The 72,089-nt window shown below is 38.2% G+C and overlaps 2 protein-coding genes across 2 annotated transcripts; one reads left to right on the top strand and one right to left on the bottom strand.

Annotated features, from left to right (window-relative positions):
- Positions 1 to 29,951: 29,951 nt before the first annotated feature.
- On the bottom strand, positions 29,952 to 37,709 carry LOC127542335 (zinc finger protein 518A-like). The gene is made up of 3 exons (XM_051967822.1): positions 37,312 to 37,709; positions 35,678 to 35,755; positions 29,952 to 35,590 (listed from the first exon to the last, which is right to left on the bottom strand). Exon 3 carries the CDS (start codon positions 35,298 to 35,300, stop codon positions 32,625 to 32,627), a length of 2,676 nt encoding a protein of 891 aa, XP_051823782.1. The 5' UTR covers positions 35,301 to 35,590; positions 35,678 to 35,755; positions 37,312 to 37,709; the 3' UTR covers positions 29,952 to 32,624.
- A 30,825-nt stretch (positions 37,710 to 68,534) lies between these two features.
- Positions 68,535 to 71,143, top strand: LOC127542552 (40-kDa huntingtin-associated protein-like). The gene has a single exon (XM_051968227.1). It carries the CDS (start codon positions 69,050 to 69,052, stop codon positions 70,238 to 70,240), a length of 1,191 nt encoding a protein of 396 aa, XP_051824187.1. The 5' UTR covers positions 68,535 to 69,049; the 3' UTR covers positions 70,241 to 71,143.
- Positions 71,144 to 72,089: the final 946 nt, after the last annotated feature.

Raw genomic sequence — 72,089 nt, 5'->3', positions numbered from 1 at the left:
CAGGGAGCAAAAAGGTAAATTTATAGGGATTTGGGAAGTACAGAACAAAGAACAGAGCAGGGTAAATGACATCACGGGATTGGAGTCCACATGATTGGTGGGAAGTTTGGTCATGGGGGCTAACAAAGACCTCCCTTTTCTCATGAAATCAAGAAGTGCTCATTGTCTGAGTCTCGGTGCCAGATAGTAGCCCAAACTTTTAGATGACAAACCAGACTTCCTTGAAAGATAGCTTGATGGAATACTTGGATTATATATTTTCCAGTTACCTAGACAATTTCACTCTTTGGCATCATAACCCTAAATTGTTGGAAAGACCTGTCCCTCTTTCTAACTCTGGAATAATACTTAGTTCAGCCCGAATGAAGTAGGGTTTTAAAGCGTAGCAAGGACTATCTATCCCTCATGTGGAATTAGGTAGGCTTGAAATGAGGAAGAATAGACATCTCTAGCCTCTTCTCCCCTGACCTTTCTCTAACTCTCCTTCTACTTTAGCATTGGCTTGTAGCCTTTTCAAGTGAAATGATTTGCCATCAATGTGGTAGCTGATGTTGATACTGTGTTCATCCTCATTGAAGGAATCTGACAACACTGCTGAGCACATCCTGCTAAAAAGCGTGGGGGCAAGCACACGGCCCTGCTTCACTCCATTGGTGACTGGGAAAGCGGGAGAGCATTGTCCAGAAGCAGTGCAATCATGCCGTCACCAAACTGGTATACGACACTTATAAATTTCTCTGGCAACCAAATTTTGCCATGATCTTGCACAAGTCCTCACAAATGGACTCAAAGGTCTTGGTTAAATCGACAGGCATCATGCTCTCTTCTACACCTGGCACTTTTCCTGGAGTTGTCACTTATCAATTGTTTCTCAGCTTTTTCTGAAGCCAGATTTTAGACAACTTTTTTAAGAGCAGTGAACACCCTTCCCCACCCCCACCTTGAAAATCTCTCCAGATCTTCATAAAATTTTTCTTTGACCTCAACTAGGGTTTGTTATGATCAGAACACAGGCACAAAAACCAAAATTTGTCATGATCTTTCACAGGCCATCATGACTGACAGTATCAAAGGCCTTGGTCAGATTGACGAATGGTGTGTGGAGACTTCTGCTCCTGGCATTTCTCCTGGAGTTGTCGGGCAGCAAAAATCATACCAACCATTCTTTGGCCCTTTCTGAAGCTACACTGGCTCACAGGCAGATGACCATCTTCCAGGTGAAGGATCAGCCAATGAAGAAGGACTCTGGCAAGAATCTTAACAGTAATGACTAAAAGAGAGACCATCTCCCCACTCCTCCACCTCTGTGCTTGTTAGATAACAATAAATTTCCTTTACCTTTACAGAGTTGGACAATGGAGGTATCCTTGAACTCCTAGGGAATTACCATTTCTTATCATATAACCCATATGATTTCAGACAGCTTTTGTATGAGCAATGAACTGCTCCCCACACACATCTTGTAAATCTCAGCTAGTATAGAATCGACACCAGGTGTTTTGCCATAACAGAGGAGCCTAATGGTTTTCAAAACCTTTTCTTCAGTTGGAAGTTTGAGTAGAGAAGGATTGACTTCAACCTGAGGTATATGGTCAGTGACTTCAGTAACAACTGATGATGGTCTGTTGGGAAAATTATGGAAGCATTCAGCCCATCTCTCCAGGATCATGTTCTTATCACTAATCAAGGTGGTTCCATCAGCACTATTCAGTTGAGACACACCATTGATAGGTTTTTGGTCCATAAGTAACATTCAGATTATCATAAAAACTTTTGATTGTAATATCAGTGTAAAACTGAATTTCCTCTGCCTTCTTACTGAGCCACAAATCCTGAACCTCTCTGATCTTTATTTGAACTTTACTTTCAATGGAATTAAATGCTGATGGTGACATGGAATTTTCCTGAAAGGGGGAATCACGTTGCCACGAGCCTGTCATTTCCTCCTTTTGCAAGGCATACAGGTTTATTGATTAGAGTAGTTTTGGTTGCTAAACCTCTGCCAGCTTCATAGTGTCCCCTTCACTATGGTCACTCCAGAAAAAGTCTATGCAGTTTTGACTTCAGTTAGCTGGCCTTCGATTGCCAGTCTTGTTTCACTCAAACTGCTGTTATTTGGATGTGATACTTACTCTCTTGCAACAAGAGCTGTTTGTCTTTCAGATTTTGTGTTGTCTATAAGTGTGCATACATTTCATGTACCAATGGTGAGTCAAATCACCTTTGTAGGAGTTTTCTAAGTGTGTGTGTGTGCGCGTGTGCGTGTGTGTGTTTTGATCCAAGGGTAGGATCCCCACCTACCATGATAAACAGTTCAGGCCTGGGTAAGCAGACAATTTTTAGGTCACCTTTCCTAGATCCTTCCTCACACCAGGAGATGAGCAGTGTGGTCCTTAAAATGCTGCTCAGACCCCTGAGGGGCTCCCAAATCCCATCGATGCTTCTAGTGAGAAGCTGACCCTATGGCCTGGGCCACCTGTCTGTAGGTTGTGACAACAGCTCCAACTATATTTGCACTTGCTGCTTTGTCACAGCTCCATTGCCACAAGACATTCAGATAGGCAGAAATGGTAAAATGGTATAGGTGAGGTCTTTTTATTCATGCATAAATTGGATGTAAGTGAGGCAGAATTGCACAAAGTCATCAGCCTCACTCTCTCTTCCTGAGTCATCACAATCCAGTGGCAGGACAGAGTGAAGATGACTGGTGATGGCTCGAGATACAGTGGATAACCTTGATATCTTCAATATTTAACCAAATTCTGAGTGCTCCACACTGCTTGCTTCAGTTGCCTTCATGGTTACTGGAGCAAATTGTTCTTATTCTTCCATTCCACTGGGGAAGAATTTACACGCTTGAGGGAGACAACCCTCTGACTCACCAAAGGGTTTGAGACCCTTCAAGTATCCTCCCCCTGGTTTCCCATATCTTCCAAAATAGTTTATTGCAGTGTGGCCATTGCAATCCTACAAGTTGTTGGAGTCACAGGTGAGATTTGGGTGGATCAGGTAGACACCAAAGGTAAACAGAAGACCTCCAAAGGGCTCTACACCCTAGAATGGATATTTTCAATGATCTGATTGCATGAGGAATACAAAGAATAGACAGAGACTAGATAATTACACATGTCATGAAACAGGGAGTTTAAGACTCTAGAACAGGCAGAAAGAGAGAATGGATAATGAAGAGGAGAAAATTACTTACTAGCTGAAAGGGAGAAGAGAGAGGGAGAATTTACTTCACTGACTGAAAGGGGAAAAGGGTAGAATACTTATATAACCAGATAAAAAGAGGAAAATAAAAAAGGGAAAACTCCAAAGGGAAAAAGTATTCCCAAATGACAGGAAGGTATCTGGAATGAGGGAAAAAGAGACAGTAGGAATAGGGCCACCTAAAAAAGCTTAAGCTAAAGTAACTAAAGAGACATAAAACTATGTTTACAGCAAAAGAGGGGGGAAAGAAACCATAGAAAACAAACCAATACCTATAATAAATGATATGGTCCAAATGCTTTTGTATTCAAATTCGTAAAGAAAACATTAACTCAGCTACAAGAAGACATAGACAATAACATAATAGTGACAGTAGACTTCAATAACCTCTATCTGTTTTGGATAAGACTGAGAGAAAGATAAGTGGGATGATGTGGAACTGAATAAACTTCTAGAGAAAATAGAGTTAAAAGATTTGTGGTGTCATTTAAATAAAATTGTTAAAAAAATACATTTTTCTGAGCACCATATGTAACCTTTGCAAAAATTGACCATGAACTAGGGCACAGAAATATTGAAAAGAAATATTAAAAGGTAGAAAGAATGACTTCTTTTACACACCATAATTCAAATTCAAAAAAAAAAAGACAACAACGTAATATTAAATAAGCAGTGGATCAAAGAGCAATTAATAAGAACAATTAATAACTGTGTAAAAGAAAATGCTAATGATGAAACAACATATGAAAATTTCTTTTTTGCAGCTAAAGCAGTACTCAGGGAAAAATCATATCCCTACAAACATGTATTAATGAGGGAGAAAGACAGGGACAGAGACACAGAGACAGAGACAGACAAAGAAGATTAATGAATTCAATATGCTAACAACATACCTAAAATAAGCACACAAAGGACATATATACGTATAACTGGAAAAAATAAAAAATATAAAAAAGAAAAACAAATAAAATGTATTAAAATGCGAGGGAAATAGGTAAAAACAACAGAAACTGTAAATAAAAATATAAGTTGATCCTTTGAGGAGGCTAATAAAATTGATAGTCTTAGCTAATTTGATTGAAAGAATAGAACAGAAAATAAAATCAATAAAATAACAAATGAACAAGGTAAAATCATCACAAAACCTGAATAAATCAAATAATCAGAACATAGTATACGCTGTTATATGCTGACAATATCTTAAATATCATCTTAAATTGATCTTAAATAACAATCTCAGAAAAGGAAATAGATCTAGCTGTAAAGTAATTATTCAAAGAAGGAAAAAACTCCTGGTTCTGGTAGATTCACAGGAATAATCTAGCAGACTTTTAAGGAAGTTAGTAAACATACTTCACACAATATTTTCCAAAAATTGAGAAAGGCATCCTACCACAATCTTTTTAGTCCTAATACTTAAACCGGGAAGAGAGAGAAAACACAAAAAGGAAACTAGGCCAACATCATTGATGAAAATTGACTCAAAAATTTTAAACAAAACCCTATAAAACAGATTATTTATCCAAGAAATCATTGATTGTGACCAAATAAAATTTATCCCAGGGATGCAAGGATGATTCACTATAGAGGGCCAGGAGGTAAGACTCCATTCCAGGTTTTGAGTCTTACAATAACTTGGCTCACCAAAACTCCCTTATTGAAATAGCAGAGACTGCTTGTAATATAATAAATTAATAATCTAGCAACTGAAGCAAAATGCAAATACTACTCTTTGGATTAAAAGCTAAACCTTTGAACTTAGGACAGAAAAGAATGTTCACAAGGAGACTAAAGGTATTTGGGAGAAAGATACCTGAGATAATGGTATAATAAACTTTACTCTGATGCATATCTCAACTATTCACATCTCTGTCTAAATAACCCAGATCTGGGGCTTAAGGGGTTTAATCATTTACATCACAGCAGAATTTTGTTAGGCTATAGGAATTTTAAAAGAGTGTGTACTTTGTATCAAACCTATGAGCATTTGAGGTATATATATATATATATATATATATATATATATATATATATATATATATTTGTCTCTCTGATCAATTGTAATATTCTCTTCTCTAAAATATAATCATTGTCTGGGAGCAGGTTTCTTAGGGGGCTTCTGGAGGCAGCCTTAGTTTCAATTCAGTGTAATAATCACCCCAAATGCAGCCAGCTGTTAAAGTCCAGATCCTTTATTTTCTCTTTCCTTCACTTGGAGCTCAGCTAGCTTTCCAGAGGCCTTCTGGATCTTGGTTTCGGTGTTCTCCACAGGACAGCCTGCCACCTCTTCTCTGTCTCCATTCTGCCCAACTGAATCCTGGCTTCTCAATCTCCCAGAGTGCTCTTTGGCCCTGAGAGCTTCTTGCTTATATGCTGCATACTGAGTATATTCCAATCACTATATCACTAGGAAACCATTATTTTTTGTAGGATGAAATCAATGCTAAATTAGATTTAACCATTGTTTCCTCAATTCCACTGACTTACCACCTTGTAAGAATTCTAACAATCAATAAACTTTAAAGAGTCCATAATCAGGACTTCTCCACCTGGCCCTGGTATGTTGTCACATCCTTCATCTCATTACAGGAGCTGGACTCCAACAGTGGCACCGAACATGGACAGAGCTTCCGTGGAAGGATGCCCACTTAGACAACTGTGTACAATTCAGGTGAGTGGGGAATTAAATAACAAAAAGTGAGGATACAGTGGGGGGAAAAGGTGATCACTAACAGGAACTTTGTCACTAGAAATAATTTAGCATTAGAAATAGTTTATCACCAAGCTGACACAGGGGAAAGATATCAAATATCAAATAAATATAGAATATAAGATATCAGATATCCTATAAAAATATATATAAGATAAAATTTATAAGATTGGTTATTGTCCAGCTGATATCAATACAATATACAAATGGAATTTGGAATAAGGCAAAATCAAGCAGATAGCAGGGACTGAGAATAGTTTCTGAAAGTATTAATTTCAAGGAAAAGAACTGGGAGATCTTCCAATTTCTGTATTCTCTATTTTGGCGTATTTCTCCAACCCTCAGAGAAAGTTCTCTCAAATCCTTAGAGTAAATTATTTTATCAATACCTTGGAGAAAGACAGGAGGTCAGAGACTGCAAAATCTGAATGCTGGAAGAGGGGAGGAATTAGCACCTTCTTCCCTCCCCTAGGCTTCCTTTTTGGTTCTCTCTCATAGAACAGACCCAAAAAAAGTCAAATTCTTATACCTAGGGAACTAATTCAGGAAACACTTTAAAAGAGCTAAAAGAAAGGGCTATTCCTTTCAAAATGCAAATAGTCTTTCTAGCTCCTGATCTAAACAATCCAATTTAAATTAAAAGACACTAGACAGTTTTTTTTTTAATCAGAAAAGGGAGGCAATTTAAAACTCTGTTGAAATAACCTGCTTCTAAACATGCTAATGCTAACTTAAGGGGGCATTAGCTGGGAGGAAATCAAAATATCTTACTTCCACCATTCAAGGGAATGCTTAAAAATCAGAAAAACTTACTATTAAATTTTTTTTCAAATTCTCATACTTTAATTATAAACATGGAATATATTTTCTTCCCAGTAGAGAATCATTCAAGTTCACTTTCTTCTGATATGTTAGGTCTTATTTTAGGATGCAGTTTACAAGCATTGCCAAGGTTTAAGGTTATTTTGAATTTTTAAGAAAATATGTGTTCTTTGTTATACCACTTCTCACCATGGTAATTTTTCTTAAATACATAGGGGGAGAAAAATAACATAGTATTTATTAATAATGTCTTACAAAAAAGGAAAAGCACAAAAATAAAAATTTTAAAATGTTTATAAAAATAAAAATTTGGGGTGGCGAAGGTTTTGGGGAGCACAGGAAAGAAGGTATTCTGAATGCAATCTATCACTGATTTTAGGCCAATTCTAAAATGGAAATTGGAAGGAATAATTTGGTTACTCTAAATGATTATCAGGAATTAGTGAGGGCTATCAATTGAATAAAACTTTATTTGAAATTGGGAACACATGAATTGACAAAATTATTTCAAATTTTACAAAGATCTTCTAATCCAAATTCTAAAAGAAATCTTACCAAGTAAGCTGGGACAGTCACAAGCAGTAGGAAGAGCAATCAATTCTTGTTACTTGGACAGCATGAACGTATTTGGCTGACCAGTCTCAGAAGGGCTTTTCTGTTTGCCCTCAGATGGTGGTGATATTGATTCAAGGAGCTTTAATGATTGGCAATTGAATAGGTAGTAAGGTCCAATTGATAATATTTTTTAGCTATGAATTTTACAATTCATGACTAAACATCAATGGATATTTCCATAACTAACAAAAGTTAGCCTCTTTGTATGTGTCTATCTATAGGGAATGTAGAATGTGCCTTAAATCCCCTGGAAAAATGGGTTTGAGAGGCAAGGCTTGAAAAAAAGCTCTAAACTTCAGATGACCCAGCAACACCAAAACTTTTTTGTTTATCTAAAAAGACCCTTGTCTCTTTTTCTGTAAAAACCCTCCTTAACATAAAAATAGCAATGGAAACTTCATTCAAGATCTCTCCCTACCCTTGTCTTTGAACACTATTACTAAATATGTTTTTTAATACTTTGCTTGAAAATACACAGTAGAAGTTATATGCAATTATTACTACACTGTACACCACTCAAGATCTTCTTAATATTTTTCAGATAGCAAATTTTTTGTTTTTTGAAACAGCTGAAGTCCTGAATATTCCTCTGGTTAAAAGAAGATTTCTTTTTTTGTAATTTTTTAAAGTCTTTCTTTTTTAAATTATTATTAAAGCTTTTTATTGAAAAAGCATATACATGGGTAATTTTTCCAACATTGACCCTTGCATAACCTTTTGTTCCGTATTTTCCCCTCCTCCCCTCTACCCTCTCCCCTAGCTGGCAGGTAGTCCAATACATGTTAAATAAGTTGAAATACATGTTAGATCCAATATATGTATACATATTTAGACAGTTATCTTGTTGCACAAGAAAAATCAGATCAAGAAGGAAGAAAAAGAAAAACTGAGAAAGAAAACAAAATGCAAGCAAATAACAGAGAGAGTGAGAATGCTATGTTGTGTTCCACACTCTGTTCCCATGGTTCTCTCTCTGGGTGTAGATGGCTCTCTTTGTCACTGCACAATTGGAACTGGTTTGAATCATCTCAATGTTGAAGAGAGCCACGTCCATCAGAATTGATCGTCATATAGTCTTGTTGTTGCCATGTACAGTGACCTCCTGGTTCTGCTCACTTCACTCAGCATCAGTTGATGTAAGTCTCTCCAGGCCTCTCTGAAATCATCCTTCTGGTCATTTCTTACAGAACAATAATATTTCATAACATTCATATACCAAAATTTATTCAGCCATTCTCTAATTGATGGGCATCTACTCAATTGTCAGTTTCTTGCCACTACAAAAAGATCTGGGGCAAACAGTTTTACACATGTAGATCACTTTCACTCCTTTAAGATCTCTTTGGGATATAAGCCCAGTAGAAACACTGCTGGGTCAAAGGGGATGCACAGTTTGATAACTTTTTGAGCATAATTCCAAATTGCTCTCCAGAATGGTTAGATCTGTTCACAATTCCACCAACAATGCATCAGTGTCTCAGTTTTCCCACATACCCTCCAACATCCGTCATTATCTTTTCCTGTCATCATAGCCAATCTGAGAGGTGTGTAGTGGTATCTCAGAGTTATCTTAATTTGCATTTCTCTGATCAATAGTGATTTGGAGCACCTAAAAGAAGATTTCTTAACAGTAATTTTTTTGCGTGTGAGTGTGTAAAAGTTGATGCTTGTGCAAGTGATAATAATTGGATAAGATTTTTTTTTAATTTTTCAAGTTTAAGGTGTTATACAAAGTTGGGATAATTCTCTTCCATTTCATTTTTATTTGTGTCTATGTTTGTTTCTGGGCAGAATATCCATGTCATATATGTATATAAGCTAGATTTTGTTACCTGGAAAGAGTCATGGGCAACTAGCCAGAAAAAAATCTCTGTGCTGTAGTTTGTATGCCAAAAAATTTCCTGAAAAAGGGCCTAATCTTTCTTCTGTGGATTTAAAACCTTTGGCCAAAGATTGAAAAAATGCACAGAAAAAGTCATTAGGAAACAAAATTAAAATAATATCTTACAGATTCTCAAAAGTTTTGTGAGCAAAATGCCTTAGTAAAAGTCTCAAAATTTTGAGAAATTGATTATGGCATTTGGAAATTGATCAAAAACAACAATTAGGAAAATAGCAGTTTTTACTAACTTTTCTTTGAATCTTATCTTGTCTGGAGTAATCTCCCACTCCAGGTGGGAGTGAGATTCTGGAGGGATTGCTGACGGGATTGTTATCATCCTTATCACTATTTCCTAACTTCTCTCATATTTAGAGTATTGTAGAAAAAGCCTTAATAGTCGTAAACTCAAAATCTTGCAAAAAATCCCTGCCCAACCAAGCTTGGAGGAATGCAGATGGGGTGGGGGTCAAACTCTAACTCCACCATTCTCAGAATCCTGTCTCTAGTCACCCCAGCTTCATCAGCTTCTGTCCAGCAATTGCTTGAGAAGAATCTGGGTGCTCCTGAAGTGTGTAAGACACTCAACATCTTTTCTTTTTTTGTAAATTCACCATTCTTTATTTCAGTTACAGAAATGGACAAGCTATGTAATCTCCGACAAATTAATTTATATCTGACCAATTTTCTGATTTGTAAAGACAACTAATGTTGGTAACAAAAACAAATGATATACGAATGTTAAATTGCTTCATATTTTGATAACTCTGTGTTTTTAGATGTGACCAATATGCAATGCTAATGTTGAGAGATATAATTTTTGCGTGTGTAAATTACATTAAGCAAATTCAACTAGGACCTCACTAGGCCTAGGAAGACAGTGTATGAAATCTCTTTCTCTTTCCTTTTTCCTTCCCTGACCTGAAGAAGGGATAACAGAGAGAGAAAGAAAATATGCATAATGCAATATGATTTGTCATTTGAGATATGATGATAAAGTGGTTTAAAGGAATTTTTATCAAAGCCCGTTATAAGAATATATAAATTGTAATCTATTTGAACAAAATTTAGGAAAACAGAAAAGCAGTTCACAGCTAACTTAAAAACTGTCAAAAAATCAGCCTACTTTTGAATTATCTAGAATAAGACTTTTCCAGGGCCCAGACACACACACACACACACACACACACACACACACACACATTACATCTTAACTCTTTCCTGGCTCACCAAGGAAAAATGATTTGTGTAAAATTGGAAAATATTCAAAATAGATATTCAGTTTGTCCAGAACATTTGATTGATATTTAGGAAATTTCATGAATTAAAGTCATATAAATCTCAAAAATCGGTTTTAGCTCAACAACAACAAAAAAAAATATGTGTGTATGTGTGTACAGGTGTGTATCTACATAGATATATGTATATGTATATACACATAAATTGCCTTGCCTTCTCTCTAACCAAAAAAGTAAAATTATTTAAGGCAATGAAAATCATCTCTGAGAGCTTCTCAGCTCAGCAGTTTGGAGACAGAATAGATGTGGCAACTATTAAGAAGGTAAAAAGTCTATTTAGCCTTGTTCATCCTATCTCAAATTATTTAGTAAATGTAAATTAAGGAATTCAATATGTTTCAGTGCTGCTTAAAAATTAATAGAAAAATTACAACAAAAACTATTTGGTTATTCTCAGGAAAAAAATTTAAAAATTGTTAACTAAGTTATTTGGAGCTATTGTCATAATTTTAAATCTAAATCTGATAATTACTATATACAACATAGCCCATCAAAACACAATGAAGGGGCTGGGCAACAAATAGCTCAGCCCCTTCCCTGGGACCACTGTCCAACCTTTTAATTGTAAGCTTGTCAGTTTTCTTAAGCTTTCAGGATAGATAAGGGCATCAGCCCTGAGAAAAGAGCCTGTTTAAGAGATGTAGTAACATATATAATAAGGAAATTATATGTAAAAATTCTGTAAGTTCATTTAATGATCAATCCTTTACACCAGGATGAGTTTAACATATAAAACAAGTTAAACAATATTTTATGTGTTTAAGTTTGGTAAACTTTTGGTGAACTTTGGTAAAAGAGATAATTTATCTAGCCTTAAGTTGAAGTTAAGAGAATTTGATACGGGAGATGAAACCTCTTAGGAAAGTAACTGATATATTATTTCTGAGTTTTGAATTAGATTGCCTGATCATTAAGACAGTAACCTACCACCTGAGAGAAATTTCATAAGCTACTCAGAGAAAATTGACCCTAAACAAATAGGAGTTTCATAGGATAAGAGTTGGGAGCTTTTGCTCAAAATAAGATCTTTCTGATTCAGGTTCCCAATTCTGTTTCTTTGCTTCATATTTGATCATTCCTGAGTCTGATAAAGTAAAACTATTAGAACTGGATATTAATCTATGTTAAGGGACAGGTCAATTCTTCAAGAACCTTCACAGCTGTGTATCATAACATCTGAAGGAGTTGCAAGGAAGTCTTTGCTGACACAGGTGTTGCAGACTGGGAATGAGATAAATTGGAGGCAGAGGGAAGAGGAGAGAGGTCAGACAATGCAATGGTCTCTCAGTGAGAGAGGTCAGAGAACAGTAACTGACTCTCAGTCTCCTTGTATCATCCTCTCACAAGAGGAGATCCATTCTGGGTTGGATCTCCAGCAGCCAGTGTCAGGTGGCTCCCATGTATTCCAACAAATCTAAACTAAGGAAGTTTTGTTTTGTCATGTGTGTGCTCTCAGATTGAGGCCTGAAAAATCAGTTTTGATAGTATTATCGTAGCTCCATATTTTCCTTTTATGACAAATTCCTATGACAAGAGCAAATGGTCAACACAAATTCAAATATATAATATCTTGTTTTCAATATGAAACTGTGTAGTCAATATATCCTAAATAATTTGACAAATAAGTAATTGGTCTAGTTATCCATTTGTTATAGATACATATAAATATTTGGTGAAATAAATTCTTTATAGGTTTCCAAAATAGTGTAAGAACAATTAACATGATTGTCCATAAGAATGAACTGTTTATTTTTTATTGTTTATTTTTATTATTTAATTATTATTATTGTTTATTGTTCATTTGAAACTAAAACTGAAACATCTTTAAGATTGGTATATCCCATATGTCCTATGATACAAATATATTTCATTACCTGAATATTGCTGCTCAATATACATTGGTCCTTGTACATCTTATAGAAATCCTTGTGGACTTGTCTTTTAATCTCAGATCATCCTAACCTGTATTTGTTAAAAATTGTTTTATATTCTAGATTTTGGTCAGTTACAGCTGCATTGGCCAGTTTCAAGGAATTAAATTAACCTTTGGACACTTCAGAAAGCTCCAACTTGCCACCCTCTCCATAAAACGATGGGACCCTGCAAGTGACTCAAATCTATGCCCATTCTCAGCAGGAAGCAGTTTCAGAAGATGAGATCATCCTTCTGGCACCCAGAGGACTTTGAGGCCTATTTGTTTAAAAGGGGGGAATTGGAACTGATTGGTGAATGGATCCCAAATTATCCAGTGTTAGGGTCCATTAGAGATGCCAGGCAAGTGCAGTTAAGATATAACACAGGTCTATGGCCTGCAGGTCCCCAGATGTGATGAGTTATGAGTACGTAGGGATTTCCTTCATGGATGGGATCTCCAGCCACAGCAGGAATCCTAAACACTCTGAAAACACGTCAGGAATGGGAAGTATCTCTATCTCTGATTGGCTATGCCGGTGACCTCATGGACCCGATTTAAGCTCAGTGGAGGAGGAGCCTAATCCTTTTTTACCTGGAGTGCAGCCTTGGGGAGAGAGACTAAGAGAGTGCAGGAGGTCATAGGGTGAGGTGTAAACCACGTGAATAAAGTCTAAGCTAGCCTGATAAAACTCTTGGGTGCTCTGTTGTGCTTAAACTGCCTCCATATGAGATAGCAGCCAGAGGATTTCTGAAGGCCTCAGGAAGAGGTAAGACTGATATTAATATTTACCAGAGATTTCTCTGACACCCTGGGAATTAGGAGAGACTGCCAATAGCAAATACAATGATAGCATGTTGCAATCCAGTCTCTGCTCTGGATGGGTCTCCTATTACAATGTATTTGGGACTGAGAATGGCACAAATTTTCAGATGTAGGATTCTATGATGTTTTTCAAACCCCTCAGAGATATACTGTATTGCATATTTAAAAATAACCACAGATATTTCTAACTGCAGATACTGTTTTAAGGAATGGCACTAGAATTCAAATCATGAATGTTACAATTGTATTTTATTCCCATGTCTTACTTCTATTGAAATGTTTGTCAAATTCCATACCTATGGTTGTTATTATGAAACATCCATCCTATGTGATGTCTAATAAGATTAATCACAATTGGTACAGGTCAGCAGGTGAACAGATTTGAGACAATATAAAGGAAAATTAGAAAATAGTAGTAGTAGAAGAGATTTGTCGATTTCCTCACTGATGGAATTCTAGCAGATCTATCAACTATTACAATCCTTGCTGTTTCAGCTACAGCTCTTACAAAAACTGTTCAGACTGCTCAATTTGCAGAAATCAGCAAAAAAGTATTTCATAAGCTTTTTAGAGCAAATTAATATAGATTATGAGTTAAAACAAGAATTAAACTTAGTGGAACAATTAATATGGTTAGGGAATCATGTAAACAATTTGGCATCTCACTTTTTAGCTTTTTAAGCTAACTTTTTAGCTTTTTGCTATGTTTTTTACATAGCAAGAAGCAGTGTCCATGGAATTGATCTTGATAGTGTAGCTAACCAAATATTTGAGTGGTTAAAAAAGATAAATCCTGTAAATCATCTGACCTCTATGCTTTTGCATTTTGTTCCTCTTGCATGTTTAATTTTACTACTGATTGGCTTTAGCCTCTTGTGCTGTCAAGTATGTTCTGCAATCATTCTCAACTATGAGAACTGAAGTCCATAGACTTCATTTTTAATTTAAAAAGGGAAGAATTGTAGAGGGCCAGGAGGCAAGACTCCATTCCAGGTTTTGAGTCTTATAGTAACTTGGCTCACCAAAATTCCCTTATTGAAATAGCAGAGACTGCTTGTCAATGTAATGAACTAATAATCTAGCCACTGAAACAAAATGCAAACCCTCCTCTTTGGATTAAAAGCTAAACCTTTGAACTTAGGACAGGGAAGAATGTCTACAATGAAACTAAAGGTATTTGGGAGAAAGATACCTGAGATAATGGCATAATAAACTTTACTCTGTTGTGTATTTCAACTGTCTAAGTAACCAAGATCCAGGGCTTAAGGGGTTTAATCATTTACATCATAGCATAATTTTGTTAGGCTATAGGAATTTTAAAAGAGTGTACTTTGTATTAAACCTGGGAGCATGTGAGGTATATATATTTGTCTCTCTGATCAATAAACTTTGAAGAGTCCATAATCAGGACGTCTCCACTTGGCCGAGGTATGTTGTCACATCCTTCATCTCATGACAGGAGCTGGACTCCAACAGTTCACCAAATAGGAAAATAACTAACATAATTGATCATATTAAAAACCCAAACACTAAAAGCCACATAATCATCTCAATATGTGCAGAAAAAGCTTTTGACAAAGCACAACATTCACTTGTACTAAAAACAAATAATAATAACCTACAATGTATAGATATAGACCTTTAAAAATATCATTAAAAGTGTTGAGATGCAGTTCCAATTGATCAATGATGGACAGAAGTCGCTACACCCAGAGAAAGAACACTGGGAAATGAGTGTAAAGTGCTTGCATTTTTGTTTTTCTTCCCGGGTTATTTTTACCTTCTGAATCCAATTCTCCCTGTACAAGAGAACTGTTCAGTTCTGCACACATATATTGTATCTAGGATATACTGTGACATATTTAGCATGTATAGGACTGTTTGCCATCTCGGGGAGGGGGTGGAGGGAGGGAAGAGAAAAATCAGAACAGAAGTGAGTGCAAGGGATAATGTTGTAAAAAAAATTATCCTGGCATGGGTTCTGTCAATAAAAAGTTATAATTTTTAAAAAAGTGTTGAGATGTAAGAATTGAAGGTAAGAAATCCCCTCTGGTTGATGTCACACAAACCCCAAGTTTGTGGCAAAAGGAGATTTATTTACACTAAGAAGACAGCAAAGAATCCTGTTAGGATTGTTTTTTGTGAAATGTCTGGGCATACAGCACTAGATATATTGGGGCTGCTTTGATCTTTGGCCCTGAGCGGGGGGCCAATCTCTGATGAATCTGAGAGACTAATTTTCAATTCAATTCAATTCAAAATTGAATGAGATTATTTATCTTAGGAGTTTCCCTTATGGACAGTAGGATGTGCCCTGCCCAGAGGTCGGGAGGGTTTGAGACCTCAAATTACCCTTCCCCCACAGATTAAAGGGGATACAATTTACATCATTTTCCCCCCTCAAGCAGTCCCCCTAAATTCATTTGGGGCAAAGGGACAAAGGTCTCATTTTCTGTAGCTACTTCAAGCTGACAAGGGTCATAGAGTTGTCCCTATGTTCAATGGGGGTTCAGACCAGGAGGGGAAGTGCGAGATCGGAAGATAGCAGCAGCATCTATGGGACGTTATGTGTCCTAGTCAGTTGTCCCATGATCTTCAGGCTGAAAGAGAAATTAAAAGTTTGTATTGGAACCTGGAGGAAACAAATCTCATGAGCTGATTAAAAATGGAATCAAATATCAGTTTAAAAAATAATAATAATTAGAAGTGGAATTAGTATAGGGGTTAGTAGAGACCATAACCAGAAACCCCACCCAGAAGAAGACTGGAGGGTGGTGTAAGGAGTTTTCCATGAATGTCTTGCATCCAGCCAGCTTTCTCTAAGAGTCTCAGTATGGAGCTTAACCTTCCTTGAGTTGTTGATGTACATACAACAAGGAGATATTGATCAGGGCACAAACACTTCCCCTTGAGGCAAGGAGATAATCCAAGACCATTCAGTTATCTAAAACCATATTAACAAGAGAGTCCAAAGATCCTTGGGTCTCCCTGAGAGTGTGCAGTTTTGTTGGCCAGCTGGTTGATTATGGCAGTTGGGTTGCAGAGGATGTTTTCATGTTCTAAGTATTCCACCCAGGGGACTAGCATTGCTGTGCCTTTCTTTAAATACCAAAGAACATTTTCTCAAAACCCCCATCTTTGTCTCCTTGAAGGGGTGGGGGCAATGCTTAAGGCAGTTGCATTATATACAGTGAAAGGAGCACTTAAGTAACCTAGGATGCAAGACCCATAGTGCTTAAAAGGGGTTAAGCAATATACTTTAAAATATTTAACATGTATTGGTCTACCTGCCATCTAGGGGAGGGGGTGAGGGGAAGGAAGGGATAATTTGGAACAGAAGTTTTGCAAGGGTCAGTGTTGAAAAATTACCCATGCATATGTTTTGTAAATAAAAAGCTATAATTAAAAAAGGACCAATAAAAGGGGTTAAACATTGGGTAGAGAGAATTATGGGCTGTGGAGGGTTCCAATCAGAGGCATTCCTCTTAACAGGTGCCTTAGAAACATTGAATTAGAATGGAGGATTCACTTTACAGAGAAAAGCACATCGCTTAGGTACACAGATGGTACCTGAGGTCAGGTTCTGTAGCAGTTTCCTGGTAGCTCATCCCCAAGGATAATTGTAGTCACAATACATTCTATCAGTTGAAATGTTAGTTTTCAGGAGGTTATGAAGAAACTTCAAAGAAGGTGCTGTAGAAGCATTGTGAGTGAGTTTGCCAGGATAATCTCGGAATGGATGCCCTACAGTTATTTCTCAGGGTGGTCCATAGTTATAGTACAGCTAGCCTTTGACCCACCTGTGCAGCTAGTACAGTTTGCCGAGGTGAAATTGTGGCAGGCTTCAGAGGAGTCCCACTCACTTGCACCCACAGTATTGGTGGTTCAGGTCAGTGTCCCCCACATCAGGGCTGTAAACATGGCTATTATGGGCCATGGTAACAGCTATTGTCTCTGTGGCATGGGTGTGGTAATGTGTCGATATGAGAGCTTTCCCAGCAAGAAAACAGGGGATAGTTGGGTCAGAGTAGTTCCCCTGAGGGGTGGGGCATAGCTAGTACAAATGGGGTGGTGTCTAGGGAGGAGACAGTAACATTTGGGAATGGGACCTTTGCAAAAAATGCATTAGGTCCCTATATGATAATCAATTCTGATGGACGTGGCCATCTTCAACAATGAGATGAACCAAATCAATTCCAATAGAGCAGGAATGAACTGAACCAGCTACACCCAGCGAAAGAACTCTGGGAGATGACTATGAACCACTACATAGAATTCCCAATCCCTCTATTTTTGTCCGCCTGCATTTTGGATTTCCTTCACAGGCTAATAGTACACTATTTCAAAGTCTGATTCTTTTTGTGCAACAAAATAACGTTTTGGACATGTATATTTATATTGTATTTAATTTATACTTTAACATATTTAACATGTATTGGTCAACCTGCCATCTGGGGGAAGGGGTGGGGGGAAGGAGGGGAATAGTTGGAACAAAAGGATGTGCAACTGTCAATGCAGAAAAATTACCCATGCATCTGTCTTGTAAATAAAAAGCTATAATAATAATAATAATAATAATAATAAGTTATCTTAAAGTCAAAAAAATGCATTAGGTCCCATCTGTGGGGTGTTGATGGCACACCCAGCAATCCTGGACACCCCCATGCCTCGCAGAGTACCCTAGTCTGACTAGGAAGTTATCTCCCCACTGGTGGGGAGTAAAACCAGGAAAGCTGGAGAGAGAGCATCAGGAGTAGAGTCCTCATGATGGGAAAGGAAGGAGATTATAGTGAGAGAAAGACAGACATTCTCCAGAGATTTCTCAGGATTCTTGCAGAAGAGAAACTTCAGGTCCTCTATGGGCTCACAGGAATATTCTGAGATATCTGAAAGAGAGGTAACAGAAGCAGCATTTTTTATCCTAGAAATATGAGTCCAGCTGGGGGACCCTTCCAGTGTGACTGACATTGGAGCAATCAGAATGACCTTGTATGGTCCTTTCCACTTTATACCCAGAGGGTCAGCACCTTGAGGCTTCCAAGGCTTCAAGTACACCATGTCCCCTGGATTGACAGGGGAGGCCACCTGAGAACGAGCACCTGCAGGTTTAGGGAGATGCTCATTTGCGTGCTCAGGAAGGGCTTTCTGGACTGCACCGAGCTGTGGGGCAAACTGAGTGACCCGATGCGGTTCTGGATCTACAAGAATGTTGGTGGTTAGGAAGGGCCTCCCATGCAGAAGGTCAAAGGGTTAAGCTTGATATTCTCCCGAGGTGCAATGCGGACTCTGAGAAGCCCTAATGGCAGGTTCTTCACCCAGTCCTCTCAAGTCTCTAAGCACAGTTTAGTGAGGACTCCCTTGAGAGTGTGGTTCATTTTCTCCACCTTCCCAGAAGCCTGAGGACGCCAGGCAGAGTGGAAGTGGTGATGGTAAGTGGCTTGGCCACATTTTGGGTCACCTGAGAAGTGAAGGCTGGGCCATTGTTGCTCTGCAAGGAGCTAGGCAGGCCAGAGAGAGGTATGAGCTCTGCAGATTAATATATCATCCACATACTGGATGAGGCTGCTGTTAAAAAGTTTCAAATCCCTTAAATCTTTAGCCAGTGCCTGTCTGAATATGTGGGGGCTATCTTGGAAGCCTTGGGGCAAGACTGTCCATATTGGTTGATGGGGATGTTCCTCTGGCTTTGCCCCAATCAAGAGCAAAGAGAAATTGTGAGCCTTTATGCAAAGGTATACAAAAGAAAGCATCTTTAAGGTCCAGGATGGAGAACCATTTTGTGTTTCCAGGGATCTAAGTAAGGATAGTATAAGGATTAGGCACATTGGGGTGAATTGGAATGATTGCTTAATTGCCATGAGGTCCTGCACCATGTGAAACTCCCCATTGGATTTTCTAACAGAAAGAACTGGGGTGTTGCAGGGAGACTGGCAGGGAACGAGAAGCTTTTACTTAAGAAATTTCTCAATCAGAGGTTGCAACCCCTCCCTAGCCTCCAGCTTTATTGGGTATTGACATTTATGGGGAAATATAGTGGGGTCCCGAAGCTTAATTAAGGCTGGGGTGGCGAGTGTGGCCCTTCCTGCAATCCCTTGATCCCAGGCAGAAGAATCTGTTTTCTCCCAGATTTCAAGGGAATATGGGAGAGTTTTGAAAGAAGCACAAAAAAGTCACTTGGAGGTCTGAGGGGAGAAAATTGGGTCCCCAATTTCACCATTAAATCGAGCCCCAGTAAGGGAGCAGGACAGGAGGGAATAATAAGAAAGGAGTGTTTAAACAACAGTTCACCAAACTGACAGGGCAGAGGGAAAGTCTCAAAACAGTTCTTAAGTTTCCCCTCAATTCCTGTTATCCTATGGGGTAAGGATCAAGTGGGACCAGAGTGCCAGAGCAAAACACAGAGGCCCCCATAGCAAAAAGAAATCCAATGGCCTTACCTGCCACATCCGAAGTAACCCTGGATTCGGCTGTGGTGATGGAGTAAGGGGGGCCCGGCCAAACCCGGGCCCGGCACTCCTAGTCCTGAGGAGACCAGAGGGCGAGACTTGAGGCGGCGGCTCTACTTCTCTCTGGGCAATCCCCCTCCCGGCGCCCCTCCTGCTTGCACTCAGGGCAAGGGCCGGGAGGTTTTTTCCCAGGGCAGTTGCGTGCCCAGTGGCCCTGCCGATTACACTTGAAGCACAAACCTCTGTTTCCTGGAAATAGCAGCAGCCAAGATGTGGGCCTGCTCTCTATTCTTGCTCTGGCCCTGCGGTCTTCCTCCTCCGCTGCAGCTCGGACCCTGTTGTTAAAGACTCCAAAAGCCATTTCTAACAGCTGGGTCCTGGGAGTCTGGGGTCCCAAGGCTAACTTCTGCAGCTTCCTCCGTATATCTGGGGCAGATTGGTTAATAAAATGCATGCTGAGGACAGTGGCCCCCTCTGGAGAAGTGGGGTCCAGATTAGTGTATTATCTTAGAGCCTCCACAAGGCGGCTCTGAAAGAGGGCAGGGGTTTCCTCAGCTGCTTGGGTGATCTCCCTCAATTTGTCATAATTAACCTGCTTCTTAATTCCCCTCTTCATGCCTCAGTGAGGCAGGTTAAGAGGTGATCCCTTTGCTCTCTATCTCTATTCCCCTCCTGGTAGTTCCACCCTGGATGGACAGGCACAGCAACAGCCTCGGGAGGGGGGGGGTAGCTACCAGAAGAGAGGAGGCAGCCTTGTCATCCCCAAACTTCCGGGCCAGATCCCAGATTCTCTTTTCCTCCCCTGTAGTACAACAGGAGGGGATAATGATATTAACATCTCCCCAGGAAAGATCGAATTGGAGGGCAATGACCTCAATATACCGTGTGGGGTCCTCAGAGTACTGGCCCAGTCTTTCCTTAATTTGGAAAAGATCTGACCTTGAGAAGGGCACTTGTACTCTGAGTGTCCCTCCCCGAGAGTGCTACTTCTCTCAGGGTTAGAAGGGGTGGCTGGATCAGGGTCTTAAGTAGAAGATGTGGCTGAATTAGGCTCCTGAGGGGGAGAAAGGGGGGGTCCCACTCCCTCTATGAGAAGATCTGAGGAGTGGGGGCTGGGCAGCCTCAGAATCCAGTTCAGGAGGTGAAGGGGATCAGGTTGACAAAATATTGTGGGACCCAAGGTCTTGTCTTTGATAAGGGAGAAGGGATTTGCAGGCCTTTTGATAAGGACTGCATTGGGGAGCGGGAGAAGGGTCTTGTGCCCCTAAAGGAGTGAAAAGAAGGGGTCATCTAGAAGGTCAGTATCTACCTTTCGTTTCCCTGCAGTCAATCTTACCAGCAGCATTCGGCAGTTCTGTCTCAATTCAGGATCTTGAGACAAGGCCATAAAGGCTTAGACACAGGGAGCTTCAGTCCACTTGCCTTGCCTTCGGCAAAACAAATCAAGCTGCTGGATAGTGCTGTAGTTAATTGAGCCATTAATTGGCTATTTTCCCGGTTCTCCAAGATTTATTGAGGCCAGGCAGCATTGCAAGAGTAAATGAGTTTCTTAGTCTCTAGATCTTTCAAACTGAATTTGTCTCTGTTTTTTAAGAGACATCCTAAGGGAGAATCCTTAGGGATAGAGGTAGATTGTCCCATTTTGCCATAAGCCTTAGATTTCTCCAATTCTATAGCACCACATTCTCTCTTAGGCGTCCCCAGAGAGGATGATGACAGAAGTTCCCTGACTTCTGTTAGAGCACAGGAATTCCTACTCTGAGCGTCCTCAGCCAAGGAATTCTGCCAGAGCCTGGAGTTCCCAATGACTCAAATCCTCCCAGGTGTTTGAGTGTCTTAGCTATAGAATAGACAATCAGCAAGAGAAGACTTACCTTGGCCAGGCTCTCGGGGATCCCTATACTGGGCCTCCAAATGTTGAGGTGCAAGAATTGAGGGTAAAAAATCTCTTCTTTGCGAAAGAATTCGTAAACCCAAAGTTTGTGGCAAAAGGGGATTTGTTTACACTAAGAAGACAGCTTTCTTAGTGGGCAAAGAATCCTGTTAGGACTTTTTTTCGTGAAATGTACAGACATACAGCACTAGATATATTGGGGCTGCTTTGATCTTTGGCCCCGAGATTGAGTTTCAATTCAATTCAGTTCAAAATGGAATGAGATTACTTATTTTGAGAGTTTCCCTTCTGGACAGGAGGGTGTGTCCCTCCCAGAGATCGGTAGGGTTTGAAATCCCAAATCACCCTTCCCCCACAGACTAAAAGAGACCCAGTTTACATCAAAAGCATCTATCTAGAACCAAAAGGAAATATCATATGCAATGGAGATACTTTTCTAGGAATGAAAATTAAAATAAATGGAGATTTATATTTCTAGTAAATATGAGAGGAAAGCAAGGGTGTTCACTGTCCCCTATTATCTGATATAGTTCTGGAAATGCTAGCAACAGCAATAAGACATGAGAAAGAAATTAAAAGGCACAGATAGATAAAGTAGAGATTAAAGAATCCTTATTTGCTGATGATACAATGGTATACTTGGGAAATCCTAAGGAATTGTTAGAGATAATAATTGAGATACTAGCTTCCACAAAATTGCAGACTATAAAATAAATTTTCAACAATCAACATTTCTACATAATAATAATAAAACATAAGAAGCAATACTAGAAAGGGAAATCTCATTCCAAGTAGCAAAATTGATATGAATCTGGGGATCAACATATCAAAGCACACAAAAAACTTGCAAAGATTGAATTACAAAGTGCTCCTTAAAAAGGAAAAACAAACAAACAAACAACTTCTATTGTGACCTCTGGAATGTCCATTGCTATAGGTAATAAACTTTCCTTCATCTTAAATATTTTCCTCCCCGCCCCCTTTCTATCTATCATTTCTTACTGAAACCTGGTTCCCTCCAGATTGATGTAATAAAGACTGTTATCTCCCTGATCTTTGTGGAGGATGGGCCACCTGGCTTGGGGAAATTCCTAAAAATGATTCTCACCTACCTGAATCTCCCTTGGGAAAGCTATCTGGTTCCCATGGGAATCTCCCACTCCTAAATGATCCGATAATCACCTTGGCTGGGGCATAATCACCACTCTTTATTGAATTGAAAATTAGCCCCTAATCGTTTCCTAGCCCCAAACCATAGAAACCTAATATAATCAAAGGTGTGTCCCACCAGCAAAGGTGTATCCCAACCTTTGCTAATTCCTTTCTGGATTTGGTCTACTGAGGGAGTTGTTTCTCTGCGTAACAAACTCATTTTTTGCAAAACAACAACCAAAAAAAAAAAAAAAAACCTTGCCTGCAGATCGGGGCTGCGATTTTTTTTTTTGCAAAAACCCGGACATTGGCCTAGGAACTCCATTGCTGTTAGAGTATCTCTCACTCCTCATCTCTCACACTTCAAGATGACACAGTCTCCCTAGCCAACTTTTCTGATACTGGCTGCAGTTTCCCTCATTCTTTTCTGCTCACTCATAACGACAGGAGAATTGGAATATTTCTTGCTCCCAGTTGCCACTTCCAGGTTCTTCCTCTATCCCCTCAATCACTCATTAACTTCTCTTTCTTTAGGGTTTATGCTATTAATATCTACCACCCAATCAACATCCTGGTAGCTGTTGTCTCCTGTCACTTTCCTTCCTTCCCATGGTGAGTTCGGTATCTGGTTCACAATTTTTCTCTCTTCCCCAACTTCTGCCCTCATGCCAGGAGACTTCAAAATACATATTGACTCTCCCTCAAATTCCCTAACCACTCAGTTCCTTCATCTATTCAATTCCCATGAGCTACTCCTCCTCCACTTCACCTCAACCACACATAAAGATGGTCATAGTCTGGATCTTGCCATCACCCACAAATGTACCACCTTCAGGTTCAAATATTCCAAAATCTCCTTATCTGAACATGACCTATTGGTCTTTCATCTCTCCCTCCGCCTTTCCTTAAATACTATTCTTCTTCCATACTGAGATCTCCAATCCTTTGACCCCTCAGTTTTCTCACTGGTCAAGACCCTGCACTATCTCCTGAGTTTCTTTTCCCTCATCCTGACTGCTTGGTGAACTAGTTCAACTCCATCCTGTCCTTTCATGAATTCCCAGACAACTTTAATGATTATATCTTACCAAATCTCAACCTTGGATTATTCATACCATTCACTGTTTTCACTCCTACACATGTGCTTTTTTTTTTTTTTTCATTTTCTTGAAAAATCTCTATATCTAGGTTATGTACCTATTGACTTTATCTTGGTAAATGTTGTTTTCCCAACAACTTTTTACCTAATAATGAATTCTTATCCCCAAATCTTAAGTCTTTACACTTGTCAAATATGAGAGTATTATTATTTATTTGCTCCTGTAAATTGTATGTCTGCTCTGTTCCATTGATCTACCTTTTTTATTTCTTAACCAGTACCAGATAGTTTTGATAATTTGATAATTACTACTTTATAATATAAGTTAAGATCTGTTATTGCTTAATTTCCTTCCTTTACATTTTTTTTATTATTCCCTTGATATTCTTGACTTTTTGTTCTTCCAAATGAATTTTGTTATTCTTTTTTTCTAATTGAGTAAAATATTTTTGGTAATTTGATTGGGTTGGCTTTGAATAGATAAATTAGTTTGGGTACAGGTGTCATTTTTATTATGTTGACCCTATGTTGTTCCCATGAACAATGAATATTTTCCCAATTATTTAATCTGATTTTATTTGTTTTAAAAAAAGCATTTTTATATAATTTTGTTTATATAGTTCCTGAGTTTGTTTTTGGCAGGTATACTCCCAGACTGTCTAGAGTTATTTTAAATAAGATATTTGTTTTTACTATCTCTTCTTGCAGAGTTTTGTTTGTGACATATAGGAATGCTGATGATTTGTGTGGACAATACTACCAAAATGAATTTATACTTCTGATGCTGTGCCAATTCAAATTATCAAAGTAATACTTTAGAAAATTTGATTAAAATATTAATAAAATTCATTTTAAAAACAAAAGATCTAAAATATAAAGGGAAATTATGAAAAGAAGCAGGAATGAAGGGGGAAATAGCATTTTTTTTTACCTTTTAAAAAGTTTTGTTATTTTGCTTTAGTCATTTTAAAACATTACCTGATAGATCTCTGGAGAAAATTGAATGGCCATAGAAAAAAATAAACCTTTTTTTCCCATTCTTAAAAATAGTAATAGCCTTTTATTTTTCAAAATACATGCAAAGATAATTTTCAACATTCACCTTTGCAAAATCTTGTGTTCTAAACTTCTCTCCCTCCTTTCCTCCTTCCTAAACAGCAAGTAATCCAATACAGGTTAAATATATGCAATTCTTTTAAACATAAGAAATGGCATTTCTACACCTCAAATTATATTATAAAGCAGCAATTATCCAAATGATCCAGCATTGGTTAAAAAATAGAGAGGTAAATCAGTGGAACAGAACAAGCAAGATAGAATCAGAAACACTATAACTCTATAATTCAGTGTTTGATAAAATGAAAAATATAAATTACCTAGGGAATAAAAACTGCTTAGAAAACTGGAAAGCAGTCTGGTGGAAATTAGGCTTAGGCCAATGTCTTAAACTATATTCCACAATACATTCTAAATGGATAGGGGACCTTAATATTTTAAAGTTCATCTTGTTTTATTGATAAGCTTTGATTCAATACAGCAGACAAATACAAATTTACAAGACATACTCTCTGAAAACAATTAAGCAAAATAACACTAAAGAATAACTACAGGGGAAGCTAGGTGATGCGGTGGATAGAGCACCAGCCCTGAAGTCAGGAGGACCTGAGTTCAAATCTGGCCTCAGACACTTAATACTTCCTAGCTGTGTGACCCTGGGCAAGTCATTAATCCCAATTGCCTCAGCAAAAAAAAAAAAAATAGTAATAATAACTACAACTTATGGTTATATACAATTGTTTGTTAAAGGAAAGGAAATTTGAGCTTTGATCTTAATGGGGAAGTATCATTATGTTGTCTATTGTAGTTCAACTAAGGTTGTTGCTGTTGAATGTTGTCTTTTTTTATTAAAGGTTTTTTAAATGAACAGAAATCTATTTTCTCTCTCTCTCAAACCCACCCCACTGAAAAATAAAGATAAAAGTTTCCTAAAACAAATGTACTTAGTCAATATAAATTCTGTCACTGTCCATATGTCCAACAAATATATCTCCTTCTCTGCCTCCTGAATTCATTACCTTTCTATGTCAGGTTCTGGAAGCCTCCTTCAGCAGTGATGTTCAGGAATCATGGATGCTCATTATATTGATTGGAATTCTTACAGCTTTCCAAGTTGTTTATCTTTATGCTCTTTATGATGTATTTGGTTCATATGTTAATGAAAGATTTCATATAGAGTAGTACTGGTATCAGGTATTAGAAGAAGCCTCTGGAAAAATAATGCTCTATTAGATGTTTCCTCTGTTCATCGAGCAACAATCATTTAATAAATGACTAATGTGTGCTAGGCACCTGGATGCTGAAGATACAAAGACAAAATGGAAATGGTTCTCACACTCAGGAAGGTTGGAATTAGATCTATCTGTCCCTTAAATGTCATTACCATAGGAGAGATGACTGAGTTTGAGCTAACTTTTGATTATTTGGGCATTCTGGGGGGAAGGAGCACCCCAAGCTCTATACCCAAGGTTTGACTTCTTTCCTACCAAATACCATTTCCACAATGAACACATATGGAACAAATAGCAAAGAAACCCATTTATCCAAATTGGTTAGCTAAACAAAAATCAGAGAAGATACATAGGACAATATATGTCAAATAATACAGGTTGAAGATCTCTCACTTGGAATGAGCAATTCAGCTGAACCAAGACAAACGAAAGGTTTGATTTAATCCAAGGGGAAACTCCCTGAAGTCTCTAGTATAATTAGTTGGAGATAGGTACACAAAAGAAACTACCCACTCCTCTCAAGTCTCCCTGGAGTCTTTTTCTTCTTAATCTTTCCTGAAGTTACAAACCAAAAACAATTCAATGCTTGAAGACTCAAGGTATGAGGAGTGCCAAAAGGGGACTAATCCTCAGAGAGTCCTAAAGAGGGATGCAAGGGAAATTCTTATTTGGAGAGTCCCAAAAGGGACTGGTTGAGAACTGAAGCTCTCTCCTCTAGTTACTCTGCCCTGCCCCTCATACAGGGCAGAGCCTTCATCTCTACCAATAAGGAGAGAGTCTCATGACAATAAGTCATGAGATTGGGGTACATTCTCCATGGGCCTAAACTCTTTGTGGTCCTTTGCATAGATAAGCTGGGGCAGGTCAAAAATCTATAACTATACAGTCGAAACACAAATATCAATACTTTTAAAATAATAAAGGCAGTTTCCTGGTATCCCAGATAACCAACTTTTGGTATTATTTAAAATGAAATAAAAATGCACATTCATAATACATGCAATAGACATGGCATTATATAGAATATCACCTTTGAAGGCCCATATAGAAAGGACAGTAACATAAGCAGTAGCAGGTACACAAAACAATTAACAAAGAAACATTACTATAGCATGCACACAATAAAAAAATTGTCAAACAAATATAACAGGAAAATAAAAAAAATAAGCATTCTCAGGAATGCAGTAATTCACATATACAGTTGTAAACATCTGCAATTACATGCAAGGCACATTTCCCAGAAGCCATCTGCTACTGACACCTAGATGTGTAACCATATCTTCAGGATTCTCTGTAACATCATAACTTAGCACAGTTGTTAGGATTCTTACAAAGTGATAAGTTGGTTGTCTAATTTAGCATGGTACTTAGTAAGTTCTCTAGCTCACTAATATATTTAAATACTCACAAGTCAGGAATCAGTTGGAATCCAGTGGAAGAGATTCACAAGTCACAGCTCCCACAATCCCACTCTAGAGGAGGAGTCAACCTTTGAGGTCACACCTCTAAAAGGGCATATAAAAGGACCGGCCTCAGCCAGGAATCAGTTGAGGAGATGAGAAGCCAGAGACTGCAGTCGGGCAGTGTGGGGGATTCGGAAGAAGAGAGCCTGAAGCTGGAAGAGGCAAAAGACTAGCGGCAAGAGCTCTTGGAACCAAGGAGAGAGATAGGCCTCAAAGAAAGCTAACGGGGCTATTTTGGAAGAGACAATAAAGGACTGGACTTTAACTCCTGGCTGCATTTGGGGTGATTATTACTTTGAACTGAAACGAAGGCTGCCTCCAGAAGCTCCCCAAGAAACCTGCTCCCAAAGAACGATTATATTTTTAGAAAAGAACACTACACATGGTGACTGGTCAAATAGGCCTCATGCTCCTGTCACTGACTAATCATTCAGCTCCTACACCAGACGATCAGGATCATTATTGATTTGTGTGCTGGCAGCTAAGTCAAATTGGCTGCAACAATGGTCTATTAGATTAATATACCATGCTTAACAATACTACAGTAAAACATGCATTCAAATCGTGAACACAGTCCCAATGATTTTTTCATGTATCAGTAATGTTTAGACTTTTGAGAAGTACATCACACCAATAAATGCAGTAGGTTGAGGCAACTAGTGGCACCATGAAAAAAGTGCTGGGCCTGGAGTCAGAAGGCCTGGGTTCAAAACTAGCCTCAGACATTTATTAGCTGTGTGAACCTGGGCATATCATTTAACATCTGCTTGCCTTACTTCACTGGAGAAGAAAACGTCAACTCATGCAGTATCTTTGCCAAGAAAACCTCCCATGGACAATACTGGCATGCTGTGGTTCACAGAGTCAGACACAATTGAATGGCTGAACAAGAAAAACAAGGTTGAAGCCAAGCCACGATACTTCTCAAAAACCAATAAAACAAGAAGAAAATTATATTAAAAGGAACAAAAAACCTACTTCCTATGAAAAATTTTAAAATGAAAACAAAAATGTTTTAGAACACTGGGCTTTGGGACAGGTGTTACATATACCTGTATATATGTGTGTACACACAAACACACACATTAAATATTAAGTAATTTGGGAAGACAGTACTAGAATCTGGGGAAACCAGGAAGGCTTTCATATTGATCTGTGATTCTCAAACTTTTGGGTCTCAGGACCACTTTGCACTCTTGAAAATTATTGAGGACCCCTTCTCAAGAGCTTTTATTTATGTAGTTTATGTCTACTGTTATTTACAACATTAGCAGTATAAAAAGTACGATGATGATGATGATAGTTTGACTTCTCAGCCCTCTTGCAAAGGTCTTAGAGGGAATGGATTCCTGGAGCATACTCTGAGAATCCCTGATGTAGTAGAGAATGCTTGAGGATTTCAGGGATTTACAGGACAGGAACAAGAATACAGGTTGAGAAAATAAGTTGGGTTGCTATATGCAAGTGGAAGAATCATTTACATGGAGGAAATTATGGAGCTTTTGTCCAAAGTCAGCTAAACCATTTTCAGCATAGGTAGTACGATTTTTTAAAAGATCTTTTAAAACATTTTCTAATGCTTGTATTATATGCCCATTGGAGGCTTTGGGCATTTATGTACTTTTCAGCAATTATTAATATCAACATGGGGAACAAGGATGTTAATTCTTCAACAGGACGAAGTTCACAGCCTGGCTTGTTATTTTAAGGGGGAGGGGGGTGTTATACCTTTAGTTTCTCATATCCTCATAATATCCCATGTATACCTCTACCCCTCCCAGAGAGCCATCCCATGTGACAAATAGCATTTTGTAAAGAGGAAAAAAAAAAAAAAGCGGGGAAGAACATACTTGATCAGGACATTGAAAAAGGCCTGAAAATGGGCAGTGTGTGACAACCATGGTCCTTCCACCTCCATAAAGGGGTAGGTTAAGTATATATTCTCGTATTTTCTTCTTGAGTCATTCTTGATCTTTGTAATTTTATTATTTACTTTTTTACATTTATTTTTTATTGTGAGGGGATGTGTCGTTCTTTCCACTGACACTGTAGTTACTATATAGATTGTTTTCTTGACTCTGCTGACTTCACTCTGCATAAGTTCATGAAAATCTTTCCATGCTAGACATCTTACCACATGAATACTCCATTACAGTTATGTACCACAGAGTATTTAACTATTCCCTGAACAACGGGCATCTACTGTTTCCAATTTTTCACTAATAGAAAAAGTGCTGCTATAAAGATTTGGGTGTATACAGGGCAGGGACTTTCTCCTTGTCAGTGACATCCTTGGGGTAAATGCCTAGAAATAAAATCTCTGGGTCAGAAGATATAAACATTTTATTCACTTTATTTGCATGATTCAAAGTAGTTTTTCAAAATGATTGTACCATTTCACAGTACTACTAACAATGTATTAGTGTGCCTATCTTCCCACACCCCCTCCAACACTGACTTTTGTCATTTTTTGTCATTGTTGCCAATTTACAGGGTGTGAAGTGAAACCTTGGGATTGTTTTGATTCACATTTCTTATTATTAGTGATTTGGAACATCCTTTCATGTAGTTGTGAAATACTTCTTTGAGAACTTTTGAGAATATATCATTTGACTATTAGAGAATGGTTAATTATATACACACACATATATGTATGCGTATATACACACGTGTATGCATGTGCACATATATATGCACACATACATATTCTGGCATACCTCAGAGATATTGCAGATTTTATTCCAGACCACCACAATAAAGCAATTATCATAAGGTCAGTCATATGAATTTTTTGGTTTCCTTGTGCATCTAAAAGTTATGTCTACACTAATCTGTAGTCTATTAAGTGTATTATGTCTTTTAAAAATGTACTTATCTTAATTAAAAATACTTTCTTGCTAAAAAAAATGCTAAGCATTATCTGAGCCTTAAACAGGTTGTAATCTTTTTGCTGGTAGAGGGTCTTGGCGTTGATGAATGCTGACTGATTAGGTGGTTACTGACTGATAAAGACAAGAACAAGGTATACTGCATAGATAGACTCAATTTTATGAAATTTTCTGTAGCATAAAATGCTATTTGATAGCATTTTACCCACAGCAGAACTTCTTTCAAAACTGGAGTCAATCTTCTCAAACCTTGCCACTGCTTTATCAACTAATTTTATGTAATAGTCTTCAATACTGTTGTGTTTCAGGGAGTAGGAAGGCCCGAGAGACAGGGGAACAGCCTACAGGTGGAGCAGTCAGAACACACACATTTATCAATAAAGTCACCTTATATAACACAATCTGTGGTACCCCAAAACAATTCTAATAGTAACATCAAAGATCACTGATCACAGATTTTCATAACAGATATAATAATAATGAAAAAGTTTGAAACATTGTGAGTACCAAAACATGACACAAAGATACAATGTGAGCACATGCTGTTGGAAAAATATCGCAGATAGACTTGCTCAACACAAGGATGCCACAAACCTTCCATTTGTTTAAAAAAAAACCCAAAAAACAAAACGCACTATCTGCAAAGCACAATAAAGCAAAGAACAATATAATGAGATATGCCTGTATATGCATATGTATATACACATATGTATGTATAAATTGTTTATATATCCTGGATATCAAACCCTAGTCAGAGAAATTTTATACAGATTTCTTTCCATTCAACTATTTCCCTTCTTATCCTAGACGCATTAATGTTGTCTGTGCAGAAGCTTTTCAGTTTCAATTTTTTTTTCTGCTATAAACATAGTATTACGTTCCTTTAGTACTTTAATTTTTTAAAGTTAAAAAAAGTAAAGTTTCTGAAAAGTACTTTTACTCTAATCTTTTTCTAAGATGGTCCTATTCCTATTGGCTTTTTTTCCTTCATCTCTAATCCTCACTTCTAGCTTAATACTCCTTTTCCTCTAGGGTTTTGTATATTTAGTTCTTTTTTCTCTCCTACTTTTATCTGGTTATATATGTCTTCTCTATCTTTTTTCCTCTCGGTCAAATAGACCCTTCTTTTTCTCCCCCTTCTGTTCCTTAATTTTTAAAAATATTTTTATTTTTTCCCAATTACATTTAAAACAATTTTTAAACATTTGTTTTTAAACCTTTGAGTTCCAGATTCTCTCCCTTATCCCCATCCCCAACCCCCATTAAGAAAGCATGTTAAATATTGTAAAACATTTCCATAAAAGTCATGTTGTGAAAGAAAACATAGATCTCCCCCCCCCTTAAAAAAACCCTCAAGAAAAATAAAGTAAAAAAGAGAGAGAGTATGCTTCTATCTGTATTCATACACAATCAGTTCTTTCTCTAGGTATGGATAGGTTTTTCATAAGTCCTTCAGAATAGTTGTGGATCACTGTATTGCTGAGAATAGCAAAGTCATTCACAGCTGATCATACCAGAGCTTTGCTATTATTTTGTACACAGTACATTTCACTTTGTTCGAGTTCATGGAGGACTTTCCAGGTTTTTCTGATAATATCCTGCTCAGCATTTCCCATAAAACAATAATATTTCATCATAATCACATACCACAATTTATTTAGCCATTCTCCAATTGATGGGCATCCCCTCAGTTTCCTTTTTTTTTTTCCTGATAAGAGAGCTCCTATAATATTTTTGTACATATAGGTCCTTTTCCTTGTTTTAAATCTCTTTTGGGATTCATGCCTAGTAGTGGTTAGGTCAAAGAATATGCATGATTTTATAGCCCTCTGGGCACATAGTTCATATCTACTGATCATTTGTCAATTGGGGCATGGTTCTTTTTATAAGTTTAATTCAGTTCCCTATATGTTTGAAAATTGAGGCTTCTGTTCTTTAATTTTTAAATTTATATTTTATGCCACTTTCCAAAATGGATTTCTCTCACTCTCATCATTATTCTGTGTCTACTCTCAACCCTTATTCTCTAATTCCTGATCCCTATAATCATCAGGTCTCTCTCTTTACTCTGAATTCTTTTTTTTTTTCTTTTAATTTTATTTTTTAATAATCAAGGTAAATTACTCTAACATATGCCAATCCCAAGTAATTTCCATTAAATGTCGCTGTCCGTGTCCCACCCAAGCATCCTGATTGTCAAATATTCTACCACAATACCAGCAGTTAAACTTTGCCTTCAGAGTATTATCAGAGGTAGTTTTCACAATCTGATAATTATTTTTGCTCGTCTTTTTAAGTGTTAATTTTAACACAAATCTTTCTTTCACAGGTTTAAATACATGTCTCTTGGCAGAAAAGTCATCAGTATTCGCTTTAGAAATGTTATAACATGCTGGTTCCAGAAGTGCCTGAATTGTTCTTTTTGACAATGAAACCTTGAGTACATGCCCTTTAAACTTAGCAATCGTTTTCATTACATTTATCACTTCTGGAGCATCTGCATCAGGATGGTTTAAAACCACAACTGGCTGGTTTCTTCTAGGGCATTTAATCAGCTGTGTAGAACGAAAAGGAAAAAGTCTCAAAGTCCTAACAGTGTCCTTAGGAAACCTTGGTCTGTAAAAGTCTTTGTCATGAAAATCTTCAGATTTAGTTTTTCTTTTACTCTTCCTATGCAACATTACTTTTTTCCTAGGCCATTCCTGGAAATTTCCTCTCCATTTTGGTCCAAACTTCCTATTTTTATACTTAATCATAGATTCAGAAGATTTATGTCTTTTGTGAGTTTTTATTTTTGAAATCCGTCTTCTGGTAGATTTTCTGTTACTAAAGCTACTCCCAAACAAACCATCTGTTTGACACTTTAATGGTTGTGTATCTGGAGGGTTGGTGGTACATACTGTCTCTTGAGGGGGTGTGGGGCATACTGCTGTAGAAGTTTCGGTAGTTGCATTTGTTGGCACCACTCTATCTGTTAAGGGTAAGGTATCACTTGAAGGGACTGGTTGTTTCTCCTTTTCTACGGGAGTTTGATGGGACTGTATTATATCTAACTGTAATGAAGACTTAGGACTCTTTACTGACTGACTGTTATCAAAAGTAGGGTTCTTAATTATTTTCAGCAGTATTTTTTGCTGTGTTCCTATAGTTTTCTTTGGTTGATGATTTTGAAGATCATAACTGCTACTCTGTAATAAATCAGATGATCCTATTTGTGACTTATTGGGAGTAACACATCTTAGGAGAACTGCCTGCCGGCCATCAGGCAACAGAGCATAAAGAGACTGTTTTGGCTGAGTTTCACTTGGCTGTTTCACTGAACTCAAGGTATATGACTTACTGCCTTGACATTCAGGCAGTGTAATTTGAGAAGAAATTCTATTCACCGAAGATTCTGCTGGACTTCGAAGAATATATGTTCCTTTAAATGGCATGTTCTTTTCCGAAGTAATTGTCACAGTAGGTCTAGTATCAAAAGTAGAGGGGTGGATTACATTTGGATTATCCTTTTTCAATTCTGCTCTTACAGAAGGTGTTTTGTCATGCTCCTTAGCTGCAGCTCCACCAAAAACTTGAGAACTCTCACCTGTGATGTTGGCAACATTTCCAAGTACTCCACTACTTAACCTTAGAATCATTCCAGGTTTTTTGTTTATAAGGAGAGATGATGATACACCTTGTGTCATATAAATACCTGGAGGATTAGTTGATGAAAGACTTCTTCCTGAAACAAGTTGTAATCCAGATTTGCTAGCAAGATGCAAAGGTAAAATAAACCCTTTAGGAGTTGATTGAACTAAAATTGTTTTTTTTGGTTCAGAATTTATTGGTGGACTCAGAACATGAAAAGAACTTAGGCCACTAGAATTTTCTGAAGTAGCTTGCAATTTGTCTTTTACAAGTTGCTGAGTTATTATCGTATCAGAATGGGTTTTCAGGAATGTGCCAATACTAGTAAATCTGGGTATTTTCTCAATGTTTCCCAGAGCTTTTGGTGTTGATGGTACTTGTTTTTCTTTCCCACAATCTATTTCTGTATTTGTTGAACAGTTGCTGGCACCAAGAGCTTTTATATGTATGCCAGTACCCACATTACTAGTTGAAATGGGTAAAATGCATGGGCTTTCTGAACCTTTAAAACATTCAGTTATGTTGCTCTTTCCCTCACTTCTCAAAGGTGGCTCATCATGAAGTTGTATTATTTTATTTGGTGTTACAGAAGACTCTTTTTCCACACTTGATTTTTCCTTCAATACATCTTGTAACAACTGGTTTTCTTCAGGTGACAAAAAATCAGATGCCTGTTCACTCTGAAGTGAGAAAACAGATGTGATTTTAGGCATTGTGAATGAATCAGCAGAAGAGTTATCCTCCCAATCTGATTTCTCAGTTACAATCTCCAAGTCTTGACTTACATTATCATGAATATTCTGTGTGTCAATATTTTGTACTGTTTCTAAAATTTCTGTGTTAACTTCACAATGGTTTTTTAAAGGTTCAAAAGTATCTTTAGTGTTCGAAGGGCAGTAAGTTTGACAAATCTTTGATGGAGATGTTTGATGGAGTTCTGGATTTGTGTTACTCTCCACTGATGACATGACTGGTTCATTTCTTGAACTATACTGATGTATAGCCATTTTGCTTGATGAAGGTTCTTCAGAGTTTTTACGTGCTGCCACTGAAATCCTGCATGAGTTATCCAAAATGTCCATTTTTGAGTAATTATGAAAAGGTAATGATCCTTGATTAGAGGATGGCATATAGTTCAGATCATTAATACTGGAGTTATTCAACATCTTTCTATGCTGTGGTTTTGGTTCAATAGAATTTACTTCAACAGATTCCAAATCAACTGGGTTTTTAACTGTGGTTCACAATATTTGAGGATGACTTTGAGTAACACAACTTTTCCATACTCCAACATTATTACTTATTCTAACTGTAGTGATGAAATTCAAAGGAGCTGCTGTCAATCCTGAATTTGTTGACAAATGAAGTATACTTTTCTCAGCACCAACTGTCTGAGTAAATTTTTACTCTTAGCTTGAGCCAAGACAGCTTTTTGTTTTTTCCGATATTGCATTCCCTGCAAACAGAGAAGTAGAAAATAATTATGGATTAAATGTATTAGTGCAAATTGTGTTATTTAAATCAGATGTATGCAGTACAGTACCTGTAGATAATCCAGTTGTCTCAGCTGTATGACGCTGCAAATCAGTAGTGTTGTCCTTTGTTATATCTGGCAGTATACCTGGAAAACATAAATTCAGTTTATTGATAAGCAATATTTTTATAACTATGTGTTGTTTTCTACCTACCATCTTGAACCCCATAAACTTATCACTATAGTTGATAGAACTGATATTTTATTATTTTTCATCATCAATACTCTGGGTCCAGAGTATTTTTTACTCTTTAAAATCCACAGCCAGAATTTGATCTTTCTTCAGGTTTACTACACTGACTGATGGATAAGAGCTTTCTTATTTCTGATTCTGGTTCATCTTGCGTCTAACTCTGCTTTTCAAATATGTATAATTTCTTCCTTTCTTCATTTAAATGCCCTCATACATTACTCTGTTCTTCAGATTTAATCTGAATTTTATTAGTATTTTAAAGCACCTGTATGTTTTTTCTACTGTCATTTCCATTGTTCTCCTTTTATCTCCAGTGTCTTTTTTGATATTCCTATTTTATATTATCTTAATATAAGCTTAAGTCCAGCTAATCTTTACTATCCTTTCCCCCCACACACATTTTTTCCTTTCCCAGTTTATCTTTTGCATATAATTGATCTTTGTGCAAAGCTAAAACATGTTTTAAAAGTTGGTCCTTCCTGGCAGCACTCTAATTACACTATTGACAATTAAAGGGAAAAGCAACGGAATGAACAAAGAGATGCTACTGAAACTCTCCTTTGGTGAAAACTGATATGATGGCATTTACTACGTTTATAGTGAATCGCATTGTGTCTATGAATATGCTGAACAAAGTGCCAGTATTCTTGGTAGAGAACTTGCCTTTTTCACATTAAAAATTACCAACAACCCAATGATTAACTGTATGTTTTGTTAAGTCTAATAAAGTATACACATTCTCATCATTACAAATATCACATTTTACTAAAGTGCTTCGGTGGTTAAGTCTGTGTTCTTTAAATGACTGAGCAATTTACAGAAAAACCTGCACATCTTGCAAGGATATAAAGATAACTCTCCACAGTGCAAAACAAAAGCTGAAAACATTTCTGCAAATCACATGGGCTACATTGAATATTATCTCTATATTTTATACAGCTGAAATTAAGTATTTTTGCAGATATTTTCATTCCTTCTTCTTCATATCCTACATTGGGTGTATGCCACAAATTACAATCCTCTAAATCATTTAAAAGACTTTCATCTACTTTTTCTTTGCCAACAGATTTTCTGGCAATTTGTGATTTATTTAAAATAATTGTCTATATACATCAATTTCATGGGTCAATAGGGCTTCATTTGGGATACTTATATCGGACAAATCAACTTTCACATTTTTCAGTTCATGAGGAAAATTATCTTCTAAAATTCTTCATTCTTCTGACTCTACAGCATCAATAACTATTATAGCTTTCATATCAATCTTTTTCTAAAATAGTTGGTTTTTCATCACACACACATAAATGCTTCTGTGAAGTCGGCATGATTTAAAAAACTGATCCCAATGTTCTCTATTCAGCAAATTTTTGAAGTTATAATTTATGCAGAAAACTAGAATATTGTGGTACAACACCTTCAAAATTTCAGAATTTTCCCCACTTTAACTTACTATTTAAAGAAAGGCTATACTCCAGGACTCCAATCTTTAGCACTTTTCTTCAAGGAACAAAAGGCATACATTACATTGCTTGGGGGTGGAAAGCCACAATCTGGAACACTGATCAAAAGAAGAGACGATATCTAGCATGAGCTCCATGGCAGTAAAGTCCCCGACAGCAGCCATAACCCTTCATCTGGATATTGCCAATAAGCTCAATCCTAGGGCAAGAGATAGGGAAGACTTGTCTCGGTGGGGGAGGTAAAGGAACAGAGACTGAAGAAGCCCCTGAACTCAGACTAGGACCCATGGCTGCTAAGCCATTCTTTATACAATCAAAGGTGCCAAGGTATCCATTCTAGGCTTTACCTTCTAGGTGCTTTCTGCCCTTCTCGTAGGGCTTACCCTCTAGATTTCCCCTTTCCTTGTGCCTTATTCTCAAAACAATTCGATTATTTCAAGTGTCAGAGAGGACACTGCCCCATGAGAGGGCCCCCTCCCCCACCCCATGTCCCTGATTATACAATCATCACTAGTCTCTATTTTATTTGGTTGACTTTTTTTTTCTACAAAAGATCCTCCCTATATCTATTGTTCTCCACTCTTCCAGGTCTCAGTTGCCCCCAGGAGCTCCAACTCCCAGATTCCTAGAACTAGTAGACTTTTCAAGTATCAAATCACCTGGACCTTATCCCAGTATAAGGTGCTCATCTCCCTTCACCTATAGAATTCACCAGTGGAAACCTCTCTACCTCCAAAATAAGGTCTTCTTCCTTAACCCCTCCTCCTCGCCCAGTTTCCTTATACCATAGATGTCACTTTTCTCTAACTGCTAGCTCTTGATTTGACTCCAAAACATCTTATTATTCCTCTGCCTCACTCCCTGCCTTTATGTACTCTTTCATGTTGTAATGTAGTCCCACAAAAAAGGCATCGATTCCCCCATAGGCAGACTGTCATCAAGGTATGTCCATAAAGTTCTTATCTTTTCACTGTTACATCTACCAGATTTCCACCGTCACCCCTGTCTCCATGTGTACATTTAGAAAGATATTTTTTACTGGTCTCTTCAATTCCGATTATATTTCTAAATATGTTTTAAACTCTTCTTTATTATCAAATAACCATCTTTTGTTCTATTTGGTTAAGCTCACATTTGCAGGCTAAGTCACCCTGGGCTGTATCCTGAACTCCACTGCTCTTTGGAACATGCTATTCCATTCCCTCCTCCTTTTCTAGGGAGTATGAAAGTCATGTTATTAGAATGTCCTTTGTAGTTGAGGGTTTTTTTCCTGATGGCTTGCAGAATTTGTTTCTGAATTGAATTATTAAACTGAACCACTATGCGTCTTGGAGTTTACAGCCTACTTTTGGCTTTTTTGTTTATTTTTTCTGGAGTCAATCTGTGAATTCTTTTTTTTTTTCCTCAATAGTATTTTATTTTTCCAATCACATGTAAAAATAGTTTTCAACATTTCAGTTTTATAAGATTTTGAGCTCCACATTTTTCCCTCTTTCCCTTATCTCCCTCCTCCCCAAGACAGCAAGCAATCTGATATATAGGTTATACATGTACAATCATTTTAAACATATTTTCTTATTAGTCATGTTGTGAAAGAAAAATCAGAACAAAAGGAAAAAAGCAAAAGAGAAAGCAAACCAGAAAAAAAGATGAAAATATATATGCTTCAATCTGCATTCATTCTCTATAGTTCTCTCTCTGGATGTGGATGGCATTTTCCATCCCAAATCTATTGAAATCATCTTGGATCACACGGCATTGCTGAGAAGAGCCAAGTCCATCACAGTTGATCATCACATAATCTTGTTTACTGTGTACAATGTTCTGGTCCTGCTATGAATTCTTTCAATTAGAATTTCATTTTCTATGTGTAGAAGTTCTGAGAAATTTTGTTCTATTTCCTTCATTAGAAGGTTTTTGTTTTTGTTTTTGTTTTCCTGTTGTGTTCTTCTGGGAGGCCTATGATCCTTAGAATGTCTCTTTATACTTTGTCGTCAAAATTTGTATGTTTACTGTTCTCTCTTTTGTTCCTTTAGTGAAGCTTGACACGGCAGATTCCAGTTTTTCTATTCTGCTCATTATTTTTGCTGTGCAAGCCATAAATTCTGCTTTTATAATTTTCATTTCTCTTTTGAATTACTCAGGAACAGTATATTCCATGTTTTCCTTAAATTCTAAAAGTTCCTCTGATTCATCCTTTATTATTTTCCCTTACTTTGCAGTATTTATTCATTTACTAGATTTGGAGGATGTTTCCTTTTATTGTTAATGCTCTTCCTATTAATTTATCTCTATATGTTCCAGATCTTTGAGCTTCCTTTCTGAAATCTCTGGTGCTTTCAGCCTTTTTTCACCCTTAATTTTCCTCATCACTGACTTCCTGACTCCCCTCCTCTCTGATGATGGTGTTACCTTGGGTGCTGGATCTCAAAGCATCTTGGCTTTCTCCCACACTGGGCAATTCACCAGCATAGGTATTTGCCCCAAGTAACTTTTGGGTGGTCAGAACTTGCCCTAGTTGGATGTGGATGCTGTGCTTTTCTCCCAGGCATGGTGGAGTGCTACACAGCACACACATACCTACCCCATGCAGTCTGTCTTGGTTACATGTTCTACTTCCTCTATTCCTAAATTCTTTGGCCTCCAACCAAAAGTTTAAGCTTTGCAGTGTTGATGCTTCCAGGCTGCAGCATTTCCCTGTCCATCCCATGTCTGAAGCTCAATCATGTATTGAGGTTTGTGAGGATCAGATGTGACATGCCTAAATCTCTGTTTAGTAAACTCACCAAGGAATATAAAAGATTTGCAAAGCTGGAAAACATTCTCTGAGAAGTATTATCCTTGGGAATTGAATGACATAAGTATAAAACAATGACGATAAAGCCCAAACTAAGTTTTAATAGATTCACCTTAAGAATATCTACTATATGGGTACTCGTGCTATATTTGAATTCTGAAGGTTCACAATGAACATGCAAAATTTGGAGTATGTTTGGCAAAGGAAAAAAAAAAACTTGTGACTAGTTATAGAACAGTGTAAAATTATATTATCAGTGCTGAATGTAAATATAAGGAGGCATGCCAATGTGTCTGCTAAACATTGTCTAAGTCTAAATAGATTATTCCATAATGTATTTGTATGGATTGATTACAAATGTGCAAGGGGAGATGTTTGGATGTGTGTTGTTTGTTTTCATCCTTTTATTTTTTTTTTTTATTTCTGCAGTGATTATATACTTGGATAACAATTGTGCCAGAGGGGATGTGAATGTGCAATAATGAGTGAATTTAGAGAAAGCATTTTCCTTTTTCTTCAAATTACTTGGAAGGTTATTATAACATACTGAGTACTTTTATTAATATTTTCTTTTTAAAACTGGCCTGATAATTTTTCTGGGTATTGTATTTAATGTGACTTACTTAAAGCCTTTTAAAAATTTTTTGCTGCCTTCATGTTAGTTTACCAGTACATTTTGTGTGATATATTTTTTGTTGATCAGTCTGCACATTTAGTCAGAGCAAGAGGGCCTGAGTTTCATAATTACAATGAATAAGAATGAGGAAAGGATGGGAACATAATTTCAACTGAGTACAGCACTCAATTTTATGGAAAGAAGACATGTAACTACAGAGTTGTGTTCCCATTATTTTTCTAAATTCTCTGCTAATAAATGATAAAGTCTTATCAATCTACCTATTCACTATATCCATTTATAACCTAAACTTAAGAGACTATTTATATATTTTAACATGTATAACATATATTGGATTACTTGTCATCTAGGGGAGGGAGTGGGGGGAAGGAGAGGAAAATCTGAAACACTGGGCTATACAAATATCAATGTTGGAAAATTATCCGTGCATATGTTTTAAAAATAAAAAGCTTAAAAAAAGAGAGACTGTTAGTCTGGTTTAGCTGTTAGGGCTAGCTTTTCCTAAAGAAAGGAGTTTAATTCTATAATCAAATTAAATCAAAGTAATCAATACTTTTTGAGTAGCATGTTTCATCATTAATCCTCTAGAATCATGTTTGGTCATTATACTAATATGAATTCAACATATTAGTATTTAATCACATTTGTATAACTTGTTAATCAATTCTCCAATTTATACCCCACTGTGGTTCGCTTCCTCTTTATTCTTTTCTTAAGATAATCAAGACATAACAGAACCTCCCAAGCCTTGTATAATTGGACTCCCTCAATGATCTCTGATGACAGAGTTCAGAGAAAATATTCATATCTCACTAAACAATTTATCATTGTTTGTTCCCTTATCATAGTTCATTCATGTTTACCTTTTTATGTTTCTTTTTACTCCTATGTTTGAATTTCAAAGTTTCTATACAGCTCTGGCTTTTTTTCCATCAAAATTGCTAAAAAGTCATCTATTTCATTAAAGATTCATTTTTCCGGTAAGTTATTCCTGGTTGTAAGTTCATATCTTTTTCCTTCTGGAATGTCATATTCCAAACTCTCTGCTCCTTTAGAATGGTGGCTGATAAATTAAGTGTGAGCCTGACTCTGAGGTAGTACTTTGGCACTTGATTTCTTTTTCTGTCTCCTTGAAAAATCTTTTCTTTAACCTGGAAGTTCTGGATTTTGGATATATAAAGCTCCTTAGGGGTTTTTATTCTGGGATTTCTTTCATGAGGTGACCAGTGAATTATTCCTATTACTATTTTGCCCTCTGGTTCTATGAAATTTGAGCATTTTAAGATTTCTTGAAATAATATTTCTTGAAACATTATGTTGAGATTCATGGTGCTCAGATAGTTTAATGTTTCTTAATTTTTTTTCTCTTCCATCTGTTCTTCAAGTCAGATGATTTTGCTATCTTAAATTTTCTTTTTTCCCAATCTTTTGACTTTGTTTTGATATTTCTAGTTTCCTCATAGAAAGTCAAAGTCATTCATAGTCACTGGTTTCTATTTGGTACATCCTAATTTTCAGGATATTTGTTGCTTGAGCAATGTTTTGTATCTCTTATGCCAAGTCCCAGTACAAGTCCCCTTTCCAATTCTTTTTTCCATAGCTCTCATTTCTTTTTCTTTTCCAAATTTTCTCCAATTTTGTCCTCAAGTGCTTTCATTTCATTTTACAGCATTTTTTTTTACTACTACTACATGTAAAGACAATTTTCAACATTCATTTTTGAAAGATTTTGAGTTCCAAGTTTTTCTCCCTTCCTCCTCTTCTCCTCCCTCAAGCTGGCAAGCAATTTGATATAGATTATACATGTGCAACAAAGTAAAACATTTCCACATTAACCATGTTGTGAAAGAAGAAACAGAACAAAAAGAAAAAAAAACACCAAAAAAGTAAATATAGTATGCTTCAATCTGCATTCAGACCCCATCAGTTCAATTTCTGGATGTGGATAACATTTTCCATAATGAGTCTTTTGCAATTGTCTTGGATCATTTGAGGAGAGCTAAGTTTATCACAGTTGATCACTGTACAATGTTACTATTACTGTGTACAATGTTATCCTGGTGCTACTCCCTTTACTCAGCATCCTTTCATGTATTGAAATCTGCCTGGTCACTTTTTTAATACAATAGTTTTCTATTATATTCATATACCACAACTTATTCATCCATTCCCAAATTTATGGAAATCCCTTCAATTTCCAATTCTTTGCTACCACAAAAAGAGCTGCTATAAATATTTCTGTACATGCAGGTCTTTCACCTTTTTTTAATGATCTCTTTGGATTACAGACCTAGTAGTGGTATTGCTGTATCAAAGGGTATGCACAGTTTGATAGCCCTTTGGGCATAGTTCCAAATTGCTCTCCAAAATGGTTGGAATCAGTTTAAAACTCCACCAACAATGCATTACTGTCCCAATTTTCCCACATCTTCTCCAACAGTTATCATTTTCTTTTTCTGTCATATTACCCAATTTGATAGGTGTGAGTTGTTTTAATTTGTATTTCTCTAATCAATAATGATTTAGAACATTTTACATTATTATAGATAGCTTTAATTTCTTCATCTGAAAACTACATGTTTATCTCCTTTGACCATTTATCAATTGGGCAATGACTTGTATTCTTATAAATTTGACTCAGCTCTCTATATTTTTGAGAAACTTCATTCTACTTTTTAAAATATTCTCTTTTTTAAAGTTTGTTTCATTTCTTCCATGAATTCTAGTTGCATTTGTGTCCAAGTTGATTTTTTTTACCTTTTTGTTTGTAGATGTTTTGGAATAATTCATTTCTGGTGGGTTTCTATTTTGAGCTTCCCTACCATTATAGTTGTTTATACAATACTTTTTCCTCCCCTCGTTCTTCTAGCCTACTTTCTCACTTTGAGTATGATGTTAGGACTGCATTCAGTGCACTTCTATAGGGAAGGCCTGGGTCAGTCCTATTTCTATTTTCTTGGGCTGTTGAGTATTATGTCACTCCAGGATCTCAGGGACAGGCTAAGAACCTATAGCCTTTCAATGACCCCAAAGTGGTCTGATATAGGGCAAAATCTGATTGCCTCCTTCCTCATCCCCATCAGATCTCTGCAAATTCCTGACCTGGTTTGGGTCTGAAGAAGAATAGGGTAGATTTAGCTTCTATCAAACATTATATTAATGACCTTTGATTTAAGATTGCTGCCCCAATTATTCCTTTGTAGGCTGAGCTGGATGTTTTAAGCAAGACCTACTCTACATATATCTGGGGGTCTGAGCCACACAATATGCAGTTGCTGGCTTCTGAACTTCCTCAGTTCTAGATACACAGCCCAAGAACTCCCTATCCAAGAATGCTGCTCCCCTCTAGAAGTCCCCTTCTCAGTCTTCTCTGGATCTGTGACTCAGAACTGGATAGTGGGTGACAAAGATGCCAGTTCACAAGTTTCCCACTTGCAGTGCCCTGGTATTGAAGGAATTGAGGTGATCAGGACAGCAAATGGTCAGTTGTGGGAAATGAAGGAACCACACTGACTATCTTGTGATTCAATTCTGAATCTAGCTTACTTTCTATTCAATTATAAATCTAGTCCAGATTCTATTCTGTGACAAAAGTTTATTGAACTGTAGGAATTGAGAGAAAACCTTATTCTACTGTTTGAACCTGGCACCATATAACTAGGAGGTGGCCCCATATAAATAGGAAGCTGCTTCTTGATAGTTAGAGACACTTAACCAAAACCAGAAACCCAGTGTGAGCCAAAAACTGATGCAAGTTTTCCCACAGTCTGAAAACTGACCCCGTACTGGAGTCAACCAGTTATTATTTCCATGTTCCCTTGATTGTTTACAAACACTTGAAGATAGTGGGACATTTTTGAATTTAGGAAATTATACCTGTTTGTTCTCCCCTTCCCATCTTGGAAAATCCCTAATATGAAAGATTAGGATGAAAGATTGGATGAAAGCCAATTAGATGTCAGATTACCTAATGTTGCAGTTTCCTTTAAACTGTCCTTATTTGATTGTTTTTAATGTATAAAATTCTGTCTCCCTCTATATTCAAGGGCCAGCCCTTAGGTAAAGAGGTTTGGTTCCAATATGTTGAGATCTTGCCCTCATACATTTTCTCCGTGCTACAGTACTCAGTCGTCTACTGGCCCAACTCTGCAGTATCTGTCTCTCTGTATCAAGTTGGGATGCACAAATGACTTTTTAAAAGCCATTGTGACTTTTTCTGAGTTCCAACAGGATTTATGGAATCCAACAAAAATCACTCTGGTGCATTTTCTATATCTGCCTGGAGTTTTATGGAGGGGAGCTTGCTATCTTGACTACACCTCTCTTTAAATGATATTTAAATTTTTGATCAATGACTATGACAGAGATGGCAGGCTTGTCAAATTTGCAGATGCTTAGAAACTAAGAGGAATAATATACTGGATGACAGTTGGAATTCTCAAAGAATTCCACTGTCTCATACTCTAGAATATTGGGATGAATCTTATCCAATGAAACTGAGTCAAGATAAATTGGTGGCTTTGGTCAGGGGCTTCCCCTCCCTGGGGGGTCTTCAAAGAAAGGCTTTTTCGGGAATATGAGGGGAAGGCTCTTCAAGTACATATTTTACTAGGTGGTAGACCTATTAAGGATCTTCTAACTAAGGTTCTTCAATATTTCTATGTATCAGTGTAATTTCATTTTACCTTTTTCTTTTTGTATTGGATCAATGTATCACTTGCTCAAATTTTCATCTTCTGAGTACACAAGTCCATAACAGGTCTCAAAGATACTGACTGATATGGGAGGGACACATGCATGATCAATCATCTCACTGTTCATCACCCTTAACATTCATTTTTCTCTTTGCAGCCCTTAAATATAGCACAATTCCTGGCATATAGTAGCCCTTAATGAATTCTTGTTGATTGATTCTTTGGCTCTACCTCTTTAGTTTATGTGACAAATCTTACAGCTACAAAGAAAGCCTCCTTCTCCCCCACCCCCTTATCTCCCTTTCAAACTCTCATGTCCAACAATCATTTCTTTTCCATATCCAAGCAATTAATTCTCACATAAACAATTAAATAAGAGAGATTATTTGAGAATTATTGGACTCCCTGAAAGTCATGATTGAAAAAAAGAGCCTAGACATCACCTTTCAACAATTTATCATGGAAAACTCCCCTGATATTCCAAAACCAGAAAGTAAAATAAAAATTGAAAAAATCCACTAATCACCTCCTGAAAGAGCAAAATAAGAACTCCCAGGAATATTACAGCCAAATTCCAGAGCTCCTAGATCAAAGGAAAAAATAATACAAGCAGCCAGAAAGAAACAATCTAAATAACATGGAATCACAGTCAGGATAACATAAGAAAGCCTTTGAATATGATATTTTGGAGGGCAGAGGAGTGAGGACTACAACCAAGAATCAACTACCTAGAGAAAATGAATATAAACCTTTTGGGGGGAAATTAGATAGTCAATGAAATAGAGAACTTCCAAACACTCCTGATGAAAAGACCAGATCTGGACAGAAAATCTGACTTTTAAATACAAGACTCAAAAGACACATAAAAAGAATAACAGGAAAGACAAATCATAAGGAATCCATTAAGGTCAAACTTGTTTACATTCCTATATGAGGAAAATGACACTTGTAACTTTAAAGTTTTTTCTCATTAGGAGTATGCATAGACAGAGAGCACAGGTATGAGTTGAATATGATGGGATGATTACCCAAAAAATAAAATTAAGGGATGAAAAAGAAAAATGTACTGGGAGAAGGGGAAAGGGAAAAGTAGAATGGAATAAATTATCTGGCATAAGAGATACAAAAGAGTTTTTATATTGAAGAGGACAATGGGGGCGGGGGGGGGGGGGGAGAAGCACATGAACCTTATCAGCATTAGCTCAAAGAGGAATAACATACACATTCAATTTGGTGCAGAAAGCTATCTTATCGACTTCTGGCCAAGATGGAGGAGAGTAGCCACACATCTGCATAAGCTCCCCGTTTTCTCTCAGAATTCATTTCATGAAAAGCCTCTGAATTAAGGCTTGACTGAAAAAAAACCCACAAATAATTACCAAGAGATATCCTTGAAATTCGCCAGGAAAGGTCTGTTTTTGCTCAAGGGCGGGGACGATTTTAGATTGGGTGCAGGCTGAAGGCAGGTAGCGACAGGGAGAGCACGGCAGGCAGCTCACACTGAGCAGACCAGAGCGGGAGGGGTGTGATCTCAGCCATCTCTGTGGGGAGAGCTTTGCTACAGTATTGGATACTTTGCCCTGACAGCAAGCCAGCAGACAAGCAGAGAAGCTAAAAACACAGGGGGTGAAAAATACAACCCCGAACAGCCACCCCCCCCCCCAAAGTGTCTCAGCACACTCTCAGAGTGTCAGGGTGCAGGGGAAGCACAGCCATTGCTGTCCTGCTAGTGCCTTGCTGCTGTCCCCCACAATCTGTAGAGAAAGCTCAGTAACACCAGCCAGCTCCCCCCAAAAAAACAGAGTCCATTTGTTTTGTTTTGTTTTGTTTTTTGCTAGTTTGTCTTCTTTGATTCTTCCCTGACAAAATGAGCAAAAAATTTAAATGGACCTTAACCATTGATAGCTTCTATATGGATAGAGAGCAGACTCTAAACCCCAAGGAGACTAAAAACAGACTGTCTCCAGGTGAATCCCCAAAGGAGGAGATCATCTGTTCCTTAGCACAGATGAATCTCATAGAAGAAATTAAAAAGGCTCTCACAAGAGAGCTAGAAGAAAAATGGGAAAAGGAGAGGGAGGCTTGGCAAGAGAGTCTGGAGAAGTCATACCACTCATTTAAAGACAGAGTGGATAAAGAAATCAAATCCTTGAAAAACAGAATTAGTGAACTGGAAACAGAAAATAGCTCTCTAAAAAATGAAATTGGCGAAATGGAAAAAAATTCCATAGAACAAAACAACCCACTTAAAAATACAATTGGACAATTAGAAAAAAAAATTTTAAAAGTGAGTGAAGAAAATACTTCATTGAAAATCAGAATTGAACAAATGGAATTGAATGACTCGAGGAGACAAAAGAATCAGTCAAGCAAAACCAAAAAAATGAAAATCAAAAAAATGTCAAATACCTTCCTGGGAAAACAACAGACGTGGAAAATAGATCTAGAAGAGACATCTGAGAATTATTGGACTCCCGGAAAAATATGATGAAAAAAAGAGCCTGGACATTATTTTCCAGGAAATTATCAAAGAAAACTGCCCAGAAGTCATAGAAACAGAGGGTAAAATAGACATTGAAAGAATTCATCGATCACCTACTGAAAGGGATCCTAAAATCAAAACACCAAGAAATATAGTGGCCAAATGCCAGAACTATCAGACAAAGGAAAAAAATACTGCAAGCAGCTAGAAAAAAACCAATTCAAATATAGAGGAGCCACACTAAGGATTACCCAGGATCTAGCAGCATCCACATTAAAGGATCGAAGGGCCTGAAATGTGATATTCCAAAAGGCTAAGGAACTTGGTATGCAACCAAAAATAACTTACCCAGCCAGAATGAGCATCTTTTTCCAGGGAAGAAGATGGACATTCATCAAAATAAGCGAATTTCACCTATTTTTGATGAAAGAACAAGAACTTAACAAAAAGTTTGATCTACAAATATAGAACTCAAGAGAAACGTAAAAAGGTAAAAAGAAATCTTAGGAATTATATTTCTGCTATAAAGATATATAACGAATACATGTATACCTTGTTCAAGAAACTGGAGGTGAAAAGGAAATTGTACCAGAAAAAGGGTAAAGTGGGGGGGTACTACATCTCATGAAGAGGCAAAGGAAACCTATTATATCTGAGAGAAAGAATGGAGGGGGATGAATATAGTGTGTGTCTTACTGCCATCAGAATTGGCTTAAAGGGAAAAATTTTAGACATATTCGATTTATGGTGAAACTTCTCCCACCTCATTGAAAAGTGGGAAGGGAAAAGTGAAAAGGGAAGGAATAAACTAAGTGGAAGGGAATACAGAAATTGTGAGGAAAAGGGTTAAGAAAAGGGGAAGAACTCTGAGGCAAGGGGAAGGATACTAAAAAGGGAGGGCTGTGAGAAGCAAGTGGTGCTCTCAAGTTTAATACTGGGGAGGGGGGTAAGGGGGAAGGAAGGAAGAAAAGCATAAACAAGGGTTAACAAAATGGCAAGTAATACAGAATTGGTAATTTTAACCATAAATGTGAATGGAATAAACTCCTCCATAAAGAGGAAGCGGTTAGCAGAATGAATTAAAAGCCAGAATCCTACAATATGTTGTTTACAGGAAACACAACTGAAGCAGGGAGATACAAGCAAAGTAAAGGTATAAGGTTGGAGCAGAATCTATGCTTCAGGTGAAGTCAAAAAAGCAGGGGTAGCCATATTGATCTCAGATCAAGCAAAAGCAAAAAATGATCTAATTAAAAGAAATAAGGAAGGGCACTATATCTTGTTAAAGGGTAGCATAGATAATGAAGCAATATCAATATTAAACATATATGCACCAAGTGGTGTAGCATCTAAATTCTTAAAAGAGAAATTAAGAGAATTGCAAGAAGAAATAGACAGCAAAACTATAATAATGGGAGATCTCAACCTTGCATTCTCAGAATTAGATAAAACCACAAAATAAATAAGAAAGAAGTCAAAGAGGTAAATAGAATACTAGAAAAGTTAAGTATGATAGATCTCTGGAGAAAACTAACTGGAGACAGAAAGGAGTATACTTTCTCTCAGCAGTTCATGGAACCTATTCAAAAATTGAGCATATGTAAGGATATAAAGATCTCAAATTAAATGCAGGAAAACAGTAATAGTAAATGCATCCTTTGCAGATCACAATGCAATAAAAACTACATTCAACAAAAAGTTAGGGGCAAATAGACCAAAAAATAATTGGAAACTAAATAATCTCATACTAAAGAATGATTGGGTGAAACAGCAAATCATAGACATAATTAATAACTTCACCCAAGAAAATGACAATAATGAGACATCATACCAAAATGTGTGGGATGCAGCCAAAGTGGTAATAAGGGGAAATTTCATATCTCTAGAGGTCTACTTGCATAAAATGGAGACAGAGAAGGTCAATGAATTGGGTTTGCAACTAAAAATGCTAGAAAAGGAACAAATTAAAAACCCCCAGTCAAACACTAAACTTGAAATTCTAAAAATAAAAGGAGAGATCAATAAAACTGAAAGTAAAAAAAAAACTATTGAATTAATTAATAAAACTAAGAGTTGGTTCTATGAAAAAACCAACAAAATAGACAAATCCTTAGTAAATTTGATTAAAAAAGAAAAGAGGAAAATCAAATTGTTAGTCTTAAAAATGAAAAGGGAGAACTCGCCACTAACAAAGAGGAAATTAGAGCAATAATGAGGAGCTACTTTGCCCAACTTTATGCCAATAAATTTGACAACTTAAATGTAATGGAAGAATACCTTCAAAAAGATACCTTGCCCAGATTAACAGAGGAAGAAGTAAATAGACTAAACAGTCCCATTTTAGAAAAAGAAATAGAACAAGCTATTAACCAACTCCCTAAGAAAAAATCCCCAGGACCAGATGGATTTACATGTGAATTCTACCAAACAATTAAAGAACAATTAACTCCAGTGCTATATAAATTATTTGAAAAAATAGGGATTGAAGGAGTCCTACCAAATTCCTTTTATGACACATAGTACTACTACTACCTAAATCAGATAGGTTGAAGAGAGAGAAAGAAAATTATAGACCAATCTCCCTAATGAATATTGATGCTAAAATCTTAAATAAAATATTAGTAAAAAGATTACAAAAAAGCATCCCCAGGATAATACATTATGACCAAGTAGGATTTATACCAGGAATGCAGGCCTGGTTCAATATTAGGAAAACTATTAGCATAATTGACTATATCAACAACCAAACTAACAAAACCCATATGATCATCTCAATAGATGCAGAAAAAGCATTTGATAAAATCCAACATCCATTCCTAATAAAAACACTTGAGAGGATAGGAATAATGGACTTTTCCTTAAAATAGTCAGGAGCATATATTTAAAACCGTCAGTAAGCATATGCAATGGGGAAAAACTGGAACCTTTTCCAGTAAGATCTGGAGTGAAGCAAGGTTGCCCACAATCACCATTATTATTCAATATTGTATTAGAAACACTAGACTCGGCAATAAGAGTCGAGAAAGAGATTAAAGGAATTAGAGTAGGTAATGAGGAAACCAAACTATCACTCTTTGCTGATGATATGATGGTATACTTAGAGAACCCCAGAGATACTACTAAAAAGCTATTAGAAATAATTCATAACTTTGGCAAAGTTACAGGATACAAAATAAATCCCCATAAATCCACATCACCAACAAAATCCAACAGCAAAGGATACAAAGAGAAATTCCATTCAAAATAACTGTTGATAGCATAAAATATTTGGGAATCTATCTACCGAAGGAAAGTCAGGAATTATATGAGCAAAATTACAAAACACTTTCCACACAAATAAAGTCAAATCTAATCAATTGGAAAAATATTAAGTGCTCTTGGATAGGTCGAGCGAATATAATAAAGATGGCAATACTACCTAAACTAATCTATTTATTTAGTGCTATACCAATCAGACTCCCAAAAAACTATTTTGCTGAGCTAGAAAAAATAACAACAAAATTCATATGGAAGAACAAAAGGTTGAGAATTCTCAAAGGAATTAATGGAAAAAAAAATCAAATGAAGGTGGCCTCGCTGTACCTGATCTAAAACTATATTATAAAGCAGCCATCACCAAAACCATTTGGTATTGGCTAAGAAATAGATTAGTTGATCAGTGGGATAGGTTAGGTTCATAAGACAAAATAGTCAACTATAACAATCTAGTGTTTGACAAACCCAAAGATCCTGACTTTTGGGATAAGAATTCATTATTTGACAAAAACTGCTGGGAAAACTGGAAATTAGTATGGCAGAAATTAGGCATGGACCCACACTTAACACCGTATACCAAGATAAGATCAAAATGGGTCCATGATTTAGGCATAAAGAACGAGATTATAAATAAATTAGAGGAACATAGGATAGTTTCTCTCTCAGACTTGTGGAGGAGGAAGAAATTTGTGACCAAAGATGAACTAGAGATCATTATGTATCACAAAATAGGAAATCTTGATTACATCAAATTAAAAAGTCTTTGTACAAACAAAACTAATGCGAACAAGATTAGAAGGGAAGCAACAAACTGGGAAAACATTTTCACAGTTAAAGGTTCTGATAAAGGCCTCATTTCCAAAATATATAGAGAATTGACTCTAATTTATAAGAAATCAAGCCATTCTGCAATTGATAAATGGTCAAAGGATATAAACAGACAATTTTCAGATGATGAAATTGAAACTATTTCTAGCCATATGAAAAGATGCTCCAAGTCATTATTAATCAGAGAAATGCAAATTAAGACAACTCTGAGATACCGCTACACACCTATCAGACTGGCTAAATGACAGGAAAAAATAATGATGAATGTTGGAGGGGATGTGGGAAAACTGGGACATTGATGCATTGTTGGTGGAGTTGTGAACGAATCCAACCATTCTGGTGAGCAATCTGGAATTATGCCCAAAAAGGTATCAAGATGTGCATACCCTTTGACCCAGCAGTGTTACTACTGGACTTATACCCCAAAGAGATACTAAAGAAGGGAAAGGGACCTGTATGTGCCAAAATGTTTGTGGCAGCCCTGTTTGTAGTGGATAGAAACTGGAAAATGAATGGATGCCCATCAATTGAAGAATGGTGGTAAATTGTGGTATATGAATGTTATGGAATATTATTGTTCTGTAAGAAATGACCAGCAGGATGAATACAGAGAGGCTTGGAGAGATTTACATGAACTGATGCTGAGTGAAATGAGCAGAAATACTTCAACAACGATACTGTATGAGGATATATTCTGATGGAAGTGGATTTCTTTGACAAATAGAAGATCTAACTCAGTTTCAATTGATCAATGATGGACAAAAGCAGCTACACCCAAGAAAGAACACTGGGAAATGAATGTAAACTGTTTGCATTTTGGTTTTTCTACCCAGGTTATTTTTACTTTCTGAATCCAATTCTTCTGTGCAACAAGAGAACTGTTTCGGTTCTGCAAACATATATTGTATCTAGGATATACTGTGACATATCTAATATGTATAGGACTGCTTGCCATCTGGGGGAGGGGGTGGAGGGAGGGAGGGGAAAAGTAGGAACAGAAGTGAGTGCAAGGGATAATGTTATAAAAAATTACCCAGGCATGGGTTCTGTCAATAAAAAGTTATAATTATTAAAAAAATAAATAAATAAATTTTAAAGCTATCTTATCATACTCCTACTTCATATTTTTGTAGGAGGGGAAAAGCATAAGAGAAAGGGGGGGGGTGACTTATAGAAGAGAAAGTAAATTGAAGGAAATAAAAGCCAGATTAAAACACTTTTGAGAATGAACAGGGTGAAAGCAGATAAGAGGATTGAATAAACAGGGGTAAAATAAAATAGAGGGAAATCATAACTTAAAAAAATTACAACTTATAAAGACCTCATTTCTCAAATATATAGAGAACTGAGTCAAACTTATAAAAATAAGAGTGATTCTTCAATTGATAAATGGTTACAAGATATGAACAGGCAGTTTTCAGATGAAGTAATCAAAGCTATCTACAATCATAAAAAAAAAACCCTCTAAATTACTATTGATTAGAGAAGTTTAAAATGAAAGCATTTATGAGTTACTACTCCATACCTATCAGATTAATTTATATGACAGAAAAGGAAAATGACAAATGTAGGTTTGTAGGAAAACTGACCCTAATGCACTGTTGGTAAAGCTGAATACCAATTCAACCATTCTGAGAGCAGTTTGGAACTATGCCCAAAGGGCAATAAAACCATGCAAACCCTCTGACCAAACAATACCAATATTAGTTCGATATCTCAAAGAAAAAAAAAAGAAAAAGGACCTAGATATTAAAAAATATTTATAGCAGCTCTTTTAGTGGTGGAAAAAAATGGCAAATTGAGATGTCTATCATTTGGGGAAGGATTGAACAAGTTGTTACATATGATTGTCATGGAATACTATAAGACGTAATGAGCAGGGTGCTCTCAGAAAAATCTGAACACTTACATGAACTGATACACAGTAAAATGAGCAGAGCTAGGAGAACATTTTATACAGTAACAGCAATATTGTATAATGATCAACTATTTGTAACTTACCTATTTTCAGCAACACAATGATCCAAGATAATTCTAATGGACCTATGAAGAAAAATGTTATCCATCTCCAGAGAAAGAACAGATAGAGTCTGAATGCAGATCAAGACATTTTTCTTTTTCTTTATTTTTCTTGTTTCGTTTTTTGTTTTGCAAAAATATGCTTTGCAAGTGTGTGTGTACAATGCACATGTATATCAAATTGCTTGCCTTCTCAATGAGAGAGGGGGAGAATTTGGAACTTAAAATTTTTTTAAATGTTAAAAATTGCTTTGTAATTGGGGAAAAATAAAATTTTAAATTAAATGAAATAAAAAGGCAACATTTAAGAACTCAAGAGGCAAGGGTCAAAGGTCTAGGATACTTGAGAAACCTAGTGTAGACTTTGCAAGTCTAAACATCACAACAGATTTCTTTTTCTTCAGCCCTTTATTACTTCTAACCCAGGAAAAAAATATCTTTGTACCTTAAGTTTGACTAGAAACAGCATTTAGAACATAGAACAATTAAATTAATGGGAAAGCAGGCAAGGCACGTTTTAGAACTTGTTTTCTACTATATTAATAATGCAACAGTAACAGCATTTCATTCATAAACAACAGTAATGAAATCATACTTAATGCAAAATGCATTAAGCACTGAAACACTTATTTTGAATATGCAAGTAGTTCATGAGTACCACATAATAATTATGAGTGGGATAGAGTATCATTTTTAGTGCCTCTGGTACTTAGTACCACATCTGCCACATAGTAGGCACTTAAATGCAGAATGATTCTAGGGTAGGAAAAAATCAGGGATCATCTTGGGCCAAATCTTGCCCATCTCTTGCTTTTGTCTGGAGGGAACTAAGTCAGAAATATTTCCCCATTGAGAAAATTGCCAGTACAATTCAACTAACATATCTGGCTAAGATAGCAATATAAAAGATACTAGAATCCAGAATTCCACCAACAACAACAAAAGAAAACCAAGCCATATAAGAAGCTCCTGCATTCTACACACAAAAAGACAAGAAACAACTAGAATTTGGGAGAGGATTTGCACCAGGGAAGCCAACGCAAACTCCAGTAAATCTATCTGAATCGTTAAAGGAATAGGAAAAGTCATACCAGGAAAAAGAATAAAACACTAAACACAGTGTGTTAGGAGAAGTCCCCAAAGTAATCCTGTAAGAAAACAATTCTGTTCAAGTAAAAACATCATCTTAAGAGAAAATGGCCAGGCCACAAGGACTGTAGGTAAGAGTATGATATTTAAAATTTTTTTAAATGTTAAAAATTGCTTTGTAATTGGGGAAAAATAAAATTTTAAATTAAATGAAATAAAAAGGCAACATTTAAGAACTCAAGAGGCAAGGGTCAAAGGTCTAGGATACTTGAGAAACCTAGTGTAGACTTTGCAAGTCTAAACATCACAACAGATGTGGGAGAGGAGGGGAAAGAAAGGGAGGAAGGAGTTTTATTTAGGCCCCTACTCTATTCTAATCACTATTAATCAGTTTGATATTTTACATAAATCATATAGGAATAATTAGATAAGACAGGTGTTATGGGCCAGAACTCTGAACTTGAAACAAAGGATTCTTACAAGGTGCTAAGTCAGTGGAATCGATAGAGACAATAGTTATCTAGTTTAGCATGGTTCAGTATGATAGATTTAATCTTACAATCAATAATGGCTTCCTAGTGATAAAATGATTGGTTTATACTCAGTGTAGAGGATATAAGCTAGGAGCCTTAGCCAGGATTTATTCAGAGGCAGAGAAGACAGGCAGGAGCTCAAGCTCTCAGAACCAAGGAGAGAGATAGGCCTTTAAGAAAGCTAACTAGGGCCTAGGAAAGGACACAAGACTTTGAAAGAGATAATAAATGATTTGGACATTAACCCCTGGCTACTCGTGTGGTGATTACTGAACTGAAATGAAGGCTGCCTCCAGATACCCCAAGAAAACTGAACTAGAGAACATTACATTTTGTTGCTTGGGGCTCTCTGGGAGTCTTGGGAGCAGCCTTCATTTTAGTTCTATAATCACCACACGAACAGCCAACACAAGAACAAAAACACCACAAGAACAATTAAAGTCCAAATCCTTTACTGTCTCCTTGCCTGGGGTTGGGCAGCTTTCTTAGAGGCCTTCAGTTCAGAGTTCTGGCCCATAACAGATAGGTTCTTATAACAGGCCCTTAGTGAGTCTCAGACTTAAATGTAATGTTCACAATTTGTTTACCGATTATAAAGCTCAGTTGTGGAACAACAAGAATGCTTAAAAAGATATCACCATCCTATTTTACTCAAATTCCATATCCAACATAGATGCCTTGATTCTTTGGAAAGTCCCTTAACTTATTTTTGTATCTCTAGACCATTCTCTCTTGTCCAACCTGTGACCTCACCCCTGCTTATATAACATTTTTAGTCCTCAAAAGCAAGGTCTATTAATCAGTGAAATTCTGTATATTACCATACCTCTTTTGAATATTTGGGTACCAAACCATATTAAAAACGTTTTGGAAGAAGGGAACATCTCAGATCATGAGGAAGATCTGAAGTTCACTTCATTAGAGGAGACCCTAGACCTTTAATAAAGTGCCATTGGTTCAGAGCTCTGCCTTGGTGGTTTTTTTCTTGCAGACTGACAATTTTAATCTCCACACCTTATCCCTAGGTGGAGAGGTGATATGGCGAGGAATCCTGGCCTGGTCATCCACATGATATGGGTGGGGTGATCTGAGCCATACAAGTATGGAGACCCCTGGAAAAAGTATTTTGGCTTGTACTTCTGAAAGGGAAGTCTCATATGTGATTAAGTTGCTTAATGGTAGATTTATAGCCTAAACAAACATGATAACTTTCAGTGCTGTTAAGAGTTATTTTGAAATGAAAATTGCCCTTTGTATCACAGGATAAATTAAAAAATAACTTTGAGGTAAAAAATGGAGGTGATTAGGAATGTTTTGATGGAACTGAGAGGAAAAGAACAGAGATTTTTTCTCTCTCTCCCCTTCCCTCCCTGACTGAGGGAGACAGGAGAGAGACAAAGGAAGAAAAATTTAGTGAAGTGAAAATTATTTGGAATATGATTGATAAAGGAAGTGTCATATCAGAATATGCAAGAAACAAGACAGGTACAGTTTTAGAAGGATGCATAGACATGTGTGTGTGTGTGAGAGAGAGAGAGAGGGAGAGAGAGAGAGAGAGAGAGAGAGAGAGAGAGAGAGCGAGAGCGAGAAAGCGAAAGCATAGCCTCTGGGGACATCTAATAAGGCAGGCAAGGAAAAGTAACTTTTGATATAGAAGCTACTGTCCCACAGCTGGTGATCTGTTTATGTGTCTTTCTGTGCCTGTGTGCACAGAAACTATAAACATGTGCAGAGTTTAGAAGGAAATCTGACCTATCTCTGTGCCTTGTTAATTAATGTGACCAAGTTGTCAGAAATTCTTCCTTTCCTTTTACATTCCTGAATAGTGACCAGGTTCAAGGAACATGGAGGGAAGCATAGATAAGGAGGAAGGGAATATTTTCATTCATACTGTATATCGTTTTTACATTGTTAACTAACTAGAAATTGAATTTAGCACTAAAATGTAATCATTCTTCTTGTTCTTACATTAACCAGTAAGGAAAAAATTGTGATAGGTCTCTCATTGACAAAAAGAAGGAAAATGAAAAAAAATCAAATTATTCAGATTATATTTTGTAATTGATTCCATTCTGTATCATTCCCAATATGTTGTATAATTGTCCAGGCATGTCTCTAAATTTAATTCAGAAATTCGTTTCTATTATTTAAAAATCCTGTTCTCCCACTAATCACCAAATGTCATCAATTATTTCTTCATCTCCCTAGGGATGGGATGAAACAACAATGTAATCATTGTGGTAATTTTCTTATTGGTTATATTGTTTCCCTACTTCTGCTTGAACTGCTGTTGTGGGTTATGAGAGCCTCAAATGTAGGCTACTCTGTTTCCTCCACATTAACAAAACCACTCATAAATTACTAAGGGAACTCTGTGGAATCCGAACGATTGTATGAGTAGGGCGCAAGAAATGAAGTGTACAGAGATAGCCAGAATGGGAACGTGACCTATGGGTACTACCTTGCGGAAACTACACAACAAAAGAAGCGCCAACTATCCATGAGAAAACTAGCACATGACCCTGTGCCATCTCTGGCACTGTGTCTTCTTTGTATTTCTATATCATACCTCACCTGGAGAGTGGCATAGGGATCCAAGATGTTACTTAGTCCTGCTGCCACCCAAGACAACTGGCCTCTTGTGAGTAACTCTCCCAATCAACCTACTTAAACCTAATAAAACCTACTTATAAACAAGTTGGCATGAGCCTCTTTCTTTGATCTTAGTATCCTCTCAAAAGGTATGCCACTCTAAAATTGGCATAATTAGGACAGAACAGATCTGCTCCCTTAGAAGTAGTTTGCCATTTCCTTCTGAGGAAAAATTATGATTTTCATAATTTTCAAGACAATGTGTGTAATGAATATACTACTAATTTAGATTTCTCAGAGCTGTCTCTTCTGGCCTGAGACTCAAAAGTCTTACAACACAGCTTGAAATGACCACTCAATTCTTCACAAATGCTCTCCTGTGTATATGAAGTGAATCAAAGATTATAGAACCTGCTTCTGTCACAGAACTCTGCTCGTCTTCCTCCCCACCCCCACCCCCCCAATCAAGTAACAACCTGTGTGACTTGAATCTTACAAACTGTTCCCACCGGACTGGAGAAGACCGATATTGTCCTGGATTAGCAGGCTTTTCATGGGAAAAGCACTCAGGCCCTAAAACTAATTGTACTGTAATCTACCTTCCCCCTCCCTTCCCATTTATGATTTATGTATAAAACCTCTTCCTCCTCACTCTGAAAGTGATTCATTAAACTGCTACTTGATCTCCAAAGCCTGTTTCTGCTTTGTGTAGCACCAGCTATCCACAGTTTTGAAAATAAGGCAGTGAAATTCAGTTAACGTTAATTAGTGACAGCAGGTTTTAAGAAATCGATGTAGTAGTGAAGCCTTGAACTCTTCAGTACATGAGGGAAGGGACTAGATGCCACTAGACCTTTTTCCCCCAGAGTCTCAACTCAGTCTGGGAAATTCAACGCTCTGATTCTTGCTTCACTATTGGGCCCAGTCTTTGTTCAAGTTCACCTTTCATTGCGAGGAATGTTCAGGAGACCCTTTTCTTGTTCCTGATCACTTTGCTCATTAACTATCAGTTAGGTAAGACCGATTTTTGCATATGGATTGGCTTTTGCATATCTTTTCTCTTTCATAAATGCACATCCAGCTATGGACTGCATGTTTATTTCTACATGTGGTAGATTTTACTTATGTAAGATTTACTTATATAGTTGATTTTGTGTGCAGGTTGGAACTGGTTGAAATTCAGTGTGATTACATGCTTGAGCTGTGACATTTATTTTTGTAATTTAATTGCTAGCTAGTGTAAATTATTTGTATTTGTATATTTGTATTGTCATCTCTTTACAATGTACTTATATTTGTGCATTGTGCATACTGGTTAGCTAAGTGTTATTATCTTTGAGTGTTCACCTTTAAAATGGGACAGATGTGAGGTAAACACAAAAGGGAGGTAGCGGCAGTTCTAATCAATTCACCTCCAGAACAAACATGTCTTTTAAATGGATAGGAAATATGGTTCTGACTGTCCCTCCTATTGTCAGGATGGGGTTAATTTGAATAGTGACAACCCCAAACTTTTCTGGCCTCATTAAGCCAGCTTTGATAAAACCTCATTAGAGTATTTAGAGCAGAAACTGATAAATAAGGAAACTCAGCCCCTTGAATGGGACAGCTATAATAAATGGTGATCAGAGTCAAAGAGCATAGGTCCAAATTAGAAGCAGTGAAAGAAAGGATTAAATCATTTGAAAAACTTCTCCTTTACAACCCCCAAACTATCCAACTACCTAATCTTTACCCATTTTACCAACAAACTTCATCAGCTCCCCAACTTCTATGTTCCCTTTCACGGTGCAAGCTAAAATTTGTCCAGGAAAAACCCCCAAGGACAATAGCTTAGTCAGGACCTATGCTTTTAGCCCTGGAAGTATGGAGAAGCCAAGGAGTATCACAAGCCTTAGAGAGGTTCCCATTGGCTTTGCTGGACAGTTCTGATTCACCCTATATTCATACAGGTCCAGGTGTCCAGGTGTGCATCAACTCACGATTGCCTTGGCTGGGAAAGAAGAGAGAAAGACTTGATGCCAAAAAGCTGGTTGGGAAGATCCCAAGGAGAATCTTAAAACAGACTGGGACTCAGGGCCGAGGTAAGGAGCATTACCAACTCATCCAAGTTATGGGTGAAAAACTCCTTAATGCCATACCCCTTGCTTTCCGTCAACCCAATGATTTAACAAAGGTCTGGGATAACAAACAGGATCTTGGAGAATCTATCAGTTTTATGACAGACTTGCCCAAGCTTTTGGTGCCAACTCTGGTCTCAGTTGAGTTTCTTTCCTACTTTACTAGTAATTTTCACCCACACATCTCTAAATAAATTAAGTTATTTCTGATTAACAACATTTGGGTTCCTTCTTGAGACTGCTGTACACCTGGCAATTACTCTGGTAGAGGTGGACAAAAACAGTATTAAAAAAAACTTAGGGAAGCAAAAAGGAAATTTTTCCTTACAATCCCTCTGCAGCTGCAGCAGCCCATTCTTCACCATCCCCACCCAGCAGCCCAAACCTTATTTTTCCCCTCCTGTACCATCAAAATCAATCAGGCCAGAAGTTTATGTGTGGTAAAGCTGGCCATTGGAGGAAAGAATGCAAAAGGAAGGGCTAGAGTAAATGCTGAAGAGAAAAAAGAGAAAGCATCCTAGAAAACATTGAGGGATCCTCCTACAATCCCAATCACTCAGCATAATTTAGCCCTGGGGAGGGTTGGCTCAAGGAGAAGGATATTCAAGTCAAGCCCCTTATCCCCATGACTCCTGTTGGAGATGTCTCCTTGTACATACAGGGGCAAGAGGTGTCTGTTCTAGTTGACATCATCAGTTTTAAACCCCTCTGCCTTCCCCACTCCTCTCCCCTGGAGTCGATTGTATCTCAGTTGTAGGGATTGCCAATAAGACCATATCTCTGAACCTGTCTCCCTTTTTATTGGAAGGATCAGTGCTTTTTGTCCTTTCATCCTGGTCCCTGAGGCTCCTAGCCACCCACAAGGATGTGATCTGCTCCATAAATCACAGGCCACCATTTCATTTGATCCAGGTGGAATCACTTCCTTGTGTCTTATCCCCAATGTCCTCCACTTCTGAAAGTGTCCCATTCCTTCAGTTTCTTTCCTTTAACCCCTTCTGTATCTGAGCCTTTGGCTTTTTCCCCAGAGGCTCAAAACTCCTTAGATTCTTTGAAATTTGCCCTCCAACACCCACCAACTTTAGGCCTTTCTAACTATTCTCTCCCGTTCAATTTGTCTCTAAGAAAGGAGAGAATGCAGTTGGTGCACTTAACACAGAAACATGGTGAAAACTTTTGCCCTGTGGGATACTACAGTAAAACTTTGGACAATATTGCTAAAGGCTTCTCAGGCTACCTTTGGGCAGTAGTGGCCACAGCAATTCTTGTTTCTGCTACTGAGGATATTTATCTTGGTTCTCCCCTAATGATACCTGTTTCCTATGCTGTTGGAACACTCCTGAATTCATATCACATTCAGCATTTGTCCTCCAGCAGGCTAGCCAATAGCATTGTTATCCAAGCCTAACCTGACCATCAAACTTGTAAATACACTCAATTCTGCCATCTTTCTACCTGAGGTGGAAAATGAGGATGAAATTTTAAATCATGACTGTGTAACTTATCTGGCTGTCTTACTTTCTCCCTGGGGAAAATCTGAAGGAAACTCCCTTACAAGGAACAGACTTTGACTGGTGTACTGATGAATCCTGCCTCAGAAATGAGTAAAGAGGTTTGGTCACTGTTTATGGCATCACCACTGCCACAGAAGTGGCTGAAGCTTCATCACTATCTGATGCCCATTCAGCACAACAAGCTGAACTTGAGGCAGTAGCCAAGGCTTGTGCATTAAGAAAGGGAAAAAGGATTAATATCTACACTGATAGCAGGTATGCATTTGAGGTGGCACAAGTCTTTGGGATGTTATGGAAACATCAAGGCTTCCTCGACTTTTCAGGGCAGCCTATCAAAGATCAGAAACAGGTATCCCATATATTACTATTTATTGTTTCCACAGACCATAGCAGTAATAAAAATTCTATCCAAGAAAACAGCATTCATGTCCAGAGAAATAATTTGGCTGACCAAGCAGCTAAAACTGTAGTTTTAACTCCTCAAATTCCTGAGGACAAAACTCCTATAGTAGAAATCCCTATGTACTTTAGATAAGGTAAGGCTTTAGCACAACCACCTAGCCACGAAGCCCTGCCTAAGTCTCTTAGCCTAAGGAAGAGATAGTTACAGCCCAGAAGAGAATGCTTAGCACAAAGAAAGAAAAGCTTCAAAAGGTGGGATATAAACTTGAAAAGACTACTTGGCCCAAATGTACTTCTAGTATTCCCTAAGAACTTGTCCTATGATGGAACATCTTCATCCATTCAACCATTTGGGGACCTGACAAGTTGGTGGAACTAGCCCGAAAATATTGGTGGGAAAAGTTTTCAGTTACTGTAACCACCTGTGAGATGTGTCCCACCTGCTCCAAGCACAATACATTCAAGCTTCTGAAGCCATCTGTGGCCAGTTTACTCTCCCAGATGCACCCTTTGAAAGCTGGCAGATCTACTTCACCTGTCCCTGATTACAAATATTCTTTGATTATGGTCTTTTATGTTTTCCTAGCCAGTAGAAGTGTTCCCCTGTCATACTGCCACAGCCTCTGGGATAGCAAACATCCTCTTAGAAAAAAATCATTCCATTATGGGAGGCTCCTATAGAAATACACAGTGATAAAGGTACCCATTTTACAGGAGCTTCATTAGCTAAACTGCTTTCATCCTGGCCAATCACTCAGCACCTCCATTGTGCCTACCAGGCCCAAACCCTTCCTTTAGCCCTACTAAGCCTTAGAGCCAGACTATTTATGATAGTAACAGAATAACCAATGCCATAGTAACCAAAGCATAGTAGCTAAAGGTTCCCTCCTACAGTACTGCATCGGGTTGGCTCAGAAAACATCAGACTTACCAACTTGTCTCACAGTCCTATTCTTTAAGAATCTCAACTGAGGCTCAGTCTCCAATCCAACCCAGTGATCGGGTCTACTGGAAATGCCATCTCCGACAGCACTCCTTAGAGTCACGGTGAAAAGGTCCCTCTGAAGTCCTCACCACTCCCGCTGCAGCCAAATTGGGGAGTGAATCCACCTGTCACATCTTAAAAGGGCAGTACCGCCTACCTGGACTGCAAGATGTACAGGCACCCTGACCTTGACAATCAAATGGGGTCTGAAGCAGCTGATAACTGAAGTAAACAGCTGTTCCCAAGACCCCAGGAAGAAAAGTAGGCAACAGCAGATGCAAACAACCAACCCAAGAAACCAGATGGGCTTGCAGTTACTCTTATGAACTAAGCCTTTTCTTTCCTTGCTACAATATATCTCAGAAGCAATCTCAATGTTTACGGAAATAGCAGTTTTCTTTCTTATACTTTTACACTGTATCTCTTCTCCCGTGGCTCTACATTACATCATAGCCTTCATTCAGAAGGGGGTACTTTTGTCTATATCACACTGAAGTCCCTATTTTCAGGGAACCACTCTGCTGAATTTCCTGTCCTGTTAAAGTTGTCCCTCCATCAGTAATAGAGGCTTGTTTTTCTATCGCAGTCCTGTTGGCATCTGTCAGATCCCTGACTGGTATTGTCACCACTCATGACAGAACTAGCCATGGACCTGGAGCATACAGGGAAGCTTGTCACCAACTTCCAAATGCAGGTTGATTCACTTGCTCTCATGGTATGGCAAAGCCATAAGATTCTGGACATCCTAATAGCTGGGGGAGGCACTGTGCCATCACTGGGGAAAAATGTTTTCTGTGTCAACCAATCCTCTCAAATAGAGAAGACATTAGTGCCCTAAACAAGCCAACTGAATTTTTATGGAATAGCGATCAGAACATTCTGAAGATTGTGTCCCTTTGCCTCCCTTTGATCTATTCACCTGGTTGCCTGAAAACTTTGGCAGCATTCTTTGTTCTGCCCTCCCTGTTTAATGTTTCCCTTCTTTATTTGCTTTGCCATCTACCTTGGCATGAGCTCTGCAACTTACATAGTTTTACATAAAATCAAAGTCATGCCTTGAATAAATGTTCCTTGTTGATCTTCAGGGTCGTTCCGACCTTTTGATCAAAAGGAGGGAATGAGGAAAAATGATTATGATTTTCATAACTATCAAGATGATGTGTGTAATGAATATAAGAATAAATTATATATCTCAGAGCTGCCTCTTCTGGCCTGAGAGTCAGTCTTAGAATGCAGCTTGAAATGATCAATCAATTCTTGACAATGCTCTCCTATGTATGTGAAGTGAAGTGAATCAAAGATTGCAGAACCTGTTCCATCACAGAACTCTGGCCCTGTCCCTGACCAAGTAACGACCTGTGTGATTTGAAACTTACAAACTGTTCCCACAGGCCTGGAGAAGACCCATATTGTCCTGGATTTGTGGGCTTGTCATAGGAAAGCACTCGGACCCTAAAACTGATTATATTATACCTTCCCCTTCCCTTCCCATTTATGATTTGTGTATAAAATCTCTCCCTTTCCTGCAACAAGGGAGTCTCCTGTCCTAGAGAACTTCCAGTTTGCAGATTATTCCTCACTCTGAAAGTGATTAAACTGCTATTTAATCGCTAAAATGTCTCTGCTTTGTGCAGCACTAACTATCCATAGTTTGGAGACCAAAACAATAATTCAGTTTAAATTATTCAGTTAAATTCAGTTAAAACAATTCTCCAGCTCATTTTACAGATGGGGAAACTGAAACAACAGGGTTAAGTGATTTACCCAGGGTAACACAGCTACAATTGGCATTATTAAAGCAAAACATCTGCTATTTACAACTGTCACAATCAGCAGAATAATCTATCCTCCTGATAACTGACACAATCTGGGCAGGATAGTCTACCCCCTTACAGAAAAACAAACATCAATTTCAGGGGTGGTAAGATCATAAATGGTGGTGAGAAATAAATGATATCATAAATTAAAAAGAAATTATAAGAAGGTGAAACCAAAATCTAGGCTTAGTGAGGAGAGGAGAACAGAGAATTAGACACAAACCATCTTTCCCTGCTCTTAGAATTGAAAAGGAAACGCAAAACAGGAAATACAAACTCCAAGCCAATTTTCTCAGGACCATATATCCTAAGGGAAGGAAAGATGTGGTACACTGGGCCTTGCCCCTTACCACATGACATCACCTGCTATAAGTATCACCTAAACATAAATGCAAGCAAGAGAGAATAACTGTGCTCAGTTATACAGATTTAAAGACTCAGATATTTTCAACAGCTAAAAGAAAAAAGCTATTCCCAACCATTAGTAGACATCCATGCTACACTAGTCCTCCTGCCTCCAAGAAGCAGAATTCTGGCACTTCCAACAAGATGTTTATACTTTAAGTGATCTGCATATATGCCAAAGCCCACTTTTCCTGTGCATATAATAACATGGCATCCAAATACTTAAAGAAAAAGTTAACAGAATTACAGTCACTACTTGAACTAGATGACTCTTTAAACAGATAAAAAAAAAATTAAGCACTTAAACAGAATCCCAGAAAAGCTAGATATGATAAATCTTTGGTAATTACTGAATAGGAATATAAAGGAGCATATTGGAAATGTTTAAAATGATTATACATGTATTTGGAACACAAAATTTTACAAAAATGAATGTTGGAAATTATATTTACATGTAATTGAAAAAATAAAATAGTATTGTGGGAAAAAATAAAGGTGTATCTATCTATCTTTCAGGTGTGAATAGCACTTTTACAACAATTGACTATGTGCTATACAGCATAAAATCCTCAAAATTCAGGATAACAAATACTAAATACATTCTTTACTAAATATAGCACAATAAAAAGTATAATCAAAAAAAGGCTATTTGAATAAATGACTCAAACTTAATTGAAGACAATTTAATCCTAAAAAACTGGAAGGGAGTGGCAAAACATAAATCATAAAAACAATAAAACATTTATCAAGGAAAATGTCAATGGTAGACAATTTACTTCAACTTTTGGGATACAGCCAAAACAGTCTTTAGGGGAAGGGTATTTTATCTAAACACTTTCATCAACAAAAGAGAGAAGAGGCAGATCACTAAATTGGACAAGTAGCTAGAAAACAAGCACCAAAGTCAAAAACTCCAACACAAAAATTAAAATTCTGAAAATTAAAAAGGAGATAAAATTAAAACCAACAACAAAAAAATCCCATGAATTACTAACAGTAGGAATTTTTTTGAATTAAGAAAAAAGTTAAATAAACACTTTCATCAACAAAAGAGAGAAGAGACAGATCACTAAATTGGACAAGTAGCTAGAAAACAAGCACCAAAGTCAAAAACTCCAACACAAAAATTAAAATTCTGAAAATTAAAAAGGAGATAAAATTAAAACCAACAACAAAAAAATCCCATGAATTACTAACAGTAGGAATTTTTTTGAATTAAGAAAAAAGTTAAATAAACACTTTCATCAACAAAAGAGAGAAGAGGCAGATCACTAAATTGGACAAGTAGCTAGAAAACAAGCACCAAAGTCAAAAACTCCAACACAAAAATTAAAATTCTGAAAATTAAAAAGGAGATAAAATTAAAACCAACAACAAAAAAATCCCATGAATTACTAACAGTAGGAATTTTTTTGAATTAAGAAAAAAGTTAAACCATTAATATCAGTTAAAATATAAATAGTTATGAGGTAAACTAAATTGTCAATATCAAAAAAGAAAGATTTCATAATAAATGAAGAGAAAATAGAAGAAATTATTATAAACTAGTTAGACTAATCACAGAGCAAAGCTAAAAGGCTAAATGAAATGAATATTTACAAAGCTACTTAATACTTAAGTTACCAGACGTAATCGAAAATGTAAATAACACAACCTCAGAAAAATAAAGTGAATAAACCATAAAGGAATTCTGAAAGAAAAAAGTTATGATTTTTCTTGTGCAGCATGATAAATGTGGAAATATGTTTAGAAGAATTGTACATGTTTATCTTATATTGGATTACTTGCTGTCTAGGGGAGGGGAGAGGTGGGGAAGAAGGGAGAAAAATTTGGAACACAAGTTATTGCAAAGATGAATGTTGGAAAGTATCTTTGCATGTGTTTTGAAAAACAAAAAGCTATCATTTTTTAAAAAATTAGTTTCAGTTCCTTGTAAATCCAAGGCATTTCTATCACTCAAAACATTTATTCCAATAATTCAGAACTTATTTGCAAAACAGAGGAAAGGGTACACCAAAAACTTTTGAGACAAATATCATCCTGAGAGCTGGTTCAGAGGAAGAGAATATAGACCAATATATCTGATGAACAGGTTTGCAAAAATATCTAATATTAGTAAAGATGCTACAACGAGATATTAAAAAGATCATACACTATTATTATATTGGGTTTATACAAAGAATAAGATCAATTAATATCACGAAAACGATTAACATTTTGTTTATATATCAACCTCAAAATATATCACACCCACGTTTATCTATCAACCCCAACATATATCATGCCCAATTCCTTGTGAACCCATTTGGGGTTTTCTTAGCAAAGATACTAGACTTCTTTTGCCATTTCCTCCTCCAACTTATTTTACAGAAGAGGAACTGAAAAAGATTAAATGACTTGCCCAGGGTCACGCAGCTTTTAAGTGTCTGAGGCTGAATTTCAATTCAGGTATTCCTGACTCTAACCTAGGCATCCTATCCACTGAGCCACCTAGCCACCTCTAAGAACAATTCATACTGTTCCCAAAGCACGAGACTGTATAAAGTCGCAAAATGCTATGGGAGAAATAGGGTAGACATTATGTGATGACATCCATTTTTTTTTCCCCCTCAGACCCTCCCTGGTTGGGGTCAGGATTTCTATGGCTAGCCCCAGGGAGCTGCCGAGTGCGCAAGGTGCGCGCATGCGCGCTCCCCTCTCTTCAGCGCAACTTCCGTGAACAAAGGACTGCCTCAAGTCAGTCTGCCCAAAGGGTCTCCGCTCTGCCCAGCGCCCACTTCCAACCCAAAACGTTTTCAGTTTAAAATGCCCACACACTGGAGATCGAAGTCACCTAGTAGCTCGGCCTGTCCTTCCGTCCGTCCCTCCCTTCTTGCCCCCTCCTCCCCGGCCCTCTCCCTCCTCCCCCTCAGCTCCGCCTTCTCTCCTCCTCTTCCGGCCCGCCCACTCACTCTCTCCCCCCCCGCCTCCTCACTACCCCCCCCCCTTTTCTGCCCTCCCCGCCCCAGCCCCCGCTCACTACATCGTCTACCCTCTCCTCCCCAGGCCTCTCTCTCCCTCACCCCCCCTCTCAGCTCCGCCTTCTCTCCTCCTCGCCAGCCTCCCCTCCCTCCTCCTCCGGCCCCGCTTACTCACTCACTCTCTCCCTCGTCCTCCTCCGGCCCCGGCCCCGGCCCCGGCCCCGCCCACTCACTCACTCACTCTCTCCCTCTCTCTCTCCCTCCTCCTCCCCCAGTCCCCCCCCCTTCCCTCCTCTTCCGGCCCGCCCGCTCTCTCCCTCCTCCTCCTCCGGCCCCGCCTGTTTACTCTCTCCCCCGCCTCCTCACTGTACACTTCTCCCCCCTCCATCCTCCCCGTCCCGCCTCCGCTCACTCACTGTCTTCCCTCTCTTCCTCCGGCCTTTCTCTCTCCCTCCCACCTCGGCTCCGCCCCCTCCCATCTTCCCTCTCCGCGCTCTCTTTCCCTTCACGCGCTGGGAGTGGGGAACGCCTGCGCAGATCCGAAGAGCGCTGAGGCCCCACGGCCCCTCCAAAGGACGCGATTGGTCTCCGGGGCCAGGATGACGCCGGCCCGGCGCCGGCCAATGAGAGCGAGTCTAGCGCCGCGGGAGCGCGTCCGGGCCGCGGCGGCGCGCTCGAGGGGCCGGGGAGCTATGGCGGTTGCCGGGGTGGGCTCCCTCAGCAGCGTGGTGGGCGGCAGCGGCGGGGTGGGCGGCTCGGGCGCCGGGCACGACGCAGGGGACTTCTTGGCCCGCTACAGGCTGGTGTCCAACAAGCTGCGGAAGCGCTTCCTGCGCAAGCCCAACGTGTCGGAGGCCGGCGAGCAGTTCGGGCAGCTGGGCAAGGAGCTGCGGGCCCAGGACTGCCTGCCTTACGCCGCCTGGTGCCAGCTGGCCGTGGCACGCTGCCACCAGACGCTCTTCCACGGGCCCGGCGAGGCGCTGGCCCTCACCGAAGCGGCCCGCCTCTTTCTGCGGCAGGAACGCGAGGCCCGCCTGCGCCTGGCCTGCGCCGCCGCCTACGGCGAGCCCCTGCAGGCGGCCGCCAGCTGCTTCGCCTTCGCCGTGCGCCTGCACCTGGAGCTGGGCCAGCCGGCCGCGGCCGCCAGCCTGTGCCTGGAGCTGGCCGGCGCCCTGCGCGCCCTACAGCAGCCGGGCCCGGCCGCCGTGCACTTCGAGCGCGCGGCCGAGCTGCAACTGCCTCTGCTGCCGCTGGAGGCGCTACTGGCGCTCGGCGACGCGGCCTCCTGCAAGCTGCTGACGCGGGACTACGACGGCGCCTTGGAGCTCTTCACACGCATGCAGCTGCTGGCTCGGGAGCGAGCGGCTGGGGGCGGCGGCGCGGCTGGTCCCGCTGGGGTTGGGGGCGGCGGGGGCGTCCCCGTGGTCAGGTCTGGCGGGCCCGGCCAGCCGGGCGCCTTTCTGGACGTGCTGGTCCAGTGTGAGGTGTCTCGGGTGCTGCTGCTGCTGCTGTTGCAGCCCCCGCCGCCCAAGCTCCTGCCTGAACACGCCCAGACCTTGGAGAAGTACTGCTGGGAGGCCTTCGAAGGCCACTGCCAGGACAGCATCTGCCCCTTACCCGAGGAGCTCTTCCTGCTGCTGCAGTCCCTAGTCATGGCCGCCCACGAGAAGGACCTGGATGCCATGAGAGTGTTGCAGGGGGAGCTCTGGCCACTGCTCAGTGCTGATCAGAATCATCTGCTGCACCTGATCCTTCAGGAAATGGTCGCCCCTTCCGGGCAGGGCATCTGATGGCCACCCCTCACTGCCAGTCCCCATCTCCCAGGCTCAGGGGGTGCTCTGCTCTCAGTGGCTTCAGAACTAACTGCATAGCCGCTCCAGAGTCGGCCTCGGGAAGACCAAAGGAGATTTCTCTGAAACCCTCTCCTTCCCATTTAGGTAGCTCTACCTTACATCAAGGCAGGAACTAAGCAGGAATGATGGATGGGCCACTGGCCATCACACTGAACCCTTCAAGCTTTTGGAGCTCATTTCAGTTCCATCCTTGTAAATCTGGAGAGCACCAAATGGGATGTTCACCTGGAGCTTGTTCTTGTCCTCTGCGGAGCTTTCCATGCCCTATTCACTCTTCTCCCCGAACTCAGAAATTTCACCTCCTAAGGAATTATCTCATTATGATTACCAAATGTTTGGCTGGCTAGACCTAAGTAACAAAATCACCTTTTTTGACTTTGCTTAGTGGAATTTTCATTCTTTGTAATCATCAGCTGGAGTAAAGTAAAAAGGTTTAGCCAGTTCTTTTACTAGAGAGTCACTTGTCACCCCAATCTTGGTATTTTCACTTGTTATTTTGGGTTCTAACTGATTACATGATAATGCTTTTTTTCAAATGCTACTTTTTTCTCTGGGTACCTCTTCTGTGAAATGGGAATAAAGAATAATACCCTTACCTGAATGTTGTCTCTGGTAGTCCCCCTTAGGATTTGTCTAATGCACCGTTTCCCTCATAGGCTGTCTTTGTGGTAGCTTGTTAGATTCGAAACAATATCAATGTGCAAGCCAAATCTTAATGTTTATAGTAGGTTACTTTTCTGAAGTTAACTTATTACACTTTACCCACATTTGTGAAGTTGTAGAATTTATGTATGTGCAAGATAGTATGCATTAAAAGTGATTTTTAAAAATGAAACACAATCCAGTAATTGTGTATGACAGTGTGGAGCAGTGGGAAGAGTGTTGGGTTTGGAGTCTGTGCACTTGGGGCCTGGCGTTGCCTGTGTGACATGGGGCGGCTCCCCCTGGCCCCAGTTTGCCTTCTGTAGGACAAGAAAGCTAAGGTCCCATCTTACTGGAAACTTAAGTTCCTGTAATCTTTATTGTGGGACCAGATAGTGACTAGAACAGATGTTATGCTGAAAATGACTTTTCTCTCAAATATTCAGCTTTGCAAATTTACCTTTTCTACTAATGTTGTGCATTTTTTATGACCAATTCACCATAGCAGGACACCCGAGTTCAAATCCTGCCTCTCTACAGTTAATAGTTTCTGAACTGATGCAAGTTACACAGCTTCCCCCAGGCTGGCCCAGTCTAGAAAACAGAAAACTTAATCTCTGTCTGCTAGCATTGTTGTGAAAACCAGAACATAGGCTGGTTTACAAACTCTTTGTAAACCAGAACACCATGTTTAAAATGTGAGCCTGAGAGAAATGATTGGATGGCTGCTTTTAAACCAGAGTATCACTCAAGCCTTGTATAAAAATGGTTTACTGAAATTTTATGAACAATTGGAAGTATTGGGAAGTGGGGGTTGAACATATTCCACAAAAGCTTCATGCTAAGGGCTTGCTAGTATCTGAAAATCGTTTCCAGTGCCTGGACAATTTTAACAATACAACACAAGGGAAAGGGGGCATCTGATTTCATTTTCTTGTGTAACTTTCCCTATATTTTAACCATAAACATTGGGAGATGGCTTTTCTGAGATTTGTAGACTCCTAACCAACAGTATCAATTAAGTGGCACACAATTATAATTTAAATATGAACTTTACTTTTAAAAAAACAATTTCCTCACGCTTAGCGCCAAAGTTTCATGTGTTCATGATACAATAATCAGTATTCCTGATGAGCTTTAAAAT

Source organism: Antechinus flavipes, chromosome X, assembly GCF_016432865.1.
Source record: "Antechinus flavipes isolate AdamAnt ecotype Samford, QLD, Australia chromosome X, AdamAnt_v2, whole genome shotgun sequence".
Taxonomy (NCBI): Eukaryota; Metazoa; Chordata; class Mammalia; order Dasyuromorphia; family Dasyuridae; genus Antechinus; species Antechinus flavipes.
The sequence above is the reverse complement of the archived record's forward strand: the minus strand, read 5'-3'. Positions and strand labels throughout refer to the sequence as shown.

Excerpts from the sequence above, each read along its gene's own strand:
- LOC127542552 (XM_051968227.1), top strand. The coding sequence starts at position 69,050 with ATGACGCCGGCCCGGCGCCGGCCAATGAGAGCGAGTCTAGCGCCGCGG.
- LOC127542335 (XM_051967822.1), bottom strand. The coding sequence starts at position 35,300 with ATGTTGAATAACTCCAGTATTAATGATCTGAACTATATGCCATCCTCT.